At 33.5% G+C, this 72,089-nt stretch overlaps 1 protein-coding gene across 1 annotated transcript; it reads left to right on the top strand.

The window, feature by feature from the left end:
- The first annotated feature begins 38,932 nt into the window (after nucleotides 1–38,932).
- Nucleotides 38,933–57,990, top strand: LOC148940185 (uncharacterized). Its single transcript, XM_089106093.1, has 3 exons — nucleotides 38,933–39,112; nucleotides 39,343–39,522; nucleotides 57,383–57,990. The coding sequence occupies exons 1-3, from the start codon at nucleotides 38,933–38,935 to the stop codon at nucleotides 57,677–57,679; spliced, it is 657 nt and encodes a 218-aa protein (XP_088962219.1). The 3' UTR covers nucleotides 57,680–57,990.
- Nucleotides 57,991–72,089: the final 14,099 nt, after the last annotated feature.

Raw genomic sequence — 72,089 nt, 5'->3', positions numbered from 1 at the left:
AGGCTAACCAAACATAACTTAACTTAACCTAACCTAACTTGATCTAGCCTAACCTAACTTAACCTAACTTGATCTAGCCTAACCTAACCTAACCATGCTCGACGGAAAATCCCGCCATGTCAACTTCGTACCATGTTTGTTAGGTTAGGTTAGCCTACGTACGCGCACGTACGTAGGCTAACCTAACCTAACGTAACCTAACCTAACTTGATCCAGCCTAACCTAACCTAACCATACTCGCCGGAAAATCCCCCCATGTCAACTTTGTACCATGTTTTAGTTAAGTTAAGTTAGCTTATCATCAGCGCTCATGATAACTTAACCTAACCTAACCTAACTAACTGAAATATTTTCAACTCTTGTATATCAAAACACTACTGAAATATTCCAACTCATGCATTTCAACGAAAGAAATCCAAAATGATCTTTGAAAAATCAAGAGAATGTAAGTGTGGCAAGGTAAACCATGACAAAACACTACTGAAATATTCCAATTCTTGCATTTCAAAGAAAGAAATCCAAAATGAACTTTGAAAAATCAAGAGAATGTAACTGTGACAAGGTAAACCACGACAAAACACTACTGAAATATTTCCGACTCTTGCATTTCAACGAAAGAAATCCAAAATGAACTTTGAAAAATCAAGAGAATGTAACTGTGACTAGGTAAACCACAACAAAACACTACTGAAATATTCCAACTCTTGCATTTCAATGAAAGAAATCAAAAATGAACTTTGAAAAATCAAGAAAATGTAAGTGGGATAATTTAAACCACAACAAAACACTACTGAAATATTCCAACTCTTGCATTTCAACGAAAGAAATTCTAAATGAACTTTGAAAAATTAAGAGAATGTAGCTGTGACAATTTAAAAAACATCAAAACACTACTGAAATATTCCAACTCTTGCATTTCAATGAAAGAAATCCAAAATGAACTTTGAAAAATCAAGAGAATGTAACTGTGGCAAAGTAAACCTCGACATAACACTACTGAAATATTCCAACTCTTGCATTTCAACGAAAGTAATTCATAATGAACTTTGAAAAATCAAGAGAATGTAACTGTGACAAGGTAAACCATGACAAAACACTACTGAAATATTCCAACTCTTGCATTTCAACGAAAGAAATTCAAAATGAACGTTGAAAAAATTAAGAGAAGTTAACTGTGACAAGATAAACCATGATAAAACACCAAAGAAATATTCCAACTCTTGCATTTCAACGAAAGAAATCCAAAATGAACTTTGAAAAATCAACAGAATGTAACTGTGACAAGGAAAACCACGACAAATCACTACTGAAATAATTCAACTCTCAAAATGGACTTTGAAAAATCAAGAGAATGTAGCTGTGACATGGTAAACCATGACAAAACACTACTGAAATATTCCAACTCTTGCATTTCAATGAAAGAAATTCAAAATGAACTTTGAAAAATCAAGAGAATATAACTGTGACATGGTAAACCACGACAAAACACTACTGAAATATTCCAACTCTTGCATTTCAATGAATGAAATTCAAAAGGAACTTTGAAAAATCAAGAGAATGTAACAGTGACAAGGTAAACCACGATAAAACAGTATTGAAATATTTCAAACTCTTACATTTCAGCGAAAGATTTTCAAAATGAACTTTGAAAAATCAAGAGAATGTAACAGTGAAAAGGTAAACCACAACAAAACACTACTGAAATATTTCCAACTCTTGCATTTCAACGAAAGAAATTCATAATGAACTTTGAAAAATCAAGAGAATGTAACTGTGACAAGGTAAAACATGACAGAACACTACTGAAATATTCCAACTCTTTCATTTCAACGAAAGAAACTCAAAATGAAGTTTGAAAAAATTAAGATAATGTAACTGTGACAAGGTAAACCATGATAAAACACCACTGAAATATTCCAACTCTTGCATTTCAACGACAGAAATCCAAAATGAACTTTGAAAAATCAAGAGAATGTAACTGTGACAAGGTAAACCACGACAAAACACTACTGAAATAATCCAACTCTCAAAATGGACTTTGAAAAATCAAGAGAATGTAGCTGTGACATGGCAAACCATGACAAAACACTACTGAAATATTCCAACTCTTGCATTTCAATGAAATAAATTCAAAATGAACTTTGAAAAATCAAGAGAATATAACTGTGACATGGTAAACCACGACAAAACACTACTGAAATATTCCAACTCTTGCATTTCAATGAATGAAATTCAAAATGAACTTTGAAAAATCAAGAGAATGTAACAGTGACAAGGTAAACCACGATAAAACACTATTGAAATATTTCCAACTCTTGCATTTCAACGAGAGATTTTCAAAATGAACTTTGAAAAATCAAGAGAATGTAACAGTGAAAAGGTAAACCACATCAAAACACTACTGAAATATTCCAACTCTTGCATTTCAACGAAAGAAATCCGAAATGATCCTTGAAAAATCAAGAGAATGTAACTATGACTAGGTAAACCACATCAAAACACTACTGAAATATTCCAACTCTTGCATTTCAACAAAAGAAATCCAAAATGATCTTTGAAAAATCAAGAGAATTTAAGTGTGGCCAGGTAAACCACGACTAAACACTACTGAAATATTCCAACTCTTGCATTTCAATGAAAAAATCCAAAATGAACTTTGAAAAATCAAGAGAATGTAACTGTGACAAGGTAAACCACGACAAAACACTACTGAAATATTTCCGATTCTTGCATTTCAACTAAAGAAATCTAAAATGATCTTTGAAAAATAAAGACAATGTAACTGTGACTAGGTATACCACATCAAAACACTACTGAAATATTCCAACTCTTGCATTTAAATGAACGAAATCGAAAATGAACTTTGAAAAATCAAGACAATGTAACAGTGACAAGGTAAAGCACAACAAGAAAATATTGAAATATTTCAACTCTTACATTTCAACGAAAGAAATTCAAAATGAACTTTTGAAAAATCAAGAAAATGTAACTGTGACAAGGTAAACCACGACAAAACGCTACCGAAATATTTAAACTCTTGCATTTCAACGACAGAAATTCTAAATGAACTTTGAAAAATTAAGAGAATGTAGCTGTGACAATTTAAACCACATCAAAACACTACTGAAATATTCCAACTCTTGCATTTCAATGAAAGAAATCCAAAATGAACTTTGAAAAATCAAGAGAATGTAACTGTGGCAAAGTAAACCGCGACATAACACTACTGAAATATTCCAACTCTTGCATTTCAACGAAAGTAATTCATAATGAACTTTGAAAAATCAAGAGAATGTAACTGTGACAAGGTAAACCACGACAAAACACTACTGAAATATTCCAACTCTTGCATTTCAATGAAAGAAATTCAAAATGAACTTTGAAAAATCAAGAGAATATATCTGTGACATGGTAAACCACGACAAAACACTACTGAAATATTCCAACTCTTGCATTTCAATGAATGAAATTCAAAAGGAACTTTGAAAAATCAAGAGAATGTAACAGTGACAAGGTAAACCACGATAAAACAGTATTGAAATATTTCCAACTCTTACATTTCAACGAAAGATTTTCAAAATGAACTTTGAAAAATCAAGAGAATGTAACAGTGAAAAGGTAAACCACAACAAAACACTACTGAAATATTTCCAACTCTTGCATTTCAACGAAAGAAATCCGAAATGATCTTTGAAAAATCAAGAGAATGTAACTGTGACTAGATAAATCATATCAAAACACTACTGAAATATTCCAACTCTTGCATTTCAACGAAAGAAATCCAAAATGATCTTTGAAAAATCAAGAGAATGTAAGTGTGGCAAGGTAAACCATGACAAAACACTACTGAAATATTCCAACTCTTGCATTTCAATGATAGAAATCCAAAATGAACTTTGAAAAATCCAGAGAATGTAACTGTGACAAGGTAAACCATGACAAAACACTACTGAAATATTTCTGACTCTTGCATTTCAACGAAAGAAATCCAAAATGAACTTTGAAAAATCAAGAGAATGTAAGTGTGACTAGGTAAACCACAACAAAACACTACTGAAATGTTCCAACTCTTGCATTTCAATGAAAGAAATCCAAAATGAACTTTGAAAAATCAAGAAAATGTATGTGTGACAATGTAAACCACAACAAAACACTACTAAAATATTCCAACTCTTGCATTTCAAAGAAAAGAAATTCAAAATGAACTTTGAAAAATCAAGAGAATGTAACTGTGACAAGGTAAACCACAACAAAACACTACTGAAATATTCCAAATCTTGCATTTCAACGAAAGAAATTCAAAATGAACTTTGAAAAATCAATAGAATGTAACTTTGACAAGGTAAAGCACATCAAGAAAATACTGAAATATTTCAACTCTTGCTTTTCAACGAATGAAATTCAAAATGAACATTGAAAAATCAAGAGAATGTAACTGTGACAAGGTAAACCATGACAAAACGCTACCGAAATATTCCAACTCTTGCATTTCAACGAAAGAAATCCAAAATGAACTTTGAAAAATTAAGAGAATGTAACTGTAACAATTTAAACCACAACAAAACACTACTGAAATATTCCAACTCTTGCATTTCAATGAAAGAAATCCCCAAAAAACTTTGAAAAATCAAGAGAATGTAACTGTGACAAAGTAAACCACGACATAACACTACTGAAATATTCCAACTCTTGCATTTCAACGAAACTAATTCATAATGAACTTTGAAAAATCAAGAGAATGTAACTGTGACAAGGTAAACCATGACAAAACACTACTGAAATATTCCAACTCTTGCATTTCAACGAAAGAAATCCAAAATGAAATTTGAAAAATCAAGAGAATGTAACTGTGACAAGGTAAACCACGACAAAACACTACTGAAATAATCCAACTCTCAAAATGGACTTTGAAAAATCAAGAGAATGTAGCTGTGACATGGCAAACCATGACAAAACACTACTGAAATATTCCAACTCTTGCATTTCAATGAAAAAAATTCAAAATGAAATTTGAAAAATCAAGAGAATGTAACTATGACAAGGTAAACCACAACAAAACAGTACTGAAATATTCCAACTCTTGCACTTCAATGAAAGAAATTCAAAATGAACTTTGAAAAATCAAGAAAATGTAACTGCGACAAGGTAAACCACAACAAAACACTAAGGAAATATTCCAACTCTTGCATTTCAATGAAAGAAATTCAAAATGAACTTTTAAAAATCAAGAGAATGTAACTGTGACAAGGTAAACCACGACCAAACACTACTGAAATATTCGAACTCATGCATTTCAACGAATGACATTCAAAATAAACATTTAAATATCAATAAAATTCAACTGTGGCAATGTAAATCACGACAAAACACTATTGGAATATTTCAATTCCTACATTTCAATGAGTGACATACAAAATTAACTTCAAAGGATTAAGAAAATGTAAGTGTGACAAGGTAAAGCACAACAAAACACTACTGAAATATTCCACTCTTGCATTTCAACGAAAGAAATTCAAAATGAACTTTGAAAAATTAAGAGAATGTAACTGTGACAAGGTAAACAACAACAAAACACTACTGAAATATTCCAACTCTTGCATTTCAAAGAAAGAAATTCAAAAAATGAACTTTTAAAAATCAAGAGAATGTAACTGTGACAAGGTAAACCACGATAAAACACTATTGAAATATTTCCAACTCTTACATTTCAACGAAAGATTTTCAAAATGAACTTTTAAAAATCAAGAGAATGTAACTGTGACAAAGTAAACCACGACAAAACACTACTGAAATATTTCCAACTCTTGCATTTCAACGAAAGAAATCCAAAATGATCTTACAAAAATCAAGAGAATGTAACTGTGAAAAGGTAAACCACGACAAAACACCACTGAAATATTCCAACTCTTGCATTTCAATGAATGAAATTCAAAATGAACTTTGAAAAATCAAGAGAATGTAACAGTGACAAGGTAAACCACGAAAAAACACTACTGAAATATTCCAACTCTTGCATCTCAATGAAAGAAATCCAATGAACTTTGAAAAATCAAGAGAATGTAACAGTGAGTAGGTAAACCATAACAAAACACTAGTGAAATATTCCAACTCTTGCCTTTCAATGAAAAAAATTCAAAATGAACTTTGAAAAATCAAGTGAATGTAACTGTGACATGCTAAACCACGAAAAAACACTACTGAAATATTCCAACTCTTGCATTTCAATGAATGAAATTCAAAATGAACTTTGAAAAATCAAGAGAATGTAACAGTGACAAGGTAAACCATGATAAAACACTATTGAAATATTTCCAACTCTTACATTTTAACGAAAGATTTTCAAAATGAACTTTGAAAAATCAAGAGGATGTAACAGTGAAACGGTAAACCACAACAAAACACTACTGAAATATTTCCAACTCTTGCATTTCAACGAAAGAAAGCCAAAATGATCTTTGAAAAATCAAGAGAATGTAACTGTGACTAGATAAACCATATCAAATCACTACTAAAATATTCCAACTCTTGCATTTCAATGAAAGAAATCCAAAATGAACTTTGAAAAATCAAGAGAATGTAACTGTGACAAGCTAAACCATGACAAAACACTACTGAAATATTTCCGACTCTTGCATTTCAATGAAAGAAATCCAAAATGAACTTTGAAAAATCAAGAGAATGTAACTGTGACTAGGTGAACCACAACAAAAAACTAGTGAAATATTCCAACTCTTGCATTTCAATGAAAGAAATCCAAAATGAACTTTGAAAAATTAAGAGAATGTAAGTGTGACTAATTAAAACACAACAAAACACTACTGAAATATTCCAACTCTTGCATTTCAACGAAAGAAATACAAAATGAACTTTGAAAAATTAAGAGAATGTAAATGTGACAATGTAAACAACTACAAAAAACTAATGAAATAATCCAAATCTTGAATTTCAAAGAAATAAATTCAAAAAGAACTTTTAAAAATCAAGAGAATGTAACTGTGACAAGGTAAACCACGACAAAACATCACTGAAATATTCCAACTCTTGCATTTCAATGAATGAAATTCAAAATGAACTTTGAAAAATCATGAGAATGTAACTGTGACAAGGTAAACCACGACAAAACACCACTGAAATATTCCAACTCTTGCATTTCAATGAATTAAATTCAAAATGAACTTTGAAAAATCAAGAGAATGTAACAGTGACAAGGTAAACCACAATAAAACACTATTGAAATATTTCCAACTCTTACATTTCAACGAAAGATTTTCAAAATGAACTTTGAAAAATCAAGAGAATGTAACAGTGAAAATGTAAACCATAACAAAACACTACTGAAATATTTCCAACTCTTGCATTTCAACGAAAGAAATCCAAAATGATCTTACAAAAATCAAGAGAATGTAACTGTGACTAGGTAAACCATATCAAAACACTACTGAAATATTCCAACTCATGCATTTCAACGGAAGAAATCTAAGAAGAACTTTGAAAAATCAAGAGAATGTAACTGTGAAAAGGTAAACCACAACAAAACAACACTGAAATATTCCAACTCTTGCATTTCAATGAATGAAATTCAAAATGAACTTTGAAAAATCAAGAGAATGTAACAGTGACAAGGTAAACCACGATAAAACACTACTGAAATATTCCAACTCTTGCATCTCAATGAAAGAAATCCAATAAACTTTGAAAAATCAAGAGAATGTAACAGTGAGTAGGTAAACCATGACAAAACACTAGTGAAATATTCCAACTCTTGCCTTTCAATGAAAAAAATTCAAAATGAACTTTGAAAAATCAAGAGAATGTAACTGTGACATGGTAAACCACAACAAAACACTACTGAAATATTCAGACTCTTGCATTTCATTGAATGAAATTCAAAATGAACTTTGAAAAATCAAGAGAATGTAACAGTGACAAGGTAAACCACGATAAAACACTATTGAAATATTTCCAACTCTTACATTTCAACGAAAGATTTTCAAAATGAACTTTGAAAAATCAAGAGAATGTAACAGTGAAACGGTAAACCACAACAAAACACTACTGAAATATTTCCAACTCTTGCATTTCAACGAAAGAAAGCCAAAATGATCTTTGAAAAATCAAGAGAATGTAACTGTGACTAGGTAAACCGTATCAAAACACTACTGAAATATTCCAACTCATGCATTTCAATGAAACAAATCCAAAATGAACTTTGAAAAATCAAGAGAATGTAACTGTGGCAAGGTAAACCATGACAAAACACTACTGAAATATTTCCGACTCTTGCATTTCAACGAAAGAAATCCAAAATGAACTTTGAAAAATCAAGAGAATGTAACTGTGACTAGGTAAACCACAACAAAACACTACTGAAATATTCCAACTCTTGCATTTCAATGAATGAAATCCAAAATGAACTTTGAAAAATCAAGAAAACGTAAGTGTGACAAGGTAAACCACAACAAAACACTACTGAAATATTCCAACTCTTGCATTTCAAAGAAAGAAATCCAAAATGAACTTTGAAAAATCAAGAGAATGTAACTGTGACAAAGTAAACCACGACAAAACACTACTGAAATATTCCAACTCTTGCATTTCAATAAAAGAAATCGAAAATGAACTTTGAAAAATCAAGAAAATGTAACACTGACAAGGTAAACCACGATAAAACACTACTGAAATATTCTAATTCTTGCATTTCAATCAAAGAAATTGAAAATGAACTTTGAAAAATCAAGAAAATGTAACAGTGACAAGGTAAACCACGATAAAACACTTTTGAAATATTCCAACTCTTGCATTTCAACGAAAGATTTTCAAAATGAACTTTGAAAAATCAAGAGAATGTAACAGTGAAAATGTAAACCACAACAAAACACTACTGAAATATTTCCAACTCTTGCATTTCAACGAAAGAAATCCAAAATGATCTTTGAAAAATCACGAGAATGTAACTGTGACTTGGTAAACCATATCAAAACACTACTGAAATATTACAACTCATGCATTTCAACGGAAGAAATCTAAGATGAACTTTGAAAAATCAAGAGAATGTAACTGTGACAAGGTAAACCACAACAAAACAACACTGAAATATTCCAACTCTTGCATTTCAATGAATGAAATTCAAAATGAACTTTGAAAAATCAAGAGAATGTAACAGTGACAAGGTAAACCACGATAAAACACTACTGAAATATTCCAACTCTTGCATCTCAATGAAAGAAATCCAAAATAAACTTTGAAAAATCAAAAGAATATAACAGTGACTAGGTAAACCATAACAAAACACTAGTGAAATATTCCAACTCTTGCCTTTCAATGAAAGAAATTCAAATTGATCTTTGAAAAACCAAGAGAATGTAACTGTGACATGGTAAACCACGATAAAACACTATTGAAATATTTCCAACTCTTACATTTCAACGAAAGATTTTCAAAATGAACTTTGAAAAATCAAGAGAATGTAACAGTGAAAAGGTAAACCACAACAAAACACTTCTGAAATATTTCCAACTCTTGCATTTCAACGAAAGAAATCAAAAATGATCTTTGAAAAATCAAGAGAATGTAACTGTGACTAGATAAACCATATCAAATCACTACTGAAATATTCCAACTCATGCATTTCAATGAAAGAAATCCAAAATGAACTTTGAAAAATCAAGAGAATAAAACTGTGACAAGGTAAACCACGACAAAACACTACTGAAATATTTCCGACTCTTGCATTTCAACGAAAGAAATCCAAAATGAACTTTGAAAAATCAAGAGAATGTAACTGTGACTAGGTAAACCACAACAAAACACTACTGAAATATTCCAACTCTTGACTTTCAATGAAAGAAATCCAAAATGAACTTTGAAAAATCAAGAAAATGTATGTGTGACAATGTAAACCACAACAAAACACTACTGAAATATTCCAACTCTTGCATTTCAAAGAAAGAAATCCAAAATGAACTTTGAAAAATCAAGAGAATGTAACTGTGACAAAGTAAACCACAGCAAAACACTACTGAAATATTCCAACTCTTGCATTTCAACGAAAGAAATAAAAAATGATTTTTGGAAAATCAAGAGAATGTAACTGTAACAAGGTAGAGCACAACAAAACGCTACTGAAATATTCCAACTCTTGCATTTCAATGAAAAAAATCGAAAATGAACTTTGAAAAATCAAGAAAATGTAACTCTGACAAGGTAAACCACAACAAAACACTACTGAAATATTCCAACTCTTGCATTTCAACGAAAGAAATCCAAAATGAACTTTGAAAAATCAAGAATGTAACTGTGGCAAAGTAAACCACGACATAACACTACTGAAATATTCCAACTCTTGCATTTCAACGAAACTAATTCATAATGAACTTTTAAAAATCAAGAGAATGTTACTGTGACAAGGTAAACCATGACAAAACACTACTGAAATATTCCAACTCTTGAATTTCAACGAAAGAAATTCAAAATGAACTTTGAAAGAATTAAGAGAATGTAACTGTGGCAAGGTAAACCATGATAAAACACTACTGAAATATTCCAGCTCTTGCATTTCAACGAAAGAAATCCAAAATGAACTTTGAAAAATAAAGAGAATGTAACTGTGACAAGGTAAACCACGACAAAACACTACTGAAATAATCCAACTCTCAAAATGAACTTTAAAAATTGAAGGGAATGTAACTGTAACATGTTAAACAATGACAAAACACTACTGAAATATTCCAATTCTTTCATTTCAAATAAAGAAATTCAAAAAGAACTTCGAATAATCAAGAGAATGTAACTATGACAAAGTAAACCACAACGAAAAACTACTGAAATATTCCAACTCTTGCATTTCAATGAAAGAAATTCAAAATAAACTTTGAAAAATCAAGAAAATGTAAATGTGACAAGGTAAACCACAACAAAACACTACGAAAATATTTCAACTCTTGCAGGTCAAGGAAAGAAATTCAAAATGAACTTTTAAAAATCAAGAGAATGTAACTGTGACAAGGTAAACCACGACAAAACACTACTGAAATATTCCAACTCTTAAGTTTCAACGAAATAAATTCAAAATGAACTTTGAAAAATCAAGAGAATGTAACTGTGACAATGTAAACCACGACAAAACACTAGTGGAATATTCCAACTCTTACATTTCAATGAAAGAAATTCAAAATGAACTTCGAAAGATCAAGATAATGTAAGTGTGACAAGGTAAATCACAACAAAACACTACTGAAATATTCCAGCTCTTGCATTTCAATGAAAGAAATCCACAATGAACTTTGAAAAATTAAGAGAATGTAACTGTGACAAGGTAAACCACGACAAAACACTACTGAAATATTCCAACTCTTGGATTTCAACGAAAGAAATTCAAAATGAACTTTAAAAAATTAAGAGAATGTAACTGTGACAATGTAAACCACAACAAAACACTACTGAAATATTCCAACTCTTGCATTTCAATGAAAGAAATTCAAAATGAACTTTGAAAAATCAAGAGAATGTAACTGTGACAAAGTAAACCACGACTTAACACTACTGAAATATTCCAACTCTTGCATTTCAACGAAAGAAATCCAAAATAAACTTTGAAAAATCAAGAGAATGTAACTGAGACAAAGTAAACCACGACAAAACACTACTGAAATATTCCAACTCTTGCATTTCAACGAAAGAAATCGAAAATGAACTTTGAAAAATCAAGAGAATGTAACTGTGAAATGGTAAACCACAACAAACCACTACTGAAATAATCCATCTCTTGCATTTCAATGAAAGAAATTCAAAATGAACTTTGAAAAATCGAGAGAATGTAACTGTGGCATGGTAAACCACAACAAACCACTACTGAAATATTCCAACTCTTGCATTTCAATGAAAGAAATTCAAAATAAACTTTGAAAAATTAAGAGAATGTAACTGTGACAAAGTAAAGCACAAAAAAACACATTTCAACGAAAGAAATCCACAATGAACTGAAAAATAGAGAGAATGTAACTGTGAGAAGGTAAAGCACCACAAAACACTACTGAAATATTCCAACTCTTGCATTTAACTGTGACATGGTAAATCACGACGAAACACTAGTGAAATATTCCAACTCTTGTCTTTCAATGAAAAAAATTCAAAATGAACTTTGAAAAATCATGAGAATGTAACTGTGACAAGGTAAACCACGAAAAAACCATACTGAAATAATCCAACTCTTACATTTCAATTAAAGAAATTCAAATAAACTATAGAAAATCAAAGGAATAAAACTGTGACAAGGTAAACCACGACAAAACACTACTGAAATATTTCAAACTCTTACACTTCAACGAAAGATTTTCAAACTGAACTTCGAAAAATCAAGAGAATGTAACAGTGAAAAGGTAAACCACAACAAAACACTACTGAAATATTTCCAACTCTTGTATTTCAACGAAAGAAATCCAAAATGATCTTTGAAAAATCAAGAGAATGTAACTGTGACTAAGTAAACCATATCAAAAGACTACTGAAATATTCCAACTCTTACATTTCAATGAAAGAAATCCACAGTGAACTTCGAAAAATCAAGAAAATGTAACTTCGACAAGGTAAACCATAACAAAACACTACTGCAATATTCCAACTCTTGCATTTCAATGAAAGCAATCCAAAATGAACTTTGAAAAATTAAGAGAATGTAACTGTGACAGAGTAAACCACAACAAAACACTACTGAAATATTCCAACTCTTGCATTTCAACGAAATAAATTCAAAATAAACTTTGAAGAGTTAAGAAAATGTTATTGTGACACTGTAAACCATGAAAAAACACTACTGAAATATTCCAACTCTTGCATTTAAACGAAAAAAATTCAAAATGAACTTTGAAAAATCAAGAGAATGTAATTGTGACAGAGTAAACCACGACATAAAACTGCTGAAATATTCCAACTCTTGCATTTCAACGAAATAAATCCAAAATGAACTTTTAAAAATCAATAGAATGTAACTGTGAAATGGTAAACCACGACAAACCACTACTGAAATAAACCAACTCTTGCATTTCAATGAAAGAAATTCAAAATAACTTTGAAAAATCTAGAGAATGTAACTGTGACAAGGTAAATCACAACAAACCACTACTGAAATATTCCAACTCTTGCATTTCAATGAAAGAAATTCAAAATGAACTTTGAAAAATCAAGAGAATGTAACTGTGACAAGGTATACCACGACAAAACACTACTGAAATATTCCAACTCTTGCATTTCAACGAAAAAAATCGAAAATGAACTTTTAAATATCAAGAGAATGTAACTTTGAAATGGTAAACCATGATAAACCACTACTGAAATATTCCAACTGTCCTTGTCGATTACGTCATTCCATGCCCATATATGGACTCCCGTCATGACCTCCTGATAGGGTTCTACCGATTATGTAATCAATTTCTCAGAAATTCAACTGTCTTAGTCTATTACGTCATTGTATGCCCATTTATGGACTCCCGTCATGAACTTCTGATAGGGTTCTACCGATTATGTAATCAATTTCTCAGAAATCCATTTGTCCTAGTCGATTACGTCATTCTATGTCCATATATGGACCCCCGTCACGACCTCCTGATAGAGTTCTACCGATTATGTAATCAATTTCTCAGTAATCCATTTGTCCTAGTCGATTACGTCATTCTATGCCCATAAATGGATTCCCGTCACGAGCTCCTGATAGGGTTCTTCCGATTATGTAATCAATTTCTCTGGAATTCTCTCCCTTCGAGTATGCAATCAATTTCTCGGAAATCCTCTCCCCTCAGGTGATTCTATGCCCATATATGGAGTCCCGTCACGTGCTCATGAGGTTAGGTTACGCAATCAATTTCTCGGAAATCCATTTTCCCTCTCGAGTCCTAGATCAATATATCTCTTCCCCACCTTCCCCATAGAAACAAAAAATTAATTCCCCTTTCTTGAATCAATAATTCCCCTTAGAAACAACAAATTAATTCCCCTTTCGTGAATCAATAATTCCCCTTAGAAACAACAAATTAATTCCCCTTTCGTAGATCAATAATTCCCCTTAGAAACAACAAATTAATTCCCGTTTCGTGACAAATCAATCAACCTTGACATCATCTGTCAGACATTAATAAACATCGCTCGGAGACAATTCTCCTGGACGAACTCCAACAAATCAATTTCTCGGAAATTCACTTCCCCTTCGATTACGCAATCAATTTCTCGGAAATTCATTTCCCCTAGGGAGTCTATGCCCATATTTGGTGTGGGGTCAGAGTTAGACTAAATTGTAGATGGCAGCAGGGGTGAGGGATGGGACCTCCTGATAGGGTTCTACTTATAAGTTATACCAAGGCGCCATATAAGGTTTTTCTTGAAAGCTTTGTCGTAGAAACTTGAAACAGGGTTCATTCAATAGGAAATTCAAAGGACTAGTGCCCTTTTTAATAGTAGAAAGTAATTGGAGGGCAACTAACCCCCCTCTCACGCCCATCTTTTCCCCAAAGACATCCTATCAAAATTTTAGATAATCATTTTGTTTAACGCAGTTGAAAATTTTGGAAATTAGGTCTTTAAGGATGACACTCCCTCCCCATAGCCCTTACGGTAAGGTTTGTACGTTATGCCCTGGGGGCATATAAGGTTCTTATAGAAAGCATTGTCGTAGAATTTACAAAAATGGCTAATTCGAAGGGAAATTGAAATGGTTAGTGTCCTTTTTAATAGTTGAAAATGATTGTAGGGCAACTACCCCACTCTCATGCCCACCGTTTTCCCAAACACATACAATCAAAATTTTGATATAGCCATTTTTTTCAACGTAGTTGAAAGTTCTGGGAAGTATGTCTTTGAGAATGACAACCCCCCTCAACAGCCCTCAGAGCAATGGTTGTCAGTTATGCCCTGGAGCAAATAAGGTTTTTATAGAATGCGAAGTTGTCGAAATTTCAAAAGGGCTCATTCGATTGGAAATTGAAAGGGCTAGTGCCCTTTTTAATATTTGAAAGTAATTGAAAGGCAACTAACCCCCCTCTCACGCCCTGCATTTCCCCAAACACACCCAATCAAAATTTTGAGACATCCATTTTGTTAAACGTAGTTGAAAGTTCTTGAAATTAGGTCTTTTAGGATGATAAACCCCTCAGAGCCCTCAGGGCAAGGGTTGTAAGTTATGCCCTGGGTGAATATAAGGTTCTAATGGAAACTTTTGCCGTAGAAACTTAAAAAGGGCCCATTTATTTGAAAATTGAAAGGGCTAGTGCCTTTTTTAATAGTCGAAAGTGAATGGAGAGCAACTAACCCCCTCTCACACCCTCTTACATGTAAATATGCAGATATGTACATATAATGTAAATATCTGAATGTTTGCAAGAGTTTTAATGTTGGGCGTGAGTGTAAAGTCTCTGACTGCCAACTATTACACCAGAAAGTTTGTTTTAAGTTTAAAAGTGGTCGTTGTTTTGGTTGTGACTGGATTCATTTGAATCATGGCTATGGCGCATTCAAAAAACTTTTTAATAATTCCAGAAAGAGTTATCATCAACTGTCAAACTCTCTCCTGTGTATTATAACTATGAATATTGAGCAGCCAAAAACGAAGTTCGCCACACCAGCCCACTATTCCCACCAGCCCTCAAAAGCGAGATGAATCCGAATTATCAACGGCACCGAACAAACCCATTTAGAAGACATCCATGTTACGTTCCAGCTCCCTCCCATTTAAATTGTCAAATCAGTCCATCTCCTCAGTCCCGTTATTTATATCAAATGAACCCAAGAACTTACATCAAGTCTACAATAACAAATCAAGAAACCCTGGATTGATACATTGCTGCTCCTCCTACACATTTCCCAGAATCCTTCTAGCGAATGTAAGGTCACTGGTAAATAAAATGGATGAACTTCAAATTAGTCTTGACAAAAACCAGATAGATATTGCTTGCCTTACCAGAGCATGGTCGGCAACTGAAGACTTTTGCTCCATTCCAAATTATGTTTTCCATTTTAAGCCCAGGATAGACAAAGATGGTATCCTTCTATCTCATGGTGGAGGAGTAGCTTTTTTTTGTCGGTCTACCCTTCCTAATCGATTCTTTCATTTTCCGAAATAGTGAACAACTCCAAAACCGAAGTTCTATGGCTATGGACCAGACCCAAAAACCTCCCAAAATAAGTATCTTGCATGATTTTTTGTATTATTTATTACCCCCCCCCCCTCGTAGTGGATTTAAGAAGGAGCTGACGGCATATTTGCAACTTTAAACTGACAGAATTCACTGCAAGTATCTTTATGCTACAATTACATTATGTGGTGATTTTAATGAGCTAGACCAAAAGTGGATTAGCTCTGCTCTTAGCCTTGATCAAGTGGTCAAGTCGCCTACACGCGGTGATAAAACCCTAGACTTAATTTTTTACCAACATTGAAGATTACTACTGTGTCCTCAAAATACCCCCTCGATTAGAGGCAAGTGACCATCTATGCATCTGTTGGACCCCCTTATCTCCCTTTCTCCTTAAGCAATTGATCAGTTACTCATCCAGACCCATTATTGACGAGAAGGTCGCCCATTTCAAATTAAAACTTAGCTCAAAATCTTGAGCCAATATCCTATGTCTTACCAGTGGTAATGAAATGGCTTCTAAGTTTTCAGCGGAACTTTTCCAGTTATATTGTGACCCCTTTCCAGTGAAAAACGTTACTCGCAAATCTAACTGCAAACCGTGGATAAATAAAAAAATTTTGCACCTAATAAATGAACGAGATAAACTCTTTAAGGAAGGATTTTTCCAAAAATCTCGAAAGCTTAGAAACATCGTTGTTAGCAAAATCTGTAAAGCAAGGAAGGAGCGCGGCGCGCAAATGCTCAGTAAGTTATTGTATGCGGATACTAAGAAATTCCAGAAAAGTCCCCAATATTTGATGGGAAAGGTCTCTTTAAAATTTTTTTTAGTGGACAGTAATGGTGGCACAGTGTATGAATATGTCATAGATGGTCATTTGGCTTCAATTTGCAAAATTCACACGCCACTCTGACATATGCCGGCCAACAGTGCAGTGAGTGACTTTCCTGTGATTGAAATTCATCAGACTCAACTTAAACTCGAAACTCTTGACACAAATAAGTCAGTATACCCAGGTGATATCCCTCCTAAATTAATAGTGGAATGTGCCCAGTATTTAAGTGTACCTCTAACTGCTATTTTTAGCTAATGTTTTGCATATGGTATTTTTCCAGTGTGTTTTAAACGAGCTATTATATCTCCTATACCAAAAACTAAGACCCCAAAAGTTCCCTCTGACTTAAGACCAACATCAAAAACCCCCATTTTCTCTAAAATCTTTGAAAGTTTTATTTACCATTTCCTTTTTGAGGATATTCATGATAAAATCAACCCAAATCAGTTTGGCTTTAGGCCGAAACATAGCACCACACATTGCTTAATTTATATACTTGATACTATTTTCAAACATCTGGAGTTGAATAGTTCCTACGTTGAGGCTGTTTTTGCTGATATTAGCAAAGCCTTCGACAATTTGGATCATCAGTCAGTTATAGATAATGCAAGGGCTTTAGGTGCAAGAGATTTTGTTTTACGTATGTTAGCTAGCTTTTTGTCTGGCCGTCAGCTATGTGTAGTCCTCTCTAACGGGGATTCATCAGGTTTTTCCTCAATTTCCTGTGGAGCACCTCAAGGGACTAAGTTAGGTCCTTTAGCATTTTTAATAGTTTTTAATAATGTTTTACCAAGTTTTGACAACACTTTTAAATTTGCGGATGATTTGACATTACTGAACCTTTGTCAAACATCTAATACTTTGAATGTTAGACTCGATTCATTAATTAGCAATTTAAAGAATGATCTTGACAATGTTAAACTCAACTTAAGCATACCCAAAAGCAGTTTCATACTATTTTCTTTTTTTTAAAATATACCCCCTATCAATAATTACCTTTGCATACCAAATTTAAATACCGTTAAACTGCTTGGTGTGCAGTTGGACAACGACCTCAAACGGAACTCCCACATTTCCCACTTATTTAAGTCAGGTTGTTTTCTCCTTAAATCTTTCTCTCTTCTCAAACGGTTCTCCATATCAATCCAAAACCTTAAAATAATTTATTGTTCTTATATAAGACATTGTCTGGAATATGCTTGCCCTGTCTGGCACCTTGGGCTGACTAAAGACTAATGTTTTAAAATAAAAAGTATTCAAAAAAGAGCAATAAAAATTATACTGGGGACGGTCTATGCTACACACGATTAAGGTTTGGCTAGACTTGAACTTATTATATTGAAATCACGACGTCACATCCTTACCATGAACTTTGGTCTCAAGTGTCTTAGTTCTGACAATCATCGACGTTTTATCTCTCCCTTTGAAGAAGCTCCCTCAGCATTTCCATATGAAAGAGTCGTATGCCGTAGATCTGCAAAGATTCAACTGGACCTGTTTCCCCAAATGTCGACTATTAAGTAAAAAAAATCTTTTGTCCCCTATTTTGTTTCCTATTTTAATAATTTATTTAACTTTTGTTTTACGTTTATCCCCTTATATCTGTTTTACTGTTGATTCAATTTTTTGTTTTATGTTTATCTCATAACATTTATTTTGTTATGGTAATTCTGAAGTGCTTATTCTAGCTTTTGTGCTATTTTAGCCAATAAATCATATTGTATTCTATTCTAAAAAAAAAACCAGGGCTCCAAGGGCAAAGGTTGTAAGTTATGCCCTTGGGGCGTATAGCAATTTTATAGATCGCGTTGTCGTAGAAGCTTCAAAAGGGGCTCATTCAATTGAAAATTCAGAGGGCTTGTGCCTTTTTAATAGTCGAAAGTGATTGGAGGGTAACACATCCCCCTCTCACGCCCACCATTTCCCAAAACACATCCAATCAAAATTTTCTGATAGCCATTTTGTTCAACGTAGTTGAGATTAATGGGCATTAGGTCTTTGAGGATGACAAACCCCCAGAGCCCCCAGGGCTAAGTTGGAAGTTATGCCCTGGGGCAGCGAAGGTTTTTCTGAAAACTTCGTCGTAAAAAGTTGAAAAAGAGCTTACTCGATTGGAAACTCAAAGGGCTAGTGCCCTTTTTAATAGTCAAAAGTGATTGGAGGGCTAATAGCTCCTCTCTCAGGCCCTCCTTTTCCCCAAACACATCCAATCAAAAGTTAGAGATAGGCATTTTGCTCAACGTAGCTGAAAGTTCTGGAAATTAGGTCTTTGAGGATGACAACCCCGCAAAAGCCCTCAGGGCAAAGGTTGTAAGTTAAGCCCTGTGGGCATATAAAGTTTTTTGTACAAAAAGTACAAACACTTTCTGTAAAAAACACTGCCTTTGAATGGTTTGCGAGCTTAGCCCTTGAGGCGAATCTTACTTATTTTTTATTCTGAACATTTTTTTTAACTGAAGTTTTTAAAAACTTTTTTTTCACGTCTTAAACTGATTCGCGAAGAAAAAACGTCTGATCTAAAAACAAATGTCACAAAAAAGTCACAAACCAAAAAGAAACAACGTCGCAAAGAAAACAAAAACGTCTCTAAGCAAAACAGCAACCTCAAAACTAAAAATTACGTAACATTATTCTATCATTTCCCCTCATAGGGCTATCATATCATCACTTAGAATAGATATTACTTGATTAATTTTGACTTTATGCAAAGCCCGATACTAAGTAATACTTTTCAGAAGACATTATTCTATCAATTCCCTAATAGGGCTGTCATATCACAACTTAGAATAAATATTATTTTATTAATTTCGACTTCATGTATACCGTAATTCTAAGTAATACTTTTCAAAAGATATTATTCTATCATTTCCTTCATAGGGCTGTCACATTATCACTTAGAATATATATTAATTTATTAATTTCAACTTTATGCATACCCCTATACTAAGAAATACTTTTCAAAAGACATTATTCTATCATTTCCCTCATAGAGCTGTCACATTATCACTTAGAATGGATACGTATTACTTTATTAATCTCGACTTTTTGGATACCCCAATACTAAGCAAGACTTTTCAAAAGACATTCTATCATTTCCCTAATAGGGTTGTCATATCATAACTTAGAATAGATATTACCTTATTTATTTTGACTTTATGCATACCCCAATACTAAGCAATACTTTTCAAAAGATGTTATTCTATCATTTCCCTAAGAAAAACCTCTCAAAGTAAAAAAAAACGTCTCAAAGTTAAAACAAAACTTCTCGAAGTTGAAACAAAAACAAGACGAAGAAACAAAAACGTCTCGAAGTTAAAACAAAAATGTAACGAAGAAGGAAAACGTCTCAAAGAAGAAAAAATTTCTGGAAGAAAAAATGTCTCGAAGTTAAAACAAAAACGTCACAAAGAATCAAAAATGTCTCGAAATTAAATCTAAGACTTCACGAAGAAAAAAAAACGTATCCAAGTTAAAACAAAAAAGTCACGAAGAAAAAAAAGGTCTCGAAGAAAAAAACATCTCGAAGTAAAAAAAACACATCTCAAAGTTAAACAAAACGTCTCGAAGTAAAAGAAAATGTCTCAATGATAAAATAAAATCGTCACCAAGAAACAAAAACGTCTTGAAGTTAAAACAAAAACTCATTTATAAAAAAACGTCTCAAAGTTTAAAAAAGTTTTTCGAAGAAAAAAAATATCTCAAAGTAAAAAAAAACGTCTCAAAGTTAAAACAAAAACGTCACGAAGAAAAAACATTTCGTATTCAAATGCATAATTAGCCATACAAACAGACAAAGACAGAAACTGGGACATCACTGAGAACACCGTTTGTAGATAATGTAAAAAATTGGGTTTGGATCGTCTATGAACCCCCCAAATATGTTAGATCCTACGGTAATTTTTCCTCGTTACTACAATAAGTCGACTGTTATATCAAGGCAAAAAATATGGGGAACGTCACTATTGTCCCATTTGTCTTTCCCCATTTAAAACTGAACGAAAGATACGACTACCAGGCGCAGTTCAAATATTTCATTTGCTGCCATCTCTTCATTTACAGTCATAATGGCAATATTTTTTTACTAACCTAAGTGCTGCCATATATTTCCATTCCAGTGCTGTCATCTATTTCCATCTATTAGCGTGGCGCGCCTATCTAAGTGAACCTAAATGAACCTAACTTGAAAGCAGCTATTTAAAAAAATACAAGTACCCGGGTGAAGGTACAGAATCTGTTTGCTGCTATCTATATCTAAATGGAAATAGATGGCAGCACTTGGGTTATTAAAAAAAATTTCCATTATGACTATAAGTGAATAATATGACAGCCCTATGAGGAAAATCATTGAATAATGTGTTTCGAAAAGTTTTACTTAGCATTGGTTATGCATGAAGTCTAATAAAGTAATATCTATTCTAAGTGATGCTATGATAGTCCTATGAGGGAAATGATAGAATAATGTTTTTTGAAAAGTATTGCTTAGTATTGGAGTATACATAAAGTCGAAATTAAGAAAGTAATATCTAATCTACGTGATGATATGACAGCTCTATGAGGGAAATGATAGAACAATGTTACGCACTTTTCAGTTTTGACATTGCTGTTTTGCTTGGAGACATTTTTGCTTTCTTGGGACGTTGTTTTTTTGCTTTGTGAGGTTTTTTTACATTTAGTTTTTAGCTTAGACCTTTTTTTTCTTCGCGAATCATTTTAAGACGTGAAAAATTAAAGTTTGAAAAAACTTCAGTTAAAAAAATTGGTTCAGAATCAAAAATAAGTAAGATTTGCCTCAAGGGCTAAGCTTGCAAACCATTCAAAGGCAATGTTTACGCAATTTTTAGTTTTGATATTGCTCTTTACTGTCCACCGGAAGGTCAAGGTTCAAAAAAAATTCAAGAATTGAATTAAAAGGGTGAAAAATAACTAGTGGGGAGGGAATTTTTTTAAAACTAAAGATAATACATGATATACAAACACATACAATTTAATGGCATAGCAAATGCATGAAACCTATTGCTTAGAATGTATTTAAAAAATAATAATAATATCATTGACTTCTTGTTTCAGATGGCTAAAGCTTCGTTCTTTTACCGTAGAAAATCTCAGGCCTCACATTTGATTCCTACATTGGACAAATAATTCATGAATTCAGTGGGCGCGGTTGGACCTATTTATAGCTTACTACTGATTTAATTTAATTGTTAATTCATAAGGTGATATACGAGGATTTGTAAATATCCTCGTGATATACGAGGATGTAAATATATTGCTAAGAACAATTTATTTGCATCGACTTTGTCCAAAAAAATAATTCTACGCCCCCCCCCCCCCAAGTTTTTATATCCAAGCTCAATGCCAGAGTAAAAGCATCAACGCCTAAAATCAAGCTACAATGAAGAACCAAGCCTAACACAATAACATTCATATCCACCAAAAAAAAACATTAAAAACAAAACATTCCAAAAATACATGTAGAACCACATCTAACACCATGTTTCATAACCACAAAAAAAACATTAAGAACAAAATATTCCAAAAAAAACATGTTTATTAAAAGCATTTATAGTTAAAAAAACAAAGAACAGCGTGAAAAATCACTGGTTGTATAAGAAGCATGATTCTAATTAGAATCATTGCAATATGAAGAATCACGACTGTCAAAGAAGCTTGATTATGATTAAAATCATAGCAGCATAAAATACCATCTAAAAAACAATTTCAAAAGACCATTAGCCAACACTCGATAAAAAAAAAACTATGTACATTGAATAAAAAGCGATTAATTGCCTTCACTGTTTAAAAGCAGAGAAATGATATGAGGGATTGGTAACTCCGTTAGCATATCGGAATAGGACTCTTGTTGTATCGCCAGGATAGGTGTCTTTTTGTATGATGATGGGGACTGTCTGCTTGTATGGCGGGCTATGTGTCTTTTTGTATGGTGGGGTATGTGTCTTGTCACATGGTGGAACATAGGGCCACTTGTAATAGGGCTTTTGTTGTATGGTGGGACAGGGTTTTTGTTGTATATATTAACACATTACTAATATTATATATGTTGTGTCTCCTCTTATTTCTTTTTTATGGTTTCACCGACGGCTACAGCCTCGTAAAGAGCTAAACGTGGTCCATATTAGTGTAAAGTTACAAAAAGGTGCTGTGAAAAAACGCTTTGATAAGAAATTGCCTTCTTAAGCTGATTCAGAAATGGCAACTGTCATTTCCGTTAATATCAATAATGAAATTTTTTTTGTGAAAACACATTTATGGAAAATATGAAATAGATCTTGAAACCCCTCGAAAATTGCGGCATATCAAAAGGAAGTTGCAACGTTAGAATGACCATTGTCGACGACTACATACAATCGACTCCCATAACAGACTCCCATCTTGAAAAGCAAGGAAAATCCCTTTTTTACACAACTGATGAGTCTTTTCTTTTCTATCAAGACCAGTAGGCTTCTGCAAAATTGTCGAGATATATTTAATAGCTCATTTAAAAGCTTTTTTATCATATCTACGTAATTATAATGAATTAGTCTTGAAAGCACTATTAGTACTACAGGGCACCAACATTAACACTTTAATGCAATATCGGGCATAGAAGTGCTGAATAACATAAAAAGGGTATGTTTTATTCTTTATGGTCGAAATCCTTTCAGTGGAGCTTTTAAGCCCCAAACTTAAAAAATGAGAAATAGACAAAGTGAATCTGAATACCGCAATGAGTTCCTTGTTTGTTATTCATAAATCGTGGACTGGCTAGCAGGACTATCAGACTACTACAATATCGTAGAGAGACGTCTAAAATATCGTTTTAAAACTCTTGATCATATCTACTCGCTTTTAATTGATTTTTCTTGTCAAAATCAATCTAAAGTGTCACGTGAAACAAAAAAAGGCACCTTTTAGTACCCTTTACGGAGTCGAAAGACTGGGAGGCAAAAAATGGTACTATTATAATCTTCTAGTTTAAAACCCTTAACTGGGGGTTTACAATACGTCTTGGAAAAAAAAATTGCCTCATGAAAAAAGAAATGTTTCAAGTTTGATGTTGGAATATAAACTGTTAGTTATTTTTATCTTAAAATTAAAACCTAATTACGAATTAAGTTTTCCAAAAATTTTGAAAAAGAGCTTCGAAAAGGCTAATGTCTTTTTTCTATTTTTCTGGCACTAGTGGAGTATCAAAATATCATAGAAAGCTGCCTAAGAGCTAATATAGAATTAAAATGCTTATGTATATATAAGTACTAAGTCTGAATACCTATTGAGTCCCCCGTCTCAGTAGGGAGTTTCCCAGGCCACTCAGCGTGTCCCCAGGTGATGAATAGGGGAGCATCCTACATATGTCTCAGGTGCCTCCATTGAGTAGGAGGCACAGACCAAAAGGGGACCCAATTCCTGGGTCCTATAGTTCAAACAAGGGCACCCTCGTCTAGGGACCGTAAATATAGGTGGAATAGGAAGAGAACCCCACAAATGCACACTGAGCAGAGCTCTCTGGCGTGCGTAGATGTTCTATCAATTACAAACCTTCTCTTAGTAATGGGTTAAATTGAATAGTGAAACAAAGCACCATCATGGGAAGATCTTCAATGGGAGGACAGCTGTGGCAGGGTGGAGGATCCTGGTTTAATGACTGCAGCCTCTATAAGATGAAGGAGAAAAGTGGCTTTCCGACACCACCCATTTAGTCAAGAAACAATCTTTCTTGAAATCATGAAAAAAGGGCTTAATATTAAGCGAATATCTGATACTGTGTCCGGGGTAACCGACGAACAACCAATTTTGAATGATGGTTGATGTGATTTTACATGCTACCACATACAGGGCAGTTGACAACCATTGGCCCAGAACGACACCCACTCTTGGCTAAAATCCACACAGTTGGGATGTTGTCTGTCTATCTGAGACTCACCCCTCTTCCCCCAAGAAGTGAAGAAAATATCTCTTGAGCCTCCCTCTTGCTGTCTGGCTGCAAAGATGGAGTTCATCAATAAGGTGTGGGATTCTCTGTTTTAGTAACAGCCAAAAAGTCTCTAATCTCTCTCACCTAAGTCTCAGAAAGAACCCCTGTCTTACGACTAAACAGAGCTAAGAAGAATATCTCTGTCGTCCAAGTCTCTGCTCAGACTCCACAAGAAGTGAGGAAAAATGAGAAAAATTCTATTTTACACGAAAAAGTGTCATCGACAAAATCCAGAAGAAAGACGTAGTGATTGTCATGGAGGACTTTATCGCTATTGTGGAAGTCGATAATAGCGGATGGTACGATATAATAGGCCTTTAAGTCATTGTCAAAACTCAACGCGAACGGCGAACAATTGCTCTACGTCTGCCGGGAAAGCAATTAATTCGTAACGAAAATAATGTTCAAGAACCGCCATCGACGTAAAGTGACCTGGAGATCCTTAGACAGTATAACCAAGAACATGATCATTTATGTTCTGATATCAAAGTTTTGAAAGTCTTCCAGACTTGATTTCAGTAGCACTACCTGGAGCAGATTTTGACTCTGACCACACTCTCCTGATGTCAAGTTAAAGCTAAAAACGAAAAAATGGCCAAAAGCAACAAAAATCCCCACACTCCGAGTAGACCTCCTGCAGGATCCCGGAAAAAAATAGACCTGCGTTCCTATTCAATCTGTACAATTCTGAGGGATACTGGCAAGTCAATATCCCCTGACCACCGCTAGCTAGGTAGACTCCCAGGCCGAACAGGTGATATCAGCAATCATCGAGACAGCAAAAACTCCCGATGAATAACCACAGATCACAGACAAATCCTTACGCTATGCGAGGATAAGAGACTTTTTTGTTACTAGCCTGACCACAACAGCCGGGATATACATAAGCTCCTAAAGAGAAGAGTAGAGTGAGAGATCAGAAATGCATTACGTAACTACCTGCGAAAGAAACTCAGAGTGTGAAGTACTGTTCAAGAAGAAGGACAGCGGAGCAGCTGTTAGAATGGTGGGCTACTTGAGTAAAAAAAGAAACACAAATGAACGATCCGGGACACAGACAGAAAAGAGACTAGTGGTTCAAAGATAGAACTTGAAAGGTGAAAAGAGTACTTCAACGATAAACTCAATTCATCTGTAGCTGCTGACCTTGAAATATTACCCCCTCCCCTCTCCCCATGCCCAATTAAGAAATGAAACCACCAAACCTACTCAAATAAACTATCAAGTCACTCAGACAAGGAAAAGCCCACGACCTAGACAGTATCACTGCTGAACTCATCAACGTTGGACCAGATGATGTAACTGATCTGTGCCACGCCATTGTGTATGAAGGGTGGTAAAGTGGTCAAGTACTATAGTGCTATTGTGCAAGGTTGCCATTGTCCCTATTCACAAAAAGGGGGTCAAAGAAACAGTGCGGAAACTACAGTCCCATCAGTCTCATGAGCCATCAGTCAAACGTTCTGATAAAAGACCTACTTCAACGCACACAAGAAAAAACCATATTTGCTATTGAAAAGTGGCAGGTCAGTTCGATCAGATATTCGTCGTTCGACAACTCGTGGGACGATACATTGACTTCAACCAAGAACTATATCAAATATTTATTGATATTCGTCTGGCATTTAACCTGATATAGTACGAAGGACTGTAGCATATCCCCTTTCACTAATGGATCCCTAGTGAAATAGTTCAGATAATTAAGGGTCTGTACAAAAAGTTTTATGGCCAAGTAATGACCGCTAATGAGTTCAAAAGAGTTTACAACTTAGTCAGGATTAATTCAGGATTATTTCTAATCACCACACTTCTTTTTCTTCTTTCTGTATGGCATTTTGTCAGTGATATAACCAGAACATGGCGCAACAATAGGAGGGCTACTGACAGACAATCTTGCCTTTGCAGGATAAAGGATAATGATCAATGGCAGCAAGACCAAAGTCATGGTAACTACGAAAAATTAACTAGACACCCTGTTATCAACATAGACAGGAGACATGGTGACATTGCTGACCACTTCCTGTACCTTGGTAGCTTACTCTCCTCTGGCAATTGACACAGCACCAAACTTCGACTTGCGCTTCCTGGCTCAAGGTTCCAAAGACTGGCCAACCTTTGGAAAAATAACCATCTATCACAAACAGGGAAGTACGCCAAAGAATCCAGTCAACTGAAACCATTCATAGCAACAACAGGAAACAATAATTATGCTAGTTTGATCCACGGAGCGAATGGAGCCAAGCCACTTACGGAAAATCACCCTTAAGAGATCTCTTCATGCCCTTCGTCCACGCTGCTGATGACTAAAACGATTGACGAGGAACTTCGATTTCAACAACATCAAGATAGCCCAGTCATGATCTACGAAACCAAATACGACAACTTACCGAGCCTTTATGTATTAGCTAGAAGGAGGAGTGGCCCCAAATGTTCCAACAAGGATGGCTAGGACCTAAGTAAGGATACATGTATGTAATGTTTAAGAGATAAGATAAGGTTTATTTTCCAAAAATAGCTATCCCAAGCCCGGCTGGGTCGAATTCTTATCCAGAGTCAAATAAAAAACACACTAACATCAAAAATAGGTTAAAACTTAATATGATTAAATTTGGCAAAAGAATGTAGCGTCGTTTTATCAAAATCTTCACAAAAAATATATGGGAGTCTGTTATTTGTACATCTAGGCGCCCCGACATTAAGCTGATAAAACTAGTAAATTAAGAAGGGTCATTAACAAATTTAAAAAGCAAGACAAAAGCGAACAAATTTGTAAATATGTTAAATAAAGTTAAATATGTTAAATAAATAAAGCCGAAATCTGAAAAGTTCAAATAGAAAGTTGACTATTCTAATCCATAGTTTAAAACAATACAGAATACAAAATATCAACGCAAACGTCTCATATGATAGCCATCTAGGACCAAACACCCACACAAGGATCAGGACAGAAGCAGGAAAAATTAGAACACACAGGTGAGAACTCTAATAAAGTGATTCAGACAAGATAAAACAATAAAATATCAAAGTAAACATCTCATATGATAAACATCTGGAACCAAACACCAACTGTAAGATAAAAACCGAAGTATGAAAAACTCAAACAGTCAGTTAACTATTCTAATTCAGAACTTAAGACAAGACAGGACATAAAGTATCAAAGTAAACATCTCATATGATAACCATCTGGAGGAATTTTTTCTCACAGAAATAAGGACATAAGTCTGGATAGCTAGACTAGAAATGAGACTACCATGATACAGTGCTGCATAGGGGACAAATTACACCGGATCAAAGTAAACGTCGCACGTATTACTTACCTGGAACCAAACCCCCCAAAAAAGAAAAGAACCTAAGACTGGATAGGTCAACTACACAATTGACTATTCTAATTCATGATTCCAGACAAGACAAACAATAAAATGAAGAACTTGTGCACTCTTTCAGTTAGTTAAGATTAATTCTTGCGGTAATGGATCATTTTCCTAAGAAAAGACATAACAACAAGCTCGCTCCCCCTGTAATTAGCTGCTAGGAGTCATACCTTTATTCTATTCATACATGTTTTTTTTTTGTTTTTTTTTTAATAATGTTTGTAAATTTGTTTGAAATAACTAAACTTTTATTTACAAAGTCTGTGTTTTTAACATTTATAGTTAAGCACGATCAAGGTGTTTGCATAATTTAAGCAGCCCTTCCGTCTTTATTAGACTGGCACGAGCTCGGAATTCCACCAGATGTGTTATGGAATTAAAAAAAAATAAATTTCCAAAAAATAAGTTTATCAAATATAAGCATAGGCTATTTCATAAAAAAGGTCAACAGATACAAAAAAATTTTGAAAGTACGATTAAAAACCAACAGATTTAACACACCAAGGATAAATGAAATGAAAGACAAACCGAAATTGAACAAACGATCATAGCTAAAAACATACAACAAGTAGTAATATAAATGACTGAATAGATCTTAAAGCGAGTAATGCTTGGATTGAATATGAAAATCAAGCTTAAAACGAAAACAAATGTTTTGCTATTAAAGTATAAATGAAACTTAAAACGAACAGAAATTAAATAAACAATCAATGCGAACAAACATACAATATATATTATTGTAAATAAATAAATAAATCTTAAAACGAGTGAAACTTAAATTGAATATGCAAATCAAGTTTGAATCGAATAAAAATAACTACAAACAAGAGTTTGGGTATCGTATCACTGCAGAAGCCTAAAACCTACTGCGTCATTGGCGCTTTACTGAAAACAATTCTCTGAAATATTTTCACTTTTGTAACTTTAAGAAATCAAAAATTAATTAAGATTTTAGGGCATAAATATCAGGGTATGTATATTAAATTGACAATGCACATTTTTTTTTCAGTAAACTCATTTGAATATTTTTTCAGTAAAGTACAAATTATATTCTGGCTTTTAGAAAGCATAGGGGTTTTGAACCTTACTCACATTAATTTATGCTCATTTTGAGCTTGACTCTAATGTTTATTTTAATTTTTGTCCGTTTTGGGTTTCATTCATTTATTGATACGGATTTGGGGCAGTTGTATGCTTGGTAGATTATATGATAGTCCGGACGCCAGGTGTTGAAAATGTAAACCATACCACCACGGAATGGGGCTGCTACGAGAATTAGCCTACCCTCCACCCCCTAAATTAACCATGCGGATTCAAAAAAACCAATTGCACTTGTTTGCGAGTGGTGGAACTCTCCGAAACTTGACATTTTATTATATTTTGGTGTTTCGTGCAAGAAAATGCATGTTCCACAAAGTTTGAGGTGCAGTTTTCCGCTCAAATAGAAATGCCTAGAAGCCATAGAATGTTTTCATTACAAACTAACACGATTAGTTACAAAAAATGGAAGAGTTAAAAAAATGGCAAAACTATATGAGTCTTGAACAGTCTTGGAAAATATAAACAAAATCAAATTGAATATTAGATATATAATGATATTAATTGTTGAAAAATCCATCAGTTGAAGATTTTTTTCACTGTAATTTTTATTTTCATTTTCTATGCGGTAAGAACTGGAAAATAATAAATTTGTAATATACGAGTAATTCGTTTTCAGTGGAGCACCAATGACGCAGAAGGCTTTAGGTTTTTACATTTAAAGAAGGGGGCAGTATCCAAATTTTGCTTGTAGTGAAACTATATTTGTCTTGACAAATCTTGTAAAGAACTAATAAATTAAACTGAATATTTGATGCATAATCATATTAGTTGCTAAAAGCTCATCAGTTCAAAATTTTACTGTAATTTTAATATTTATTTTCAATATTAGGTACAAAAGAAAACATTTGTAATATAATTCGTTTTCAGTAAAGCGCCAATGACGCAGTAGGTTTTAGGCTTCTGCAGTGATACGATACCCAAACTCTTGTTTGTAGTTATTTTTATTCAATTTAAACTTGATTTGCATATTCAATTTAAGTTTCACTCGTTTTAAGAATTATTTATTCATTTACATTAATATATATTGTATGTTTGTTCGCATTGATTGTTTATTTAATTTCTGTAGGTTTTAAGTTTCATTTATACTTTAATAGCAAAATATTTGTTTTCGTTTTAAGCTTGATTTTCATATTCAATCGAAGCATTACTCGCTTTAAGATCTATTTATTCCTTTATATCATTACTTGTTGTATTTTTGTTTGCTATGATTGTTTATTTAATTTCTGTTCGTTTGGGTTTCATTTATTCTTTAATAGTAATTTCTGGTCGTTTTGATTTTGAAATTTAACAGGTATTTGTAAAACCTGATCTTGATTTTAAAAATGCCGTTACTTTTCTTTTAAAAAATTATTTTTCGGAAAGTTTTTTTTTAAATTAATTTTTGTTCGTTTTTGATTGCAAAAAGTTTCAAGGTTTTTTTTGGCATGAGGGGGGGGGGGGGGTGCTTACTGTCCGATCATTCTTGACTATAAAAAACGGATCTAGAACTTTCAATTTAATTCGAATGAGGCTTTTTTCAAAGTCTAAACGATTACCTCTTTGATAAAAACCTTATATATGAACAATAGACAGCTTGCATAACTTGTGGACAGCGATTGACAACAATGAATGGGTTGAAAAAATAGCTCCAATAAGGGGGTTTAGACCATTTCACTTGCTGACACAAAGGGATCACGACTTTTTGGAATTGACCTTAATAGGAATTTGTGTGCCAAAGCAATTTTGTATCTATCACAGATTATGTATTTTAACCTTATAATTGGATAACTATAATAGATTTCCTATGTATTCTCCCCATACAAAACTCCTTCCCATAAGTTATAAACCCCCCTTAATAAGTTGTGCCCCAGGGCATAACTTACAACGCCTACCCTTGGGCCCTGGTGGGCTGTGTCGACACCGGAGGTTTTTGTTATCAGAACTTTGAACTATTTTAACAAAATGTCTATCTCAAAATGTTTATCTGATGTATTTAGGGCGTGGAGGAGAGAGAGGGGCTAGTTGCCCTTCAATCTCTTTTGAATCTTAAAAAGTGAACAAAAACTTTCAATTTTCAATCAAACGAGCCCTCTCTAAACTTTATACGAGCATCCCTTCCATAAGTAATAATATTAAGGTTTTAGAGAATCTTTAAATTACAACCCTTGCTCTGAGGACTGTGCGGGAATTGCCATCCTCAAAGGCATAATTCCCGGAACTTAAAACTACGTTTAATAAAATGGTTGTCTCAAAAGTTTGATTGGATGTGTTTGGGGAAAAGGTGGGCGTGAGAGGGGGGTTAGTTGCCCTCAAATCACTTTCGGCTATTACAAATGGCAATAGCCCTCGGAATTTCCAATCGAATGAGCCTTTTTTGAAGTTTCTACGACACCGCCTTCCATAAAAACCTTATATGCCCCCAGGGCATAACTTAAAACCCTTTCCTGAGGGTTGTGGGGGATTGTCCTCTTCAAAAACATATTTTCTATCTGGAAATCAACTATGCTGAACAAAATGGCTATCTCAAAATTTTTATTGGATGTGTTTGGGGGAATGATGGGCGTGAGGGGGGGGGGGGGGGGGCTAGTTACCCTCCAATCACTTTCGACGATTAAAAAGGGCACTAGCCCTTTGACTTTCAAATTGAATGATCCTTTTTTTAAGTCTCTACGACAACACTTTTTTTAAAAACGTTATATGCCCACAGGTAATAAAATAAAACCCTTGCCCTGAGGCTCGTGGGGGAGTTTACTCATGAAAAATATGATTTATATCTTGAAATCAACTACACTGAACAAAATGGCTATCTCAAAAGTTTGATTGGATGTGTTTGAGGAACTGATGGGCGTGGTTGGGGGGCTAGTTGCCCTCAAATCACTTACGACAATTAAAAAGGGCACTAGCCCTCCAATTCCCAATCGAATGAGCCTGTTTTGAAGTTTCTACGACAACGCCTTCTATAAAAACCTTATATGCACCCATGGCATAAATTAAAACCCTGGCTATGAGGGCTTTGGGGGAGTTTCCTCCTCAAAAGTGTACTTTCTATCCGGTAATCAACTACGCTGATCAAAATGGGCTATATCATAATTTTGATTGGATGTGTTTGGGGGAATGATGGGCGTGGGGAGGGGCTAGTTGCCCTCCAATAGCTTTTGACTATTCGAAAGGGCACTATCTCTTTGAATTTCCAATCGAATGAGCCTTTTTTGAAGTTTCTATGACAACGCCTTCTATAAAACCTTATATGCCCCCAGGGCATAACTTAAAACCCTTGCCCTGGGGGTAGTGGGGGATTGTCCTCCTCAAAAACATGTTTTCTATCTAAAAATCAACTTCGCTGAACAAAATGGCTATCTAAAAATATTGATTGGATGTGTTAGGGGGAATGATGGGCGTGGGGGGGGGCTAGTTGCCCTCCAATCACTTTTGACTATTAAAAAGGGCACTATCTCTTTGAACTTTCAATTGAATGAGCCTTTTTAGAAGTTTCTATGACAACGCCTTATAAAAACCTTATATGTCCCCAGGGCATAACTTAAAACCCTTGTCCTGAGGGTTGTGGGGGATTGTCCTCCTCAAAAATATGTTTTCTATTTGAAAATCAACTACGCTGAACAAAATGGCTATCTCAAAATTTTGATTGGATGTGTTTGGGGGAATGATATGCGTGAGGGGGGGGGGTACTTGTCCTCCAATCACTTTCGACTATTAAAAAGGGCACTATCTCTTTGAATTTCCAATCCAATGAGCCGTTTTTGAAGTTTCTACGACAACGCCTTCTATGAAAACCTTATATGCCCCCAGGGCATATCTTAAAACCCTTGCCCTTTAGGTTCTGGGGGAGTGTCCTCCCCAAAAACATATGTTCTATCTGGAAATCAACTACACTGAACAAAATGGCTATCTCAAAGTTTTGATCGGATGTGTTTGGGGAAATGATGGGCGTCGGGGGGGGGGGGCTAGTTGCACTCCAATCACTTTCGACTATTAAAAAGGGCACTAGCCCTTTAATTTCAAATCGACTGAGCCTGTTTTGAAGTTTCTACGACAACGTCCTTTATAAAAACCTTATATGCCCCTAGGGCATAACTTAAAACCCTTGCCCTGAGGGTTGTGGGGGAGTGTCCTCCTCAAAAATATATTTTCTATCTAGAAATCAACTACGCTGAACAAAATGGCTACTTCAAAATTTTGATTGGATGCATTTGGGGGAATGATTGTCGTGGGGGGGGGAGGGGGGCTAGTTACACTCCAATCACTTTCGACTATTAAAAAGGGCACTAGCTCTTTAATTTCCAATCGAATGAGCCCGTCTTGAAGTTTCTACGACATCGCCTTCTATAAAAAACTTATATGCCCCCAGGACATAACTTAAAACCCTTGCCCTGAGGGTTTTGGGGGAGTGTCCTCCTCAAAAACATGTTTTCTATCTGAAAATGAACTACGCTGAACAAAATGGCTATCTCAAAATTTTTATTGGATGTGTTTGGGGGAATGATGGACGTGGAGGGGGGCTTGTGTCCCTCCAATCACTTTCGAATATTAAAAAGGGCGCAATCCCTTTGAATTTCCAATCGAATGAGCCTTTTTTGAAGTTTCTACGACAACAACTTCTATGAAAACCTTATATGCCCCCAGGGCATATCTTAAAACCCTTGCCCTTAAGGTTCAGGGGGAGTGTCCTCCTCAAAAACATATGTTCTATCTGGAAATCAATTACGCTGAACAAAATGAGTATCCCAAAGTTTTGATTGGATGTGTTTGGGGAAATGATGGGCGTTGGGGGGGGGGCTAGTTGCACTCCAATCACTTTCGACTATTAAAAAGGGCACTAGTCCTTTAATTTCCAATCGAATGAGCCTGTTTTGAAGTTTCTACGACAACATCTTCTATAAAAACCGTATATTCCCCCAGGGCCTAACTTAAAACCCTTGCCCTAAGGGTTCTGGGGGAGTGTCCTCCTAAAAAATTATATTTTCTATATGGAAATCAACTACGCTGAACAAAATGGCTATCTAAACATTGTGATTGGAGGTGTTTGGGAAAATGATGGGCTTGGGGAGGGTGAGGGGGCTAGTTACACTCCAATCACTTTCGATTATTAAAAAGTGCACTAGCTTTTTAATTTCCAATCGAATAAGCATTTTTTGAAGTTTCTACGACGACGTCTTCTATAAAAACCTTATATGCCCCCAAGGCATAACTTAAAACCCTTGCCCTGAGGGTTGTGGGGGAGTATCCTCCTCAAAAACATATTTTCTATGTAGAAAACAACTACGCTGAACAAAATGGCTATCTCAAAATTTTGATTGGATGTGTTAGGGGGAATGATTGGCGTGGGGGGGGGGAGTGGGCTAGTTACACTCCAATCACTTTCGACTGTTAAAAAAGGCACTAGCTCTTTATTTTCCACTCGAATGAGCCTGTTTTGAAGTTTATACGACAAAGCCTTCTTTAAAAAACTTATATACCCCCAGGCCATAACTTAAAACCCTTGCCCTGAGGGTTTTGGGAGAGTGTCCTGCTCAAAAAAATATTTTCTATCTGCAAATCAACTACGCTGAACAAAATGGCTATTTCAAAATTTTGATTGGCTGTATTTGAGGGATTAATGGGCGTGGGGGGGGGGGGGGGGGGATTTGCCCACCAATCATTTTCGACTATTAAAAAGGGCACTAGAACTCTCGATTTTCCAATCGAATGAGCCCCCTTTGAAGCTTCTACGACGAACCCTTCCATGTGAAGTGCCTCTGAAAAAAAAATAATAGAACATTGGAGCCGTATGACCTTTACTATAGGCAACGCTACAGCGTTGCCTCTGATAGACAGAGGTGTGTCTTGTGACGTCACAGGAATATACTATTTCTTGAAATTATTTTGTAGGACAGATTACGCGGAATGGCTTGTTAGTCCTCTTGCTTGAGGCGTTGACCCATTGGAAGAAAATTGACCTTTCAAGTCCTAGCAAGGACAAAGAACTAAAAGAATAGAAAAAAGAAACGCATTGAAAGAAAGAAAAAAATAAAATACAAAAGAAGTACTATGTAACAGTGGTGGTTGCGCTGTCATTAGGTAACTTACGCGCTGACATTGTGTAATATGAGCACCGTCATTACATAAAGTGTGCACCGCCATTAAGTTAAAAGAAAAGAAAGCGCTTAAAAAATTTCGGGCGAAAAATAAAATGTCAAAAACGTATTATGTGACAGTGATGGTTGCACTGTCATTACGTGACCTCACATAAGATGTGTGCTGTCGTTAAGTTACAATCGGGGATTCCCCATTGGGTCCTGTTGCAAGGTTACATGAAATTAGGTCATCCATATTAGACCTGACCGTTTAAAACGGGGTGAGTCGTGTGACGTCATTGGAGTCCAGAGGGGTGTGTAATGGGAAACTCGCCAGCTGTGTTTGCTATATTAGAACACAGCGGCCGGTAACCCTTATTATTACTGTTTGTGCATTATCCCAACAACACTGTGATTAATCATATAAAAAAATACTGGAATTCCAGGAATCTTTCCAGGGGTGGGAATCTTACGGGCTGGCCGCATTGCACAGGTGGTAGTAACATCATTTATTACTACTTGTGTATTATTCCCACCCCGCTCCGATTAAAAATATTGCGTCAGAGCAACCAAAAAGACCTAGTAATCTTGCCTCGGCATGTCATAGAAATCCTATGGGAAAAGCGGTGACTTTAAAATTCCATGTTTATTCCATAGGGATGACTTTAAAATACGAGGGTTCGTCCCCTTTAATAGATACGCTAGTAACTATTTATTAGTACTTGTGTGTTATCCCCACCAAACTCCGATTAATCATATAAAAAAACTGAAAGACCTGGTGACGAAAACAGGGCACCGGTCGTATTCCAGGGACGTGTCATAACCCCTGCATCTCTTACAAGATTTAAAAAAAAAGTGCCCGGACCAGGATTCAAAGGGGATGGGCCCTTGTTGGACCTTAAACGCCCCCACTACTGATATAAGCTATTTTTGTTTATCCTAAATATAAAAGTAAATGACAAATACATTTTTTTCAAAAATTTCGAAAAAGAGCTTGAAAGCCTTATTTTTTTCTATGGGCATCATAAAAGCAACCATGGAAAGTTTTTCCAATTTTGGTTTGGTGCATGAATTGATCACAAACAAAACTATTTCTATTAAAAGTTAACAGATTTAATTGGAAGAAAAGTATTTTTCAACTACTTTTCCTTTTCCAAGAAAGTTGTTTTCCAAAATAAGTTAAGAGCCGATACTACCAAAAATACAGGAAATATAACGACACTCTAAACCCTCTAAAGGCCAGAGAGTTTTACTTGAAACAAAATGTTATTAAAAATCTCTACTTCTGTAATAATAACTCTGAGAAATCGAAAATTGGTGAGACTTCCAGGAATTAACATTATAATATGTCTACTATCAATCTAGTCCCAATAATCTGATATGCAGGGCATTTTTATTCTTACTTTCTTCATTTTAAACGTATTTCTTGCAAATGCACAGAAAATTAGTTGTTTAATCTTTTGATACTTCAATTGTTATGAAAATTACTTTTCTAGAGCTTTGGTTAAATTTGGGTCTAGTCGCTCTTTACTTACATCTCGTTACCAAGAACTTTTTGATTATGGTTGCTTTTCCAACAATGCACTGCCAAAGGCAACAAAAATTCCCTCAACTAGAACTTTACGTAAAAAAAGAGTATTCCCATTCAATTCTCAAATGATGGTTTTCTCAAACATAATATACGCTACTCTGAGATTGCACTCCCCTCCGATAGTACCAACTATAGCCTTTGCATATAAAAAAAAAACTAAAAGAAAACAGTTAAACAATAAAATCCATATATGATAATATGCAGGATGAATCTTTTAATCAGATCTTCATGCTTCCTTCCATTTTTGCCCACTTTTTAAAGTCGTTCCAAATAATAACCAATAACTATCCAATATGAGATATGAGATGAGATATACATTTATTAAAAAAGAAAACAAACACTATTCGCCTTTCGCCTGCCAAGAAAGGCAATAAGCTTGAAAGGGCAAGCGAGGTTATCACTCTCAGCTAATTAAAATAACATTCATACCTTGCTACTCAACACACAAGAAAAGTATCGGATGAAGGAATAAAGGACAAAAGAGAGAAAGAGGAAAAGACAAGAAGTAGATAGAAAAAAAAAGAAAAAAGAAAAAAAGCAAACTAAATCGGGGAAACACCTTAAATAGAATGACAACCTGGAGTGGGCATAACACCAAATTCACTCACGAGATAAAAGAAACTTCTTTGCCCGTTACTCGAAACTTCGAGATAAAAGAAACAATATTGCAATCAAAGACAGACAAAACTTGATGTTATTGAATCGAGACTGCAGAAATCCGTTTTGACAAAGACCCTATGACTTATCACGAGATTTAATTAACTAAGAAGTTTACTATTAGAGCTACGAATTGGACCATCAGGGGTGTGTGTGAATTATCACAGAAGTGACCATAATATATGGATAGAATGTAAAATAAGAAATCTAATAGTACTACTTTATTTGTATTAGTATGTTTCCTTCAGAGCTGCTCAATCAATGAATATTTACCTTTTGACTCAAAATTTTTGAACACATGGCAACACCTTCCTGACTTTTGTTTTGTGTCCGTTCATTTCCCATGTTATATTCAGGATTATGAAAGAGTTTTGATTTAAAAGCAGAAAATATGCAAACAATCGAGTTTTTTTTCTTTTTTAATGCTTTCATCTTTGGAAACTGGATCCCTGGGTGTCTCAAGAAGCTTGTTTTGCGAGGTTTTGTTCAGTAGGTGTTTTCTGTGTCCCATTGGTCCAGAATGAAAAAAAAATACTGAATTTTGAGCGCTCTAAGCCTAGGGTACTTTCTGTCTGCAGGAATTTAGAGCATTAAAAATTACTCTTTACAGTTATTTTTTCCTTGATTTTGACTTTCTGCCTTTTAAGTGCTAAAAAGTTTTTCTCTTTTTTCACTAATACCTAACGCATATGTTTTATTAAGTTTAGTCAAACTACACAAGAGGAATTTACGATTTAGGTGAATCATTCGTGTTTACAGTCTCCATAAAATATTTGCGATAAATTACCCTTGTTGCTTCTGGTCTGTTTTTCCTTCTCTATCACAAGTTGGCTTTTGGGGTGTTTTACTGTTGAGTCCTTATTTTATAATTATTTTATAACTGTTTTATTGTAACTTATTGAATGTATTTTTGTGTCGTTAAAACTCTAATTTGATATGTTCTTTAGGTCTGAGAGATGAAGCTATTCCTGTAACCTTTTAGGGAAGAAAAAAAACAAACGTAAAAATATGGGCATCAAAGGTTTATTTACTTTCGTTGAAAATAACCAGAACCAGATCATGGTAGGCCATACTTTACATTCATCAACGATTATAGTCGATGGAAACCACTTTCTTCACAAATTGTGTGGAACGAGTAATGGATCAAATGCAGCTTTCGGTGGTGACTATGATTTAGTCTATTCACATTCTGATAAGTTTTGTTTCTTACTTGACACATGTAACATCAAACCAATCATGGTTTTTGACGGTGGGCTTGATGTTGATAATAGGAAGGAGATGACACGGGAAATAAGGACTCAAAAGCGAATGAGAGCGGGAATTTCTTACAATCCATATCGGCAAGGATCTCTAAATGTGTTCCCACTTTTTGGAAGGCATGTTTTTACTGCTGTTTGTAAAAAGCATAACTATCAAGTAGTTCAATGTGATTATGAAGCCGATGATGAAATTGCATTGCTATCAAAAATCTTAAATTGCCCTGTCTTAAGTGGTAATTCAGATTTTATAATTTTTGGGATTGAACTTATTCTTTTTAATCCTCTAAGCGTTTCTTTCTCGCTTACCAAAGTCAATGGACAACCTGCAATATCCTGTAAGAGGTTTTGTACTGATAGTTTTTTGAAAAAAATTGGCTCACTTCCTAGATCCCATCTACCCCTTACTGGGATTCTTCTTGGCAACTACTGTATACAATCAGAATCTTCCAAGAGGCTTTGGTCTGGCATGGTCGTACCAAAAAAGAACGATTAACGGATATTCATAGAAGACTAAAGGAAGTTACGTCCTGGCCTCGAGGACAAGAAATCAAATCAGCTGTAGAAAAGGTATGGGTTTTCCTATTTTTAAGTAGGCATGCCAATGAAAATATTTTTCAGAATGAGTGTTGACACCGGTTTATGTCTGTAATCCTACTTTCTTCGTCCCTTGGCTCTCTCTTAATTTCCTTGTCCAATATGTGATATTTGACCCATCTAAGCTTAACTTTGGGTTTTTCTCTCTCTTTTTTTTATCGTTTATTGTCACTGCTTTTATAACTTAGATTTATTGAAAGTACATGAGTCAATTAGATGTAATCTTTGAATTACAGGGGTTTCCATCTAAGGTTATTCCGTCTGTCCAAACAGAAATTGTTCGCCAACAATTTTCCCAGCAATTGCTTTTCCACCATCCAAGCAAAAATAGTTAATTAATGTTTTTAGAGAATTTCTCTAACAAATCAAATCAATGTTGAAGAGTTTCAAGCGCGATCTTCAAATATGTATAATGCAGCAAACAAGGGCATATCCAGGATTTTTAATAATAATAATTAATAATAATTTATTTTTGACCCACTAACAATTATAAAAAAGTGGAGTAACAAAAGAAAATAAAAAGTAAATACATACAAAAACAAAACACATGCAAAACAATATCAATATAAAAACTACAAATGCAAATCAGAATAATCGCACAAGAGGATGAAAAGGACCCAACCGCCTGCAGGCCTCATCTTTTAACTTGGAGTCCAATTTGTTATATGACGTCAATATATCAGTTGCATTAAACATTAGAATAATCTTACGGTTTCTATACAAACGAGGCAAATACAAAAGATATTTTCAATAACGGAAATACAAAACTCTAATATCCTGCATATCATTATGATTAAAAAATGGGTGCAAACCTGATAGAAAAAGAATGGAATGGTTACATTACATAGAATATAGTTTAGCCAATGCCTAACGAGAATGTCGGCCGCGATTTGGAACAATTTTAATATAACCTGTTTTAAGTTTATTCTTAATATCTGCAAAGGTACTAGCACGGATAGCTGAAATAAAAGAGCAGATACTAAATTTTACGGGGAGGGGGAGCAAAATGTTTAAAAACACATTAACAAATTTTGTTTATGTACATTTTTGTTGCGTTTCTTCAAGTCAGACCAAAATTTTGTGGACGAGGGATTGATCAAACCCCGTTACCCCCATCCCATCCTTGGATACGGAATTGCTGTAAAAAAATCAGGAATACTAGATTCTATGCTTATAACTTCGATATAAAGCGCAAGCCTGATATGTTACATTTAGCATAAATTTATTCCCTGCGTTGAGGTCATCTAGTCCCCCTCCCAAACAATCCCTAAAGTTAAGCTTATTTCATACTTTGGATTTTGAATTCCTACCCAATTATTGAGTGTCTGCGAATTTTTTCTAACGAAAAATTTTGTTTCCATCGTCAAAATTTGAGGGCAGAAATAACCTCTAATAATAATAATAATAACAATAATAATTTATTTAGAACCCACTTTTATACAAAACAAGCGGAGTAAAGTACACTAAAAAGGAGGAAAAATCAAATACACAGAAACAAAGATAACTTAAACCTTAATCAAAAGCACACAGATAATATTATGGTTTATGCCTAGGGACACAAAGGTACTTCTTGCTAAATTATTACTAAGCAATTCAAACGATTGGATAATGTCGGTAGCACCATGCTCCTCAATAATACGTGTATTACGATAGGAAATGGGGAGGTACAGTAAAAATTTGAAATATCTAAAATAAGCGATACGATCTGGCGCAAATCATTCTGATTCAATAACGAATACATTCCACTTAAAAACAAGACAGAATGGTCACAATATGTGGAATATATTTTAGCTAAAAATCGGCGTGAATATTTTTCACGGTTAGGTACAATTTTCGAATATCCGATCTTCAACTTTTCTTTAACGTCTCTCAGAACTTGAAGTCGCTAAAAAGTGAGTGTAGAACAAATGCTAATTCCTAACCACCGTAAACTCGTAACATTGCGAATTACTGAGGATCCACAGGACTGACTATGAGCTGATGATTTGGGATTGATAACTAAATATTCGCATTTATCAAAATTCAAAAACAGACCAACATCCCGACACATCATAGAAATACGTTGCACCGATAATGCCAAAATAGACTTGATTTGGCTTAAAACTAGGAGGTCGTCCGCATACACAATATAAGACACATCAGATAAATTATACGAATACGAAGGTTTGATTCCTAATAACACATTTTGAATGCAAACATTAAATACATAAGGTGATGGCACTCCACCCTGTTGTACTCGAGATTGAACTGGTATATTACCACAGTAACCTTTACTAGATTTTAAACGAAGAAACGAATTACTATACCAAAATTAAGTATACGTATGCAGAAGAGTTCACTCCAAACTCTGACAAAGAATGCCACATTTGTGCATGGCAAATACTATCGAAGGCCTTAGACAAATCCACAGCGCAAATATGTAAGTGTATTACAGGTAATTACTTGGTAAAGAAAACTGTCTTCCTAATTTAGTAACTGAGATAAATGAGCACTTGAACGAGGTCTAGACCATACTCACCCATCCAATCACCTTGGACAAAACAGTGCATCCAACCCAATACTCCAAAAATCAAGTCCAAAATAGAGCAACATCAGCATTAATAAGTGTAAAACATTGTTCCAAAACCAAGCCATAGCCCCTTAAGTCTAAGAAATTTATTATTCCCCAAATAATCACCACATATCAGGGCTCCTCAGAGGAAAATTCATTTCCTATGCGGGTTTGGGCGCTTAAATTTCCTGACCCAGGCAAATGAGTGCACCTGCCATAGAACCATATGGCATACCTCTATGTAGTGTCACCTATGGAATATCTATGAACAATACAGAACCCAAAAATATAAAAATATACCCAACAAAATTTCAAAGCTTCCTTCACCACCGCTCACCTAGAACTAAATCAAAGTAAAACTTCCAAACTCTGAAAGAATAACCCTTCAGCTAGTTTACCTCCCATAATTGCATAACCCCAACTGTAAACGAAAGCCTATTCACTTTCAAGCCTAATTTCTATGAAATCATTTCAAACTATCCTCCGTAAGTCAGCACCTGCTTGTGTTAAAACAAACACTAAATTTCAAAATTATAAAAGTGAAGAGAGAAAAAAACATCCAACAAGCTACCTCAAAATATCATTCAAAATATCTTGATAATTTTTATTATACTTAATTCAAAAATGATTATATTAAATATTAAGCTTTTACATTGCCAAGCAAGTTTATTGGTAGAAAAAACTCTTACAATTAACTTATGGTTAATTGTTTGACTTTTACTTTTAGAATCCCTGTATTTAGTACAAATTCTTGTATATCTAAATAGTTGGGAAATTTAGGATGAATATGTTATATTCGAATGTATATTACTTTTAGGAAATGGGAAATTAACTATTTCAAAATTAAAATCATCTGTTTTATTATATATCTTTAACTTAATGTATTATTAGGTGTAACATTAATATCTAAATCTAGAAAATGGTCATAATTGCCTTTCCCATTGCTGGATTCCAGCTTTAACTCTGGTGGGTATATCACATACAAAATCTCTAGAAATTCTGCAAAATTTATCAACAGGAGGTCATCCAAATATCTTTCATTATTTGAAAGCAAATCTTTATATTACTTGGGTTCTTTTTATCAATCATAAAATGATATTCTAAATGGCTTAAAAACAGGTCCACTATAACTGGACTAGCGTTACCCCCCATAGGAATTCCAATTCTTTGTTTACATAGATTACCTTTAAATTCGATAAAAGTATTAAAAAGAACAGATTCTAGTAGATCGTAAATCATATCTAAGCTTTAACATCTTGAACTAGTGTTACTGTTAAAGTAATTAGTCCATCTCGCCTTCTTATTTTACGTATCAATTTTTAGAAAAGCCAAATAAGACAAAATAAAAGCTTCTTAATAATCTTTTTTTGAATTTACAAATACTAAATTAATATGTAGATTTGTGTATAATGTATTGAAATCAAATTAGTCTTCTCTTTTGGCTGAAACTAAAGCCAAATAATCTATTACTTGCAATGAATTATTAACGCTCCAATATGGATTAAAATTAGAGTTTTTTCCCGAGCAATATGACTTAAATTTATTTTTAATTTCCCATAAAATACATGATAGGTCAGTCGCCACAATTACAGTAGGGAATCTTGCTTCACCCGGAATAAAGCGTGGTTTCGGGGGAATTTTATGAAATTTTGCCGTCCAATATAAAAAAGGGAAATTTTTATCATTATCATTGATGTTACTATTAATTTTTTTTTAAGTATATCTTCTATTCCGTTCAATAGACTATTATTAATATCTTGGACCTTTTCATATGTATTCGTTGTACTTCGCTCCTTTGCTAAAACATCACAATATAGCTTCTGCCAAATTATTGCAAAATTATTATTCGCTTTATCAATAGGTACAATTACAAAATCTTTCTTTATATTAGCAATCGCTTGTTTTCTCTTAGCATTATAGAAAATTACCTCATTATTACGATTATTTGTCATATTATATATCTTATTTCTAACCCTGGTAATAATTAAATTTTTCCAATTTTGAAAACTATTGTTATTAATTTTCTCTTTTTTGCACTACTTACCAATAAATAAATCTAAATCATTATTTAACCCACTAAGCACAATCGAGGGTTTTAGATGATTTGAAAGACGGAATTTAGTCCCCATTTTCATTATATTCTGCAGATCCATTTGTTTTATTATTGCTAAATCACCTGTTAAAATATGTTCGTAAGTTGGATTAACAAATGATAAAAATTGCTCACACTTACAAACAGGTTTCCAATTACTAACCGTGTCAAAATTCTTAAGTATTAAATAATAATTAAAAATCATTTGTCCTATCGTTTTTCAGAACTTATATATTATAATCGGATTATTATTATAATTTATAACCTTTAGACTGGGCATCATAAAGAGTTGAAGCTAAGATCGTATGCGCATGTTGGCACCCAATACGGGGTTGAAATCCAAATTGGTTTGAGTCTTTCACAGTTCGTTCAATAATATATGGGAGCAGAACATATTCAAAAACCTTGCTAATATTGCAAGCAACAGTGATGGACCTATATGAACTGCAATCAAAAAGATCTCTTCTACTATTAAGAATCGAAAGTACCGTTCCGCAAAGGAAGGAATCATGCACCATTGACAAACATAAACAGAACGGAAAAAGTAACTGGCGCTGTGCGACTAGTGCCGGACAATCACAACGTAAATGGTGAGCGCTAATCCCATCAAGATCACTCGATTTAGACTTAAGTTTAAGCATACAATCAACAATACTTCTAGTTGAGACAGGAATAACATGACGTTGTAAAACTTTAGGGGGCAAAAATTTGAAACTAAGCACTGAAAATGATAATGAACACTATACTCAATCCTACAAAAAATATTTTTATAATGCCTAAGCCAAGACGAATCTGGGGTAACATCACTGGTCCTTAATGAATCAAATTTAGACGCATTGATGACTTATTTCCAGTGTACTGCACTTTTAGGGAACTCCACCATTATATCGAACCAAACGAAGATACCGTTTAAAATCCGCTTTGTCTTACTTTTACATCAAACACTGGGCCTCGCAAAGGCCGCCCACACGCATTCCAGATGCGAAGCCAGAATTTAGCACGATTTTTGACGGCTTTCAGACCCGGGTCTTCTTTCCAAATTGGACTTCGAGTTTTAAGTTTAACCCGGACAGAGGAGACAGCCACATTCTTAGTTTGTTTTATCCACTCAACTAAGCGAAGGTAATAAACATTCAGTTGCACTCTAGCTTGTGGTAAAAAAACACTCGTGCACAGTAGATTAAAAGGGATCTTGACGCAGGACAACAGAGTTGCTAGGGTAGAAATATATAAAGGCCAATTGGCTTTGCTCCACTCTCCTTTAATACAACATTTGTTATTAGTAGCACAAGAATAATTAGATGGATCAGCGGCTAATCCCACAGTAAAGGAAAGGGGAAATGTGGTCAAAATCACCTTCGTCTTCGTCAACCTTAACGATAGAACAGGGAACATCGGTGGAGCAGATACAATGATCAATATTGGTTTCAGTACCACTATTATGAATATAACTCTAATTAAGAGCTTTGGGTACTATGCGGTAACCAAGTGGCAACGAATCTAAAACTAAGTTGGTACGAGTAAAAGAGCTATGAACATCACTATTGAAGTCACCTATGATTAGGCAACGATACCCATGCTTTTCAATATTGCGTAACACTGTTTTAAGGGATGAGCTGGCATTAGAAAACTTAGAAAAGTGAAGCTAGACGTTTCTGATAACTGGGAAGATATAAATTTTTTAATTAAAGGCGACCAGGTCGTATTGCCATAATATTATCAGAGGAATGACATAAGGTAGGTGACATATTAGTGGCTAATCGATTGATAACACATGCAAAGTTCCCGGAAGTTCGGCCTTTTGTTTTTCAGGCATTAGTGGTAAAGACAATATGGTGGTTACTTGTTCATAGAGGGTTAACGGAGATGGCAGGATGTAGATGTTCCTGTAGCATCACTATTTCAAAATTGTTCATTTTCTGATTTATTGAATAATCTTTTTCTTTGGTGCCATTTATGTTGAAAGAATACACATAAAACGTTACTGTTCCAGTCATTTCTTGTTCGAGGCACACTTAGCTATGGCATTGCGGATTACGCGGCACTTTAGGCTGAATACAACATAGCCTTCACGACATAGCGCACATTTCGGTTCAGCCAAGTATGGTGCGTCTTTTTTGGATAAATGCAGACCGCTGCAGCCAGAACAGCGGGGAGGGCTGGTGCAATTGGCCTTCACATGATCAGGCGACTGGCAATTATAACAGCAGCGGGGAGGACGGAGGCACTCAAATACTCAGAAGGCTTCATATTCTACCTTCAATCCGAGACGAAGTGCATTTGAAAGCCCAGCAGCCTCGGAGAAGAACACCTCAACAGTAAAGGACTGTCTGATACACTTAGCGTCAACGACTCCTTCACGCCCCAAGAACAAACTGACGTCGAAATCTAGCGGTATGGCTTTTACTAATCCAACAATTTTACGCGCTTGAAGTTTTGCATCGCACTTCAGAACATTAAGTACCGAATCAAAAAAGTCCTTTGCAGCAACTGGGTCAATATGCACTGGCTTGGTGTTCCTTGAATTGGTCAATGGCATCGCGACGTTTCACAGGATTGTTAAGCTCAGAAGAAATTCCAGATATCACTAAGGTAGTAGTGGATGTCTTTACAATTGGCTTAAACGAGGCACTGGGTAAGGAGAGAAAATTCTAATCATAAGATGTCACTTTTTCATTTATCTGTTTAAGGGTTTGGTCTAGGGAGCTAATCTTACTGGTCAGCCTGGAATAATTTACTGCGGGGATAACCAGCCCTTCAGTAGGTGAGACAATGACAAAAGTAGGCAGCAGGGAATTATCAGAGTCACATTGACGCAGCAAGTCCAAAATATCTTTCAAATTACTATGCGAAGCTAGGTCATCCTGCCGCTTTGGAACAGCTTCATTTCGATCTGCTATTCCCCAAAACTCCCCTTTGGTATCTTTAATACCTTTATCATTAAAAAATTCCAGTGCGTGATTAACTAACGTCAGTTCATCAATTTCTTCACGAAAATTTGATTGGAGAAACTTCAGAACAGGCAAATATGCTTATTCTATAACATCATCCTTACGTCACAGCAGTAATAACGGCAACGCCAATTCAAGGTTAAAACTGTCCATAGATATAGCCAGGTCAAAATCCAACAAATCAGTCCTTATACGCAAGACCTAGCTATACCTAGATAAAACAAAGTGAGAGAAAATCTCAAAATGAAGAATGAAACAAAAGGGACTTTGGCCAATAGAAGGAAAAGACAAACTAAGCGAAACAGAGATTTCGCCTGTATAAAACAAGACGTCTTCAGCGCTAAAGTTTGATGAAACTGCATAGAGGAACGAAAGATACAAACTAAAATAATATATATAAAACAAAACAAAAATAGGACTAAGAACAATAAAAAATAAAAATAAAATACAAAATAGTATTTATATATACAATTCTACTGTAACTGAGTACCAAAGAGCGTTTCTATAAAAAATTACGAGTAACTTCAATAAACACACAATATCAACTGGATAAAACATAAGAAAATGAATAAAAATTATTTATTTTGCTATGAAATAGTCCTTTTGTTGGCCTCCAATGCTACAATGTTTCTTGCTCTTGTATTTACTCCAGTCCCCTGGTGAATTGGAAAACCTTATTATCATTGTCAACTATAGGTCCACTTTTACGATTAATGTCATAAATCGAGTCAACATTTAAAATAAGCAAAACATATGCTTCTTCATTTCAATGGCTTTTATAGCCCATTGTTTCAAGCATCTATCACTAGATGTGGCAGTAGCCTCGTTAAATTATATGTAACGATGAATGTAGTCAAAAATGTGTTCTGCCAAAGCTAAAAGGATATTTTCAGGAGGTTTTCATGATGCAGGCAAAAGGCTTGGCAAAATTAATTTATGTTGGAAAATGTATTTCACTGTTTGGGTTTTTATCCTTTTTGGCTAAAAAACGGAATTTCTAAGAGCCACAAGGATGCAATCTATGGTGAAACACGAAAATTAGTACTTCTTGGTTAAAAAAGCTGGTAAAGAGGCATATTGAATATTCACCTTCTCAAAAATATAAGCTGACATCACTTGTAAAGTTTAGTTCTTTTGGTAGTGAATGGCATAAACTTTAAAACATTAGGGATAAGATCAGTAAAAGGGAGCCTTACTATGGTGGAAAGAGAAAGGTGCCAGTAATTGAAAGAAGAGAATAACTAGGCTTTTGATGAGTGAAAGAGAGGAGGGGTAGATAAGAATATATTTAGGCAATTTATATTAGGTTGAAATTTAGGCAAATCAGGGGGATAGCGGACGTAAAAGAAGACTTTTTCACCTTAAAGTAATTGCGACGAATCCGCGATTTCGTCAATTCTTAAGAAGTAATTGCTAATATACCCCTCATTTTTTGATTAACGAATAAAGAAAGAATTCTAAATTTCATAAATAAAGTGGCAGTAGATAGGTTTACGCACCCACCCCTTATTTCAAACTAAATATAGAATTTACAAGGGCCATGAAAAATGCAATTCTTGGTGAAAATAAAAAAATTGTACTTTTTGGTCGAAAAGTTTTCTCTCGCGTACGCCAGTAAATGTAAATATTAAAATCATAGGCAGTAGAATAGCGCTGCCTAAGTAAATAACCATGTTGGCACAATGTATTATTTTTTTTTGGTCTTAGACCAGGGCACTTCGTATCGAAGGGTTGTCGTAGAAACTTCGAAAAGGGCTCATTCGATTGGAAATTGGAGTGGCTTGTGCCCCTTTTAATAGACGAAAGTGATTGGAAGGCAACTCCATGCCCACCATTCCCCCAAACACATACAATCAAAATTTTGAGGTAGCCATTTTGTTCAACGTTGTTGAATGGTCCGAAAATTAGGTCTTTTATGATGACAACCCCCCACAGCCCTCAGGTTAAGGGTTGTAAATTATGCCCTGGGGCATATAAGGTTTTTATAGAAAGTGTTGTCGTTGAAACTCCAAAAAGGGTTCATTTGATTGGAAATTGAAGGAGCTAGTGCGCTTTCTAATAGTCGGAAGTGATTGAAGGGCAAATAACCTCCCAAGCCCACCATTTCCCCAAAGGCATCCAATCAAAATTTTGAGATAGCAATTTTCTTCAACGTAGTTGAAAGTTCTGGAAATTAGGTCTTTGAGGATGACAACAGCCCCCCCCCAGCCCTCTGAGCAAGGCTCGGAAGTTATGCCCTTGGGGCATATAAGGTTTTTATTGAAAGCGTTGTCGTAAAAACTTCAAAAGGGCTCATTCGATTGGAAATTAAAAGGGCTAGTGCCTTTTCTAATAGTTGAAAGTCATTGGAGAGCAACTAACGCCGCTCTCACGCCCATCATTTCCCCAAAAATATCCCATCAAAATTTTGGGATAGCCATTTTTTTTAACGTAGTTGAAAGTTCTGGTAATTAGGTCTTTGAGGATGACAACCCCCTCACTGCCCTCAGGGTAAGGTTTGTAATTTATGCCCTTGGGGCCTTTAAGGTGTTTATAGAAAGGGTTGTTGTAGATACTCAGAAAAGATTCATTCGATTGGAAATTGAAAGGCCTAGTGCCCTTTTTCATAGACGAAAGTTATTGGAAGGCTTGACATTTTTATAGTAAACATCAATGTGTGTACAATGTATTATTATTTTTTTCTTTTTTTTTGTTTAGAACAGGGCACTTCGTATCAAAGAAGTTTTCTTAGGAACTTCGAAAAAGGCTCATTCTATTAAAAATAGAAAGGGATAAAAAAGTGCTAATAGTTGAAAATGATAGGAGGGCAACTAATTTCCCTACCACTACCCCCCTCCCCTTTTCTTATTATGTTTAAAAACTAAATGTTGCCTTAAGATTAAATCAAAATGCACTGTGTTAATGCTAATTCCCAATAAGGCATCTCTTCAGTATCCCAAGAACGACTGAGGGCATTATGTTCAAACTATTGGGGCTACTTTTGCCCTTAAAATTTAACCAAATCAAAATAGCGTAAGTGCATCCAAGCTATCAAAGAAAATAAACAGTTTTTTTTTGCGAATGATATCGAGTTTTCTATTTCAGGTCAACTAGAGGAGGTATGAAACTAAGCTAAACACCTCTATTTTTGTCCAAATTTTTAAAAGGGTGTATGTTGTTAAATATTGCAGAAAATTTTTCTCCAGCATACAGATAGCAGGCCAAACTATAAAGTCTTTAAAAAAGCTAAAAGATTTAAAGCATTATTTTCTTTTTTCCGGAAAAGACTATGTCAATATAAAACGAACAGAAATTAATTAAAAAAACTTATGTCACAATATAAGTTTTTCAAAGAAAAGTAAAGAACCCCTTAAAACAAAAATGAGCAAAAATAAAATAAAATAATCTACCAAGCGTGAAACTACCACAAATCAGCATCGATAAATAAATGAAACCCAAAACGAACAGAAATTACAATAAATAACCGAGCCAAACTCAAAGCGAGCAGAAATTAACATAGCTAAGCTAAACACCTCTATTTGTGTCCAAATTTTTAAAAGGGTGTAGCTTGTTAAAAATTGCAGAAAATTTTTCTTCAGCATACAGATAGCAGGCCAAACTATAAAGTCTTAAAAAAAGCAAAAAGATTTAAAGCATTATTTTCTTTTTTCCAGAAAAGACTATGTCAATATAAAACGAACAGAAATTAATTAAAAAAACTTATGCCACAATATAAGTTTTTCAAAGAAAAGTAAAGAACCCCTTAAAACAAAATGAGCAAAAATAAAATAAAATAATCTACCAAGGGTGTAACTACCACAAATCAGCATCGATAAATAAATGAAACCCAAAACGAACAGAAATTACAATAAATAACCGAGCCAAACTCAAAGCGAGCAGAAATTAACATGAGTAGGGCTCAAAAGTCCTATGCCATCCCAAGGCCAGAAAATAATTTGCACTTTACTGAAAAAAAATTCAAATGAATGTGCATTGTCAGTTTAATATGGATATACTGATATTTTGTAATCAAAATGTTAATATTATTTGAATGATTAAAGCTATAAAAGTAAAATCATTTATATTTATTTAGTAAAGTGAAAATTATGTTCCGGCCTTGGGATGGTATAAGGGTTTTGAGCCCTACTCATGTTAATATTTGCTCGCTTTGCGTTTGACTCGGCTATTTATTGTAATTTCTGTTCGTTTTGGGTTTCATTTATTTGTCGATGTTGAGTTGTGGTAGTTTCACGCTTGATAGATTATCTATTTTATTTTTCCTCATTTTTAGTTTAATGGGGTTCTCCAACTTTCTTTGAAAAACCTATTTTGTGGGAAAAGATTTTTATTAATTTAAAAAAAAACTGATATTGAAATGGTGAATCTTTTGTAAGAATATAGAATTTTGACATGAAATAAAGGGTTTCCGCTATTGAAATTCGAAATTAAGAATCAGAATTTGTTTAAAAACTGAAAAATACCATAAAGTAGAAAGGCCTTACTTGAAGAAAAATTACATTTAAATCCTTCAACTTTTTTGAAAACTTAAACCTTTGACACAAAATGATTTGTGCTACTAAAATTCCAAAAAAAGTCTTAACTATTGAAACAAAGGAGGACAATACGAAATAGAAAGCCTTTAGTTCCATAGTTATTTTTTTTTAGTTGCAAATATTTAGTAATTTAGGGCAAATGAGAAAAATTGGTGTTTCCTCGTCCCAATGATTGAATGACTTTTTGTTAACATTACCTGTTGGCAGTTTGCAAAAATATCGATACTCATGGCAGTGTTGCTAAACCAGAAACAGTTGAAATTGTTGACGGGGAAAAATAGGTTGCTCAGAATATGAGCATTTTTTCTGTTTGAATGAGCCCTCTTTTACTCTTCTAGGGCTATTCGCTAAATACTCTAACCCATGGAGAAAAAAAAAGAAGAAAAAGAAACAAATAAAATAGAAACCGTGATATTTCGTTCAAAAAAAAAAAAAAAAAAAATACACGTCAGGGTTCTCTGATACGCTGAATCTGATAGTGTTATTTTCAATAAAGTCACTCGACTTTTTTAGAATGTTTTCTTTTATTTTCAAAATCATCCAAATCTTTTCAGGTTTGTAGCTTTCTGATGGATAAAACTAAACTAAACGGATTTTATATATTTAGAATCAGCATATAAATCCAATTCCTTATATGTATCTATTATTATTATTATTATTATTATTATTATTATTATTATTAGTATTATCATTATTATTATTATTATTATTATTATTGTTATTATTATTATTATTGTTATTACTACTATCAAATTTCTTTTCGCTAAGATTTTCGGTTGCTATTGGGTTGATTAAATCTTTACTTACAGTTTATTACTACAAACTTTTTGGTAGTTAATTGACCTGTATAAACTGATACAAGGCAAGGGTTGTAAGTTATACCCTTTGGGTATATAAGTTTTTTTATCATAGAAAGCGTTGAGGTAGAAACTTCAAAAAGGAATCATTCTATTGGAAATTGAAACGGCTAGTGCCGTTTTTAATAGTCGACAGTGATTGGATGGCAAGCAACCCCCTCTCATACCCACCATTCCCCGAAACACATCCAATCAAAATTTTGAGGTAGCCATTTTGTTCAACGTAGTTGAAAGGTCAGAAATTAGATCTTATAGGATGATAACCCCTTGCCCAGAGCCCTCAGGGCAAGGGTTGTAAATTATGGCCTGGGGCGTATAAGGTTTCTATAGAAAGCGTTGTCGTAGAAACTCCAAAAAGGTTTCATTCGATTGGAAATTGAAGGGGCTAGTGCCCTTTTTAATAGTCGGAAGTGATTGAAGGGCAACTAACTTCCTCTCAAGCCCACCGTTTCCCCAAAGGCATCCAATCAAAATTTTGAGATAGTAATTTTCTTCAACGTAGTTGAAAGTTCTGGAAATTAGGTCTTTGAGGATGACACCCCCCCCCCCAGCCCTCTGAGCAAGGTTTGTAAGTTATACCCTGGGGGCATATAAGGTTTTCATTGAAAGAGCTGTCGTAAAAACTTCAAAAGGGCTCATTCAATTAGAAATTAAAAGGGCTAGTGCCTTTTCTAATAGTTGAAAGTCATTGGAGAGCAACTAACGCCGCTCTCACGCCCACTATTTCCCCAAAAATATCCCATCAAAATTTTGAGATAGCCATTTTGTTTAACGTAGTTGAAAGTTCTGGTAATTAGGTTATTGAGGATGACAACCCCCTCACTGCCCTCAGGGTAAGGTTTGTAATTTATGCCCTTGGGGCCTTTAAGGTGTTTATAGAAAGGGTTGTTGCAGAAACTCAAAAAGGATTCATTTGATTGTAAATTGAAAGGCCTAGTGCCCTTTTTCATAGACGAAAGTTATTGGAAGGCTTGACACATTTATAGTAAACATCGATGAGGGTACAATGTATTATTATTTTTTTCTTTTTTTTGTTTGGAACAGGGCACTTCGTATCGAAGAAGTTTTCTTAGGAACTTCGAAAAGGGCTCATTCGATTGAAAATAGAAAGGGATAAAAAAGTGCTAATAGTTGAAAATGATTGGTGGGCAACTAATTTTCCTCCCAAGCCCCCCCTCCCATTTGCCTAATATGTTTAAAAACTAAATGTTGCCTTAAGATTAAATCGAAATGCACTTTGTTAATGCTAACTCCCAATAAGGCATCTCAGCAGTATCCCAAGAACGACTGAGGGCATTATGTTCAAACTTTTGGGGCTGCTTTTGCCCTTAAAATTTAACCAAATCAAAATAGCGTAAGTGCATCCAAGCTATAAAAGAAAGTAAACAGTTTTTTTTGCGAATGGTATCGAGTTTTCTATTTCAGGTCAACTAGAGGAGGTATGAAACTAAACTAAACACCTCTATTTGTGTCCAAATTTTTAAAAGGGTGTATGTTGTTAAAAATTGCAGAAAATTTTTCTTCAGCATACAGATAGCTTGCCAAACTCAAAAATGAGCAAAAATAAAATAAAATAATCTACCAAGCGTGAAACTACCGCAAATCAGCATCGATAAATAAATGAAACCCAGAACAAACAAGAATTACGATAAATAACCAAGTCAAACTCAAAACGAGCAGAAATTAACATGAGTAGGGCTCAAAACTCCTATGCCTTCCCAAGGCCAGAACATAATTTGCACTTTACTGAAAAAAATAAAAATGAATGTGCATTGTCAGTTTAATACACATATACTGATATTTAGTAATCAAAATGTTAATATTATTTGAATGATTAAAGTTATAAAAGTAAAATCCTTTATATTTTTTTTAGTAAAGTGCAAATTATGTTCTGGCCTTGAGATGGCATAAGCGTTCTGAGCCCTACTCATGTTAATATTTGCTCGCTTTGCCTTTGACTCGGCTATTTATTGTAATTTCTGTTCGTTTTGGGTTTCATTTATTTATCGATGTTGATTTGTGGTAGCTTCACACTTGATAGATTATTTATTTTATTTTTGCTCATTTTTAGTTTAATGGGGTTCTCCAACTTTCTTTGAAAAACCTATTTTGTGGGAAAAGATTTTTATTAATTTAAAAAAAAAACTGATTTTGAAATGGTGAATCTTTTCTAAGAAGATAGAATTTAGACATGAAATAAAGGGTTTCCGCTATTGAAATTCGAAATTAAGAATCAGAATTTGTTAAAAACTGAAAAATAGCATAAAGTAGAAAAGACTTACTTGAAGAAAAATTACATTTAAATCCTTCAACTTTTTTGAAAACTTAAACCTTTGACACAAAATGATTTGTGCTACTAAAATTCCAAAAAAAGTCTTAACTATTGAAACAAAGGAGGACAATACGAAATAGAAAGCCTTTAGTTCCATAGTTATTTTTTTAGTTGCAAAAGTTGCAAATATTTAGTAATTTAGGGCAAATGAGAAAAATTGGTGTTTCCTCGTCCCAATGATTGAATGACTTTTTGTTAACATTACCTGTTGGCAGTTTGCAAAAATATCGATACTCATGACAGTGTAGCTAAACCAGAAACAGTTGAAATTTTTGACAGGGAAAAATAGGTTGCTCAGAATATGAGCATTTTTTTCTGTTTGAATGAGCCCTCTTTTGCTCTTCTAGGGCTATTCGCTTAATACTCTAACCCGTGGAGAAAAAACAAGAAGAAAAAGAAACAAATAAACAAGAAGCCGTGATATTTCGTTCAAAAAAATTCCACGTCAGGGTTCAATGATACGCTGAATCTGATAGTGCTATTTTCAATTAAATCTTTACTTACAGTTTATTACTACAAACTTTTTGGTAGTTAATTGACTATTATACTTCCGATTCCTTAAAATACATGTGAGTAGTTTTGCATTTTCGACGGTTGACTACAAAGTAGGAAAGAACGAGTCATGGCGCATAGGAACCCAAAATTAAAAAACACTTTTTGAATAAACTTTCGAGTAAAAAAAAATACTGCCATTATGATTCAGATTTATCTTACTGGTAAAGTTTAATTCCGAAGGCAAATTTAGGGGAATTTCGTTCATAGAAAATGTTGTCGGATCGAAAAAAAAGATAAACAACTACTAACATCAGCTGGATTAAAATACTTCCCCCCCTCTCCCTTAAATTTATTTATTATTATTATTATTATTACTATTATTATTATTATTATTATTATTATTATTATCATTACTATTATTATTATTATTATTGTTATTATTATTATAATTATTGTTATTACTATTATTATTATTATTATTATTATTATTATTATTATTATTATTATTATTATTATTATTATTATTATTATTATTATTATTATTATTATTATTATTATTATTATTATTATTAATATTATTATTATTATTATTATTATTATTATTATCATTATTATTATTATTATTATTATTATTATTATTATTATTATTATTATTATTATTATTATTATTATTATTATTATTATTATTATTATTATTATTATTATTATTATTATTATTATTATTATTATTATTATTATTATTATTATTATTATTATATATTATTATATATTATTATTACTACTATCAAATTTTTATTTGTTAAGAGTTTCGGTTGCTATTGGGTTGATTCAATCTTTACTTACAGTTTATTACTATAAACTTTTTGGTAGTTAATTAACCCGTATAAACTATTATACTTCCGATTCCTTAAAATACATGTGTGTAGTTTTGAATTTTCGACGGTTGACTACAACCTAGGAAAGAACTAGTCATGGCGCATAGGAACCCAAAATTAAAAAACACTTTTTGAATAAACTTTCGAGTAAAAAAAAATACTGCCATTTGAAGCTGATTCAGATTAGCATTATTCAGATTTATCTTACTGGTAAAGTTTAATCGCGAAGGCAAATTTAGGGGAATTTCGTTCATAGAAAATTTTGTCGGAACGAAAAAAAAAAGATAAACAACTACTAACATCAGCTGGATTAAAATACCTCCTCCCCTCCCCCTCAGTTTTATTTATGACCCATTGGCACGGAATTAAGCATCATATTTATTCTGAAACCTTAAAATTGCATCTCCAAAATAGATTGGAGTAGAAATGGCTGTGAATAGTCTTAAAATACTTGCAATATTATTACTGCTTGAAAAAATTCACAATGATTTAAAAGACCTATGTTTTAACTTTTCCAATATTGTCGGGGTAACTCAAGTTATCGGATATAATCTGCATGTTGACGCAAACACGTGATGTAGCTGCTACATTTAACACCATTGCTGCTAACCTGGGCATGGTATTCAGGGCAGAGGATTCTAGTATCGACTGTTTTCCCAATAAGGCGCGAACATGACCCGGCTATGATATAGATTCTTTTATTCTTACCCAACGAACTACTTTTCCCCTAAGAGATTTCCCCATGTTAAATAGTGTTTCTTAATGTGAGGAACTTGGTCTTTTATCTTTTGAAGGAGGTAGGATATTTTTTTCATGGATGTGTTTTCTATTTTCCAGACTAAAAACAAACAATCCTCTGGGATGTTCATTGTTTTGCAACTAACTTATCGATCTCTTAGGATTTTTTTGATAGTGCAATGTCTTAATTTTGCGACTTAAAATTTTCAATAGGATTGCTTTCTGTAATTTTCTAGGCCTTTTTTGCCTTGCAATTCATGCTAATATCAAAATGATTGAATTATTTATGACTATTTCTGGAGCCTTAGTTTTTTTCATTTTTTCAAATAAACTCTAATTTATAAGGGTCGTTATATGGTAAGTACCAGTCATTGGCCTTTTTAAGAAAGTCATCTTATTCTTCTTTTCAGATATTATTAAGTGTTCCGGAGAACAAAAAGGAAGAATTTCAAAAGCTCATAGAATATTCTTTGGAGAGAGACAGAGATATTCAAGATGGGAAAGGCCCGAGCATTGTTAAAAAAATACTGGATAAAAGAGAGCATAATACTTTTATTTATTCGAAAAATAACAATCCTCTTCCTCAGTGGTTTTCTACTGGTTATAGGAATCGTAATTTCCCCTCGTGGATGCTTCATATTGCCTGCAACCACAAATTTCATCATTTGGCTCAGGTAGAGAAAAAAGCAGGCCTTATAGCCTGTTAAGTGCGATTGAAATATTCAGAGCAATTTCAGCAGTTTTACTAAGTGTTGATTATCCCGAAATATCATTGTCACGCAGTGGCAGTGCAGAAGCTGTAAGAATTGAACTTGGTGTACGGGTCGGTGGCAAGCTGGAGCATAGGTTTATTTCGTTTTATAACAATGAGAGCCAAAGAGTTCCTCAATTAAGTGAAATCCCCGAATTATATTCTCGTATTCGACTTGATTTTTTTAAGGATGTCTCAAGGGTTGATGAAGCTTGTAGTAGAATAGTTGATTTATTTCCAGATAATCTCAAAATATTTATTTGTTCGGTAATTTTTTGGGTTCAAGTTTCAAGTGCAACCTTGCAACATTTTCAAAGCCTAGTATTAATGGCATTGATGTTTGAAGCAGTTCCTCGCCAAATAGGTTGGGTTCAAAGTGCCGAAACAACAGAATGGCTAAAAGAAAAATTCAAATCAAGTGATCGCAGTATTTGTCAACTTTGGTGCAATTTACGTATAGAGGACTGTCATTATACGGAAGAAAAGCTTCAAAAATTGTATGAATTAGATCTATTTAAATCGATTGGATATGACAAAGATACAGTGCACACGTTTGCTGAGTTTCAAATGATTTTTTCTTTGCAATCACTTTAAATCAGCTGCTAGAGCGTCCGTATCCTGAAACTAATATGATGACACATTACAATGGACTATTTCTCCATAACGCAGTGAATTTTACATCTAGGATGCCGGATTGGATGCAAGAAGTTAAAAATGCATGTTCAGTACACTCCTTACTAGAAGAGGTCTTCGACGCATTTTCTGAAGTTACGGTGAACTTGAAAAATTTACCCGAAGAATACAAAAAACCTAGGAAAAGCAAAGGAAAAACAAGAAAGAACAAGATTACACAGAGTCAACCTGACGAATTCACTTTACTTGGCAACAGGTTTGCTGGAATTCAGATTTCATTTAAAAAAGTTGATTTAAAAGATAAAAGGGGAAGAAAGAAAAGATTAAGAGAAAAAGGATTTTTATTCGATGCTTATTATTTTCCTTTTAAGGCCATTTGAAGTCCTTGACAAAGTATTTACGATATAGATTTGTATTTTTTGTCACTGGTGATTTGAAGAAATGTTTGTTGGATTTCCTAGTTTCTTTTCTGTGCTTCTCGAAAAGTTAGAACAGAGAATTTATTAACCTCCTTGATTCAAGAAGAACAGCTCAAACTGCTGTAATAACAGGCATCGATAGTGATGTTCAAGTTTCAATTTAAAAAAGCGTGGCTGCATGGTTCCCTTGTATCCCTTCCTCTGAGTCTGACTATAAAAGGGAACAGGCTACTATGAAAGGAACTTGAAGGTTTCAGAATGATACTATCTTCGTTGGTTCAATAGCTGAAGGTAATTGTCTAAAGATTAACAACCAAGTTATGCTGGATAAGGTGATTTAAGATTAAGTTGCATGAGCCCTCCAAGGGTTACTTGTCTCATTGATTTGTTCTCAATGGTAGATATATTTTCATTGTAGATTAGGGGTTGGCACCGTTCCTGCTTTTGGCTAAAACGGAAACGGTAAAAAATGGCAATGAAAAAACGAAACAGAAACAGATTCTAACAGAAACGAAAAAAATGAATTCCGTTTCTATTTTTCGGTATTTTTTTTTACCAAAAAAAGATTTTTTCTGTTTTTTCTGTTTTAAGAGATATTTTCGTTTTTTTTTTTTGATTTTTGGGGTTTATGAGAGGAAAATGAACATTGAAAAACATTGATTAATAAAAAAGATCAAATATAAAAAGACCAAACATTCAAAAATACCATATAAATCAAAACTTAAAAGCATTCGAAGTTCAAGTGACTTTGCAGTCATACGTGACGACTGCTTTCGCGTAAAGTACCCAGCAATACTAAATGCACTCTCACTTGGTACTGAAGTTGCAGGCGTTGCGAGATACATACAAGCAATTTCACTTAGCTCTGGGTAAGTGTAGAAACATTCATTCCAAAATTCTAGCCGATCAGAAATATTTTTTCCTGATCTACGACTCTCACTCAAGAACACTGTAGTCTGGGTGCCAAGTGCCAAAAACTCAACACCCCCCCCCCTGCTGTAAAAGGTACAAATTGTTGGAGACCGGATTCTGGTTCTGGTCATTTTGACCCTGCTGATCACGAATCTGTCGGGACCTGTGACCGCCGGCAAATGTTTCAAATGTTTCATTTTTTGATGGCGTAACAAGAATAAATTCCTAATTTTTTGCTTTAACTGATGAAAAATTAACGAAGCTAATGTTTAATTATTTTTCTCTAAGCTAATTTGGCAATCAGAGCACCAAAACATGCCATAATATAAATAACTGGATGCAAATAGACTCATCTAAACACTGAGTTTAGCAAAAAAAAAAAAAATTACACCAACAAAGTATAATGATCGATGAGATAACGATAATATTTCCAGACAGATTAAAAACGCTGATCACACATCTACCAGGTTCCTGGATCTCTGAGCTTACTTGGAGCTCAACTTTTTATACGCGTATTTAAAAAAAAATATTTATGAAGCTTAGCTTTTGTACCTTTGATCTTTGAACCCTCTCAGGTTAATTTTATAATATATATACATATATATATATATATATATATATATATATATATATATATATATATATATATATATATATATATATATATATATATATATATATATATATATATATATATATATATATATATATATATATATATATATATATATATATTTTATATATATATATATATATATATATATATATATATATATATATATATATATATATATATATATATATATATATATATATATATATATATATATATATATATATATATATATATATATATATATATATATATATATATATATATATATATATATATATATATATATCCAATAATCCGAAAATCAAGTCCAAATTAGAGCAAATCAACATCAATAAGCATACGTCTATGTTCCGAAACCAAGCTATAGCACCTTAAATCTAAAAAACTTTATATTCCCCAGGTGATCACCACATATCGGGGCTCATCAGATGAAAACTCATTGCCTAAATGGGTTTTCGCACTTAAATTTCACTAACCAGGCAAAATGAGTGCGCCATGCCATAATCTGGCATACCCCTATGTTGTTACACCTATGGAATAATCATAAACAAAATCCAAAATATCCCAAAAATATAAAAATATGTACCCCAGAAAAAATTCTTCCAAGCATCCTTAACTAACCTTCAATTAAAACTGAGAGCCAAACCTTCAGCCAGTTTTACTACAAACAGTTACATATCCCTAGACATCCCCCCGGAACAGTTTCACTCTCCCTCACATTATAAGAAATCAATTCCAAATATCCTAATTTAATTTTTACACAAATGTGAGAACTAACTTATTACTGCCGGGACGAGAAACTATACTCATCCAACAGCTTACCGTAAAATATCATTCAAGAGATCTTGATAACCCTTATTATACTTAAGTAAAAGTTGATTATACTGAAAACAAAGCTTTTTAAATTGCCAAGCAAGTTTATTGGCGGAAAAACCTCTTACGATTAGCTTCTTGCTAAGTAACATACATCTGTTTCTAGTATTGATGTAATTAGTAAAAATTCTTGCATATCTAAATAGTTGGGAAAAATATGATGAATATGTTATATTCGAATGAATATTACTGTTTGGAAATGGAAAATTAACTATTTCAACATTAAAATTGTCTGTTTTATTATATATTTTAAAAATTATTGTATTATTAGGTGCCACATTAATATCTAAATCTAGAAAATAGTCATAATTGCCATTCCCATTACTGGATTCCAGATTTAACTCTGGTGGATATATTTTACTTGAAATCTCTAAGAAATTTGAACGATTTATCACCAGAAGGTTATCTTAATATCTTTTATTATTTGAGAGCAAATACTTTATGTTACTTGGATTCTTTTTATCCATCATATAATCATATTCTAAATAATTTAAAAACAGGTCCGCTGTAACTGGACTGGCATTATCCCCCATAGGGATTCCAATACTTTGATTATATAGATTACCATTAAATTTTATAAAAGCATTAAATAGAACAAATTCTAGTAGATCATAAATCTTATCTAGGCTGTAACATCTTGAACTAGTGGTTTCTTTTAAAATAATTAGTACATCTCGCCTTCTTATTATACGTATCAATTTTTAAAAATGGCAAATTAGACAAAAGAAAAACTTTTTTAATAATCTATTTTAAATTTATAAATACTAAATTAATGGGTAAATTTGTATATAATGTAGTTAAATCAAACGAGTGCACTCTTTTGGCTGAAACTAAAGCAAGAGAGTCTATTACTTGCAGCGAATTATTAACGCTCCAATATGGATTAAACTTAGAAAATTTTTTAATTCCCGAGCAAAAAGCCTTAAATTTATTTTTGAACTCTCCTAAAATACACGACAGGTCAGTAGCCGCAACTCTGGTCAGGCATCTTGCTGCACCTGCAATAAAGCACAGTTTCGGGGGATTTTTAAAAAATTTTGCCGTCCATTATAAAAATGGAAAATTTTAAAGCATATCACAATGTTTCACTGCCAATCAAGGACAGTTGGCCTTATTGCCATTTTTACAAGAGCAGTAAGTTATCACAGACATCACTGATGGAGGCCTGAGAAAAACTCATTGCCTATACAGGTTTGGGCACTTAAATTTTCTTACCCAGGCAAATGAGCGCGCCTGCCATAGAACCATATGGCATACCCCTATGTAATGTCACCTCTGGAATATCTATGAACAAGACAATACCCAAAACTATAAAAATATACCCAAAAAATTTTCAAAGCTTCCTTCACCACCGCTCACCTAAAACTGAATCAAAGTAAAAATTCCAAACTGAAAGAATAACCCTTCAGCTAGTTTACCTCCCATAATTGCATAACACCAACTGTCAACGAAAGCCTATTCACTTTCAAGCCTAATTTCTATGAAATCATTTCAAACTATCCTCCGTAAGTCAGCACCTGCTTGTGTCAAAACAAACATTAAATTCCAAAATTATAAAGGGAAGAGAAAAAAACATCCAACAAGCTACCTCAAAATATCATTCAAAATATCTTGATAATTTTGATTATACTTATTTAAAAAAAATGATTATATTGAAAACTAAGCTTTTTAAATTGCCAAGCAAGTTTATTGGCAGAAAAACCTCTTACGATGAACTTATGGCTAGGTGTTTGACTTCTACTTTTAGAATCAATGTATTTAGTACAAATTCTTGTATATCTAAATAGTTGGGTAATTTAGGATGAATGTGTTATATTCGAATGTATATTACTTTTAGGAAATTGGAAATTAACTATTTCAAAATTAAAATCATCTGTTTTATTATATATCTTTAACTTAATGTATTATTAGATGTAACATTAATATCTAAATCTAGTAAATGGTCATAATTGTCTTTCCCATTGCTAGATTCCAGCTTTAACTCTGGTGGGTATATCTTATTCAAAATCTCTAAAAATTCTGCACAATTTATCACCTGGAGGTCATCTAAATATCTTTTATTATTTGAAAGCATATATTTTATATTAGTTCAGTTCTTTTTATCAATCATAAATTTATTCTAAATAGCTTAAAAACAGGTCCACTATAACTGAACTAGCATTACCCCCCATAGGAATTCCAATACTTTGATTACATAGATTACCATTAAATTTTATAAATGTATTAAATAGAATAAATTCTAGTAGATGATAAATCATATCTAAGCTATAATATCTTGAACTAGTGTTACTGTTAAAGTAATTATTCCATCTCGCCTTCTTATTTTACGTATCAATTTTTAGAAAAGCCAAATAAGACAAAATAAAAGCTTCTTAATAATCTTTTTTTGAATTTACAAATACTAAATTAATATGTAGATTTGTGTATAATGTATTGAAATCAAATTAGTCTTCTCTTTTGGCTGAAACTAAAGCCAAATAATCTATTACTTGCAATGAATTATTAACGCTCCAATATGGATTAAAATTAGAAAGTTTTTTCCTGAGCAATATGACTAAAATTTATTTTTAATTTCCCATAAAATACATGACAGGTCAGTCGCCACAATTACAGTAGGGAATCTTGCTTCACCCGCAATAAAGCGTGGTTTCGGGGGAATTTTATGAAATTTTGCCGTCCAATATAAAAAAGGGGCATTTTTATCATTATCATTGATATTACTATTAATTTTTCTAAAAAGTATATCTTCTATTCCATTCAATAGACTATTATCAATATCTTGAACCTTTTCATATGTATTCGTTGTACTTACTTCCTTTGCTAAAACATCACAATATAGCTTCTGCCAAATTATTGCAAAATTATTATTCGCTTTATCAATAGGTACAATTACAAAATCTTTCTTTATATTAGCAATCGCTTGTTTTCTCTTAGCATTATAGAAAATTACCTCATTATTACGATTATTTGTCATATTATATATCTTATTTCTAACCCTATTAATAATTAAATTTTTCCAATTTTGAAAACTATTGTTATTAATTTTCTCTTTTTTGCACTACTTACCAATAAATAAATCTAAATCATTATTTAACCCACTAAGCACAATCGAGGGTTTTAGATGATTTGAAAGACGGAATTTAGCCCCCATTTTCATTATACTCAGCAGATCCATTTGTTTTATTTTTGCTAAATCACCTGTTAAAATATGTTCGTAAGTTGGATTAACAAATGATAAAAATTGCTCACACTTACAAACAGGTTTCCAATTACTAACCGTGTCAAAATTCTTAAGTACTAAATTATAACTAAAAATCATTTGTCCTATCGTTATTCAGAACTTATATGTTATAATCAGATTATTATTATAATTTGTAACCTTTAGACTGGGCATCATAAAGAGTTGAAAGTAGAAAGGCCCCTAGTACTCCGAATCCACACCACTTCTGCCATCTACAATTTAGTCTAACGCTGACGGGCTATAATTTATTCAAGGATTATCGGTCGAGTCTAATGAGGTCAATAACATCTCTTTCAAGGTCGATTTATTTGTTGTTTTCAAGTGTATTGTCTCCGGGACGAAGTTTGCACATGCGCATCAACGAGGGAGAGATGTATTTATCCACGAAGGGGAGAGAATTTCTGAGAAATTGATTTGCATAATTGAGGGGAATGTATTGATCGACTCGAGGGGAATTTATTTGTTGTTTCTAAGGGGAATTATTGATCCATGAAAGGGGAATTTATTTGTTGTTTCTAACGGGAATTATTTATTCAAGAAAGGGGAATTTATTTGTTGTTTCTAAGGGGAATTATTGATTCACGAAAGGGAATTAGAAATGACATCACTTGTTTCCTTGGAATTATGCGGGACTCTAAAGAGATAGAAATTTCATTTTTAAATACGGCTTCTCAGGTCATTAGACTTAGCGATAAATTGATATTCTATCGAAGCCATAATAGTGTAACCAAGAACATCTTAAAGATGAAGAGATTAACGCGGGAGATGGTTTCCTAGGAATTTCAAATGTGACAGCGCAGGGATGCCAAAACAAAAGGAACACGCAGAAATTACGTTTTAGGGATTATTTGGGTGAAACCGTTTTGAGACATTTTAGAAGATGATTTAAGGGAAACCGTTTGAGGTATTTTAGAAGATGATTTTAGAAGATGATTTAGAAGATGAATTGATTGTGAAACTCTATGGTCGTTATAATACACAAGTTCTATTTGAACAGTATTGTGAGGTCCCTACCCCAAAAACCCCTACCCCAACAACCCCCCTACCCCAACCCCAAATGGACCCGACCCCCCTACCCCAACCCGAAGGAACTCCCCGGCCCCGGTCCCCCAATGGCCCCCCAGGCCCCCAAAGGGCCCCCGGGCCCCTAAAGAGCCCCGGGCCCCAAAAGCCCCCCCGGGGCCCCAAAGAGCCCCCCAATTTTTTTGCCCCCCCCCCCCATTTTTTTAATACTTTTTTATTTGCGAATTTGAGACACAGAAGGGCCCCATCCCCCCAAAGTTTGGCTCCCCATCCCACCATTAGTGTTTTGTTGTGGTTTACCTTGTCACAGTTACATTCTCTTTATTTTTCAAAGATCATTTGTATTTTTTTCGTTGAAATGCAAGAGTTGGAATATTCCAGTAGTGTTTTGTTATGGTTTACCTTGTCACAGTTACATTCTCTTGATTTTTCAAAGTTCAGTTTGGATTTCTTTCGTTGAAAAGCAAGAGTTGGAATATTTCAGTAGTGTTTTGTTGTGGTTTACCTTGTCACAGTTTCATTTTCTTGATATTTCAAAGTTCACTTTGAATTTCTTTCGTTGAAATGCAAGAGTTGGAATATTTCAGTAGTTTTTTGCCGTTGCTTACCTTGTCATAGCTACATTCTCTTGATTCTTAAAATTTTATTTTGAATTTTTTTCATTGAAATGTAAGAGTTGGAATAATTCACTATTGTTTGGTCATGGTTTACCTTGTCACACTTACATTCTCTTGACTTTTCAAAGTTCATTTGGAATTTCTTTCATTGAAATGCAAGAGTTGGAATATTTCAGTAGTGTCTTGTTGTGGTTTACCTTTTCACAGTTACATTCTCTTGATTTTTCAAAATTCATTTTGGATTTCTTTCGTTGAAATGCAAGAGTTAGAATATTTCAGTAGTGTTTTGTCGTAGTTTACCTTGTCACAGTTACATTCTCTTGACTTTTCAAAGTTCATTTTGAATTTCTTTCGTGAAATGCAAGAGTTGGAACATTTCAGTAGTGTTTTGCCGTGGTTTACCTTGCCACAGTTACATTCTCTTGATTTTTCAAAGTTCATTTTGAATTTCCTTGGTGAAATGCAAGAGTTGGAATATTTCAGTAGTGTTCTGTCGGGGTTTACTGTGTCACAGTTGCAGTTTATTGATTTTTTCAAATCTCATTTTGTATTTATTTCCTACAAGTACAAGAGTTGGAATATTTCAGTAGTGCTTTATCGTGTTATAAAGTGTCACAGTTACATTCTCTTCATTTTTCGAAGTTAATTTTGAATTTCTTAAGTTAAAATGCGTTTTTTTGTGCTTTACCTTGACACAGTTACATTTTCTTGATTTTTCAAAGTTCATTTGGATTTCTTTCGTTGAAATGCAGGAGTTGGAATATTTCAGTAGTGTTTTGTCGTGGTTTACCTTGTCATAGTTACATTCTCTTGATTTTTCAAAGTTCATTTTGAATTTCTTGCGTAGAAATGCCAGAGTTGGAATATTTCAGTAGGGTTTTGTCGTGGTTTACCTTGTCACAGTTAAATTCTCTGGATTTTTAAAAGTTCATTTTGGATTTCTTTCATTGAAATGCAAGAGATGGAATATTTCAGTAGTGTTTTGTCGTTGTTTACCTTGTCTCAATTACATTCTCTTGATTTTTCAAAGTTCATTTTGGATTTCATTCATTGAAATGCAAGAGTTGGAATATTTCAGTAGTGTTTTGTCGTGGTTTACCTTGTCACTGTTACATTCTCTCGATTTTTCATAGTTCTTTTTGGATTTCTTTCATTGAAATGCAAGAGTTGGAATATTTCAGTAGTTTTTTGTTGTGGTTTACCTTGTCAAAGTTATATTCTCTTGATTTTTCAAAGTTCATTTTGGATTTCTTTCATTGAAAGCAAGAGTTGGAATATTTCAGTAGTGTTTTGTTGTGTTTTACCTTGTCACAGTTACATTTTCTTGATTTTTCAAAGTTCATTTTGGATTTCTTTCGTTGAATTGCAAGAGTTGGAATATTTCAGTAGTGTTTTGTCGTGGTTTACCTTGTCACACTTACATTCTCTTGATTTTTCAAAGTTCATTTTGGATTTCTTTCACTGAAATGCAAGAGCGAATATTTCAGTAGTGTTTTTTTATGGTTTGCCTTGTCACTGTGACATTCTCTGGATGTTTCAAAGTTCAGTTTGTATTTCTTTCATTGAAATATAAGAGCAGGAATATTTAAGTTGTGTTTTGTCGTGGTTTACCTTGTCAATGTTGCATTTTCTTGATGTTTCAAAGTTCATTTTGTGTTTCTATCTTTGAAATGCAAGATTTGGATTATTTCAGTAGTGTTTTGTCATGGTTTACCTTGTCACAGTTACATTCTCTTAATTTTTCAAAGTTCATTTTGAATTTCTTTCGTTGAAATGCAAGATTTGGAATATTTCAATAGTGTTTTGTCGTGGTTTACCTTGTCACAGTTACATTCTTATAACTTTTCAAAGTTCATTTTGAATTTCTTTCGTTGAAATGCAAGAGTTGGATTATTTCAATAGTGTTTTGCCGTGGTTTACCTTGCCACAGTTACATTCTCTTGATTTTTCAAAGTTCATTTTGAATTTCTTCCGTTGAAATGCAAGAGTTGGAATATTTCAGTAGTGTTTTGTTGTGGATTACCTTGTCACAGTTACATTTTCTTGATTTTTCAAAGTTCATTTTGAATTTTTATCGTTGAAATGCAAGAGTTAAATTATTTTTATAGTGTTAGGTTGTGGTTTACCTTGCCACAGTTACATTCTCTTGATTTTTCAAAATGCATTTCGGATTTCTTTCGTTGAAATACAAGAGTTGGAATATTTCAGTAGTGTTTTGTTGTGCTTTACCTTGTCACAGTTACATTTTCATGATTTTTCAAAGTTCATTATTTATTTCTTTCGTTGAAATGCAAGAGTTGGAATATTTCAGTAGTGTTATGTCGTGGTTTACTTTGTCACAGTTACAATCTCTTGATTTTTCAAAGTTCATTTTTGATTTCTTTCATTGAAATGCAAGAGCGAATATTTCAGTAGTGTTTTGTCGTGGTTTACCTTGTCACAGTTACATTCTCTTGATTTTTCAAAGTTCATTTTGGATTTCTTTCATTGAAATGTAAGAGCTGGAATATTTCAGTAGTGTTTTGTCATGGTTTACCTTGTCACAGTTACATTCTCTTGATTTTTCAAAGTTCATTTTGGATTTCTTTCAATGAAATATAAGAGCTGGAATATTTCAGTAGTGTTTTGTCGTGGTTTACCTTGTCACAGTTACATTTTCTTGATTTTTCAAAGTTCATTTTGGATTTCTATCGTTGAAATGCAAGAGTTGGAATATTTCAGTAGTGTTTTGTCATGGTTTACCTTGTCACAGTTACATTCTCTTGATTTTTCAAAGTTCATTTTGGATTTCTTTCATTGAAATGCAAGAGCGAATATTTCAGTAGTGTTTTTTCATGGTTTACCTTGTCACAGTTACATTCTCATAACTTTTCAAAGTTCATTTTGAATTTCTTTCGTTGAAATGCAAGAGTTGGAATATTTCAGTAGTGTTTTGTTGTGCTTTACCTTGTCACAGTTACATTCTCATGATTTTTCAAAGTTCATTATTTATTTCTTTCTTTGAAATGCAAGAGTTGGAATATTTCAGTAGTGTTATGTCGTGGTTTACTTTGTCACAGTTACATTCTCTTGATTTTTCAAAGTTCATTTTGGATTTCTTTCATTGAAATGCAAGAGCTGGAATATTTCAGTAGGGTTTTGTTGTGATTTACCTTGCCACAGTCACATTCTCTTGATTTTTCAAAGATCCATTTGGATTTCTTTCGTTGAAATGCAAGAGTTGGAATATTTCAGAAGTATTTTGTTGTGGTTTACCTAGTCACAGTTACATTCTCTTGATTTTTCAAAGTTTATTTTGGATTTCTTTCATTGAAATGCAAGAGTTGGAATATTTCATTATTGTTTTGTAGTGGTTTAGCTTGTCACAGTTACATTCTTGATTTTTCAAAGTTCATTTTGGATTTCTTTCATTGAAATGATAGAGATGGAATATTTCAGTAGCGTTTTCTCGTGGTTACCTTGTCAGAATTACATTCTCCTGATTTTTCAAAGTTCATTTTGGATTTCTTTCGTTGAAATGCAAGAGTTGGAATATTTCAGTATTGTTTTTCGTTGTTTACCTTGTCACAGTTACATTCTCTTGATTTTTCAAAGATCCTTTTGGATTTATTTGAAATGAAAGATTTGGAATATTTCAATAGTGTTTTGTCGTGGTTTACCTTGTCACAGTTACATTCTCATAACTTTTCAAAGTTCATTTTGAATTTCTTTCGTTGAAATGCAAGAGTTGGATTATTTCAATAGTGTTTTGCCGTGGTTTACCTTGACACAGTTACATTCTCTTGATTTTTCAAAGTTCATTTCGGATTTCTTACATTGAAATACAAGAGTTGGAATATTTCAGTAGTGTTTTGTTGTGGATTACATTCTCACAATTAAATTCTCTTGATTTTTCAAAGTTCATTTGGAATTTCTTTCGTTGAAATGCAAGAGTTGGAATATTTCAGTAGTGTTTTGTTGTGGTTTACCTTGTCACAGTTACATTCTCTTGATTTTTCAAAGTTCATTTCGGATTTCTTTCATTGAAATACAAGAGTTGGAATATTTCAGTAGTGTTTTGTTGTGCTTTACCTTGTCACAGTTACATTCTCATGATTTTTCAAAGTTCATTTTGGATTTCTATCGTTGAAATGCAAGAGTTGGAATATTTCAGTAGTGTTTTGTCATGGTTTGCTTTGTCACAGTTACATTCTCTTGATTTTTCAAAGTTCATTTTGGATTTCTTTCATTGAAATATAAGAGCTGGAATATTTCAGCAGTGTTTTGTCGTGGTTTACCTTGTCACAGTTACATTCTCATAACTTTTCAAAGTTCATTTTGAATTTCTTTCGTTGAAATGCAAGAGTTGGAATATTTCAGTAGTGTTTTGTTGTGCTTTACCTTGTCACAGTTACATTCTCATGATTTTTCAAAGTTCATTATTTATTGCTTTCGTTGAAATGCAAGAGTTGGAATATTTCAGTAGTGTTATGTCGTGGTTTACTTTGTCACAGTTACATTCTCTTGATTTTTCAAAGTTCATTATGGATTTCTTTCATTGAAATGCAAGAGCTGGAATATTTCAGTAGGGTTTTGTTGTGATTTACCTTGCCACAGTCACATTCTCTTGATTTTTCAAAGATCCATTTGGATTTCTTTCGTTGAAATGCAAGAGTTGGAAAATTTCAGAAGTATTTTGTTGTGGTTTACCTAGTCACAGTTACATTCTCTTGATTTTTCAAAGTTTATTTTGGATTTCTTTCATTGCAATGCAAGAGTTGGAATATTTCAATAGTGTTTTGTTGTGGTTTACCTAGTCACAGTTACATTCTTGATTTTTCAAAGTTCATTTTGGATTTCTTTCATTGAAATGCAAGAGTTGGAATATTTCAGTAGTGTTTTGTCGTGGTTTACCTTGTCAGAGTTACATTCTCCTGATTTTTCAAAGTTCATTTTGGATTTCTTTCGTTGAAATGCAAGAGTTGGAATATTTCAGTATTGTTTTTTCGTTGTTTACCTTGTCACAGTTACATTCTCTTGATTTTTCAAAGATCCTTTTTGATTTCTTTGAAATGCAAGATTTGGAATATTTCAATAGTGTTTTGTCGTGGTTTACCTTGTCACAGTTACATTCTCATAACTTTTCAAAGTTCATTTTGAATTTCTTTCGTTGAAATGCAAGAGTTGGATTATTTCAATAGTGTTTTGCCGTGGTTTACCTTGCCACAGTTACATTCTCTTGATTTTTCAAAGTTCATTTTGAATTTCTTCCGTTGAAATGCAACAGTTTGAATATTTCAGTAGTGTTTTGTTGTGGATTACATTCTCACAATTAAATTTTCTTGATTTTTCAAAGTTCATTTTGGAGTTCTATCGTTAAAATGCAAGAGTTAAATTATTTTTATAGTGCTATGTTGTGGTTTACTTTGTCACAGTTACATTCTCTTGATTTTTCAAAGTTCATTTTGGATTTCTTTCATTGAAATACAAGAGTTGGAATATTTCAGTAGTGTTTTGTTGTGCTTTACCTTGTCACAGTTACATTCTCATGATTTTTCAAAGTTCATTATTTTTTTCTTTCGTTGAAATGCAAGAGTTGGAATATTTCAGTAGTGTTATGTCGTGGTTTACTTTGTCACAGTTACATTCTCTTGATTTTTCAAAGTTCATTTTGGATTTCTTTCATTGAAATGCAAGAGCGAATATTTCAGTAGTTTTTTGTCATGGTTTACCTTGTCACAGTTACATTCTCTTGATTTTTCAAAGTTCATTTTGGTTTTCTTTCATTGAAATATAAGAGCTGGAATATTTCAGTAGTGTTATGTCGTGGTTTACCTTGTCACAGTTAGATTCTCTTGATTTTTCAAAGTTCATTTTTGTATTTCTATCGTTGAAATGAAATAGTTGGAATATTTCAGTAGTGTTTTGTCGTGGTTTACCTTGTCACACTAAAATTCTTTTGATTTTTAAAAGTTCATTTTGAATTTCTTTCACTGAAATGCAAGAGCGACTATTTCAATAGTGTTTTTTCATGGTTTACCTTGTCACAGTTA

This window comes from Artemia sp. Qi Xiang Cuo, chromosome 20 (assembly GCF_049724085.1).
Source record: "Artemia sp. Qi Xiang Cuo chromosome 20, ASM4972408v1, whole genome shotgun sequence".
Classification (NCBI taxonomy): domain Eukaryota; kingdom Metazoa; phylum Arthropoda; class Branchiopoda; order Anostraca; family Artemiidae; genus Artemia; species Artemia sp. Qi Xiang Cuo.
This window is presented reverse-complemented; position numbering and strand designations above follow the sequence as displayed.

Bases quoted from the DNA above. Each gene is read 5' to 3' on its own strand.
- LOC148940185 (XM_089106093.1), top strand. From the start codon at position 38,933: ATGGTTTTTGACGGTGGGCTTGATGTTGATAATAGGAAGGAGATGACA. The intron at 39,113-39,342 runs GTAGTTCAATGT...CTCACTTCCTAG, and splicing joins GTAAAAAGCATAACTATCAA to ATCCCATCTACCCCTTACTG. The intron at 39,523-57,382 runs GTATGGGTTTTC...TCTTCTTTTCAG, and splicing joins TCAAATCAGCTGTAGAAAAG to ATATTATTAAGTGTTCCGGA.